Source organism: Malaya genurostris, chromosome 2 (assembly GCF_030247185.1).
Source record: "Malaya genurostris strain Urasoe2022 chromosome 2, Malgen_1.1, whole genome shotgun sequence".
NCBI classification, from domain to species: domain Eukaryota; kingdom Metazoa; phylum Arthropoda; class Insecta; order Diptera; family Culicidae; genus Malaya; species Malaya genurostris.
The window spans coordinates 128,990,194-129,062,282 of NC_080571.1; the positions used below are offsets into that span (position 1 = coordinate 128,990,194).

A 72,089-nucleotide genomic window follows, 5' to 3' on the forward strand; every position below is an offset into this window, starting at 1 on the left:
CTTACGTGACCAACGCCATGTCAAATGGTTTTCAGACGGACGTAATCTGTACCGATCTTTTCCTCGCCTTCGATAAAATTAACCATGACATCACAATAGCAAAATTGGATCGACTTGGTTTTGGTACAAACGTCCTTCGATAGATACAAATATACAATCATATCTCAGGAATCATCATCTTGTGGTTAGAATTGACGACTGTGTTTCGGAAGAATTTATTGCAACATCTGTAATTCCGCATCACATCTCGGCACTTTAATCATCTTGCTGTACTTTAGCAACTTTGATTTTTCTCTGGAAGGATCGCGCGTATCTTTTGCAGATTACCTCAAGACCTACCGTCTTATTCGCAGCTCAGAGGATGCGACGTTTCTTCAACGACAAAAGGCAATCTTTTCAGATTGGTACAAATTGAATCACATGGCCGGTAATCCAGAAAAATAAATGCTCGATCATTACGTTTACTCGATAAAGGCTCGATCGTTACGTTTACGAGAAAAAAGTGCCTTTGACATTCGAATACTTTATTGAGCGATTCGTGATTGGTAGATCGACGTGCTTCTCGTTGCCTTGGATTCGTGATGAGAATGGCTAAGTATATTACGGATGTTTACTGCTCGAAATCCCTATACTGTTCACTCGTTCGCTCTACTCTGGAATATTGTTCAGCTGTTTGGAACCCTGACTACCAATGGCGTTAATAGAATTAAGTCGATTCAACGTAGTGTGGGGTTTACGCACCCCTGGGCATTACGGGCGACGAGAGAGAGAAGTGAACATAAGCTAAGAGAGAAAAATTTCAGAAGAAAATGACGATTCAGTAGAGTTACCCAAGCGAAGTCGTATTGAATAAAATCATTGAAAACCGTATTTCGCCGCGTTTATTCAATCGACAAAACACGCCCGTCCTGTTCCACGCACCACATCTGGTGACCCCGAGTCGAAACACGCGGAATAACGTCGGTAACAACGCGCCAAATATGCCAAATATGCCGCAATCGCAAGCAAATTAAACCGCCGCAGCATCAGTTGCTGTTAAGCTCTCCGAATTCTGGAAAAAACGATCCTGCTATGTGGTTCGCACAAGCCGAGGCGCTGTTCGTCCTGGCGGGAGTAACTCGTGATGCAACCAAGTTCTACCATATAATCGCCAAAGTGAACCAGAGTGTGTTGTGTCATATTTCCTGTCCCGGGTTAGCGGTTCAATGCATAGGGCGCTGGTCTTACAAACCAGTTGTCGTATGTTCGAGCCCCGACCTGAAAGGATTCGCAGTGTCAGTAGAATCGTAGCACTAGCCATGCAATGGTTCTGTACACTCTGAATCGGCTACGAAGTCTGTTGAAACAGAAGGTCAAATTCCACTACAGGAATGGTAACACCAAGGCTTTGTGTCATATTTCTGATTTGGTTGCGAACCCTCCCGAAACGATAAATATATGTCCATTAAAGCCAGACTACTAAGCCGTTTCGAGATGTCGGCGCAAGCCAAAATGGAGTAATTGTTGAATTCTTGCGATTTAGGAGATATGAAGCCAACACACCTCCTCGCTCGGATGCAGGATCTAGCAGCAGGACTCAAGGTCGACGACGGATTAATGAAAATGTTGTTCCTACAACGACTTCCTGGAAGCGTTAAAGCGGTACTGACAATCCACGACGGCACATTGTCTAAATTAGCCGAAATGGCAGATAGGATGGTAGATACCACTTCCACGCATGTAGCAGCTGTTGCACCGCAGCCGTCATCTCAAACAGGTGACATTGACGGTCAAATCGCTCATCTCACTGCAGAGATCCGGAAGTTGAAGGAGTTTACCAGAGGCAAACACGAAAGAAATCGTTCAAAAATATGGTGGCCGTGCGAACCAGTGCCGAAAGCCGTGTACTTTCAAAAATACACTGAAAATAATAATCATGTTATAGTTACGTGAAAAGTTATGTGAATATTTTCCACCCTACTTTTCACGTGAAAAATACTATGTAAAATAAAACATTTATTTCAGAAAATTAGCATGGAATTGCAATGGCTGAAAATAAACAGCAACTGATAACGTCGTGGGATGTCGAATCGACAAGCCGCCAGAAATCGTTTTTATTGTCACTGCCTTCCAACCGAAATCGAAGTCGAGATCCGGGAACTCTCACAATTACATGAGTTCAGTGTTTCTAGCTTCCTACCAATTTTGAACTCGTTTTTCGGTGGACCAACGGCCTGCTTGAAGCATTCGGCAGGAGCGGGCACATTTCCGGACTCACGCAGGCACTCGGTCCAGTCAAACACATGGAAACTTTCATACTGGAATGAACCGATCGATGTAGTAAAAATTTGTAATTAAATAACATTTCTCGCAAATATTTACACTACTCACACTTTGAGGGCCACTGTTCGCCATGTTCAAAATCGAGTTTTTCACACTGGAAATTCACGTAGATTGTTTGACGTTTGGTCAATTCACGTGAATCTTATGTGATGACTCTATTCATTTTAGGGGATGTTCGTGTAACATTCAATTTCGTCACGTAAAACATTCAAAAAACAATTTGACACTTGAAATTAGTTTATGTGATTTTTCAAGTAAATTGAACGTGAATTTTTATTTGAGTGTACGTCGTATGTCGCCGGATAAGCTCTCGCTCGCCAAGCAAGAGGTCCAAACCATGATGCCGTCGTTCCAGTAGCAGCTGGGATAGCCCGTTGCATTGCGTCCACAAAAAATCTGGACAGCTACGCTTTGTGGGTGACTGTCGGAAGGTGAACTCCGCAACCGTTCACGACAGGTATCCGGTTCCGCATATTCACGACCTTCTAAACAGCCTGCACGGTAAGTTAATATTTAGTACGATTGATCTCGAGCGAGCTTACCACCAGATACCGGTAGAAGAGGAAGATATTCCGAAGACAGCTGTTATTACTCTCTTCGGTCTGTTTGAATTCACTAGAAGGCAATTTGGTTTGTGTAATGCCGGTCAAACCTTTCATAGGTTTATGCATAAAATATTTGGGGACCTCGAATTCGTTACTGTTTTTATCGATGATATATGCGTGGCCTCATCTTCCAACGAAGAGCACCATCAGCACATGCGAGTGGTTTTCGACCGAGTGCGAGCAAACGGCCTTGTAACAAACCTCCCCAAATGTAAATTTGCACAGAAAGAAGTCGACTTCATTGGTTATGTTATATGCAAAGACGGCGTTAAACTACAACCAAGTCGAGTGTCAGCAATGATCGATTTTTGTCGACAGTGAAAGATCTTCGAAGATTCCTTGAACTCGCAAATGGTTACAAACGATTCATTCGCCAGACGACCGATATGCAGGCAACATTAGGGTGCCTCATTACTGGAAACAAGAAAAACGATCATAACTAAATTACATGGACTCAGCCAGCAACAGATGCATTCGAGAATTGCAAAAAGGCGGGTGGGTAATGTCAGAGACATAACTGGATGTCGTGAATACGAAAACAACTGACATGTTCCTTAACACTTCCGAATATCAATTAGTTGATCAATTGTATGAATTATGCAAGCATTCCCCTTTGCACATTTTTCGCAAAAACAAAGAAGGCTTCACTTTTTGTTGAGAGGCTTGTTTCTACCTGATTTCGTTTGTAACTTTTTCACTAATGGGCGGTCCTAACGGCTATAAAAATAGCCGCATTCATAATTTTAATGTTGATTATTTCATTTCAGATTTGCATAATTTATTGAAAGAAACTATCAATATGCTGAAGGGACTCGTTTCTAGCATTCAGAAAGGTCAAATTGCGTAATTCTCTACGATATCAAACTCTGGAACATTTTTCGCAAAAACAAAGAAGGCTTCACTTGATCTCGTTTAGGGGCTGTCCATAAAAGACGTCACGCTTTTTTTTAACGATTTTTGACTCCCCATCCCCCCTTTGTCACAAATTGTCACAGAAGCAAAGACCCCCCACCCCCCCTATGTCACATGTCACGAATTCAAAATAAATAAAATTCATCTCAATACATTCTCAATATGTATGACAAACCATACAAATATGAGGGAAAAATCGATTTATTACATGCTGTCATTAGATTAAAAAATATCCCTAAAACTACAAAATCATCGGAATTATTTTATTATTTTCATTTATATAAATTAACAAAAGCATTTGGTTGGAATTGATGAAACATTTAAATCATCTGTTTTATTCCTCCTAGGGGTACATAGATATATTATTGTTTTAGGTAAAGAATAATATTTCCTTAGTGTAGCATACAGGACTGAGAAAATAAAGACCAAAACGGAGTACAATTGAATAAACTGCATGAGAATCAGATAAGAGAAATTCTTATGATATATTATTATCAATGCTAGAAAATCAAATTACTGAAAAAATTGTCAGTGCACTTAAGTTAAACCGTTTGAAGGTATCTTTTTCTTTTTTACTCATATAAGGCAAAATTTATTAACTTGGCTAATTTACTCGCTCCTCCTTGCACTTTTGCTGATCACAACAGAAATGATTTCCTGCATCATTCATTTCCGAATTTACAAGAAGAAGCTTTTACATCAACAAATACACGTTTTCCTATAGAATGTAAACGTTTATTGTGGAGATTTTTTAGGAAATAGGGCAAAAAATATTGGAAAATATTGGACGTCACATTCCAAAAACCTCCCCCCCTTCCCCCTGTCACAAAAGGTCACGTTTTATGAAACACCCCCCTCCCCCTTGCGGCGTGACGTCTTTTATGGACAGCCCCTTACTGTGAGTTTCACACAGCGAAAAGTGCACAAATCTAACCAAACTGTTCTAGATTTGCACTAAACTGATGATATTTCCTTTCGATTTGCGAACAACAAATCCTAATAGTTCTTTAGAAAACTTTTAGAGCCATTAGAACGGCTGATTTTGTGCAATGCTCTCCACCGTTGTTTTTTCGCCAATGCTAATGACTGGCAGCTGTGACGTAATCGCTCTTGTCGAAAGCGAAACTAATTGTGCAGACGACACAAAACACATCTGCTCGCAGTGGCGATAGAATCCAAACTGATTGAATTTTTGTTAAGAGATTTCCTTTTATGTGATTTCGTTTGTAGCTTTTTCACTAATGGGCGGTCCTAACGGCTATAAAAATAGCCGCATACAGAATTTTAATGTCGATTATTTCATTTCGGATTTGCATAATTCATTGAAAGAAACTATCAATATGTTGTAGGGATTCGTTTCTAGCATTCACAAGGACCAAATTGAGGAACTCACTGCGATATTCACCACTTTTCGGAACATTTTTCCCGAACGATTTGTTGTACAGCAGCAGATATTTTGTTCTCTTCCTTAGAACGCGTTCTGATTGGCTGGTGTTGACATGGATCAAATGAGACAGGTTTTTCAACAGTGTACTATTGAAATACTTAAATGCTTTTGCTATACACGTTTAAATTGAAAAATTTCGATTCTATTGGTAGTTAGATTATATAAATCCTTTCACAGATCACTGAGCTATGAGCTTTAAAAATACGAGAAAGGCAAACGCGCCTTATGAATTATCCTCTTTGATACTCGTTTATACCAAACATTTAAGAAAAGTTTAATTTTGAATTATTTGAGACTATGTCACAAAACTGAAAATTTTATCATAAAATTGTGATCATATTTCCGATGGCATGTCGCAAGAATTATGTTGATTCATTAGATACAACAATAGATATTCACGATCAAAAACTTATCACTCTCTCAGAGGGTAAATTTTGAAAAGGCACCCCATAGTAAAGTAAGTCGTATTCACGACAAAAATTATTGGCAGAAGCTGCGTTGCTGTACTATCCCCACAGACTAACAGACATGACAGTATGAGTAAATTCTTATAAAAATCATTTTTCGTGATGCACTAGTTCCACCTATATTGTACTGCGCGAACTATTTACTATCGGTACACCCCTTGTGTTACGTAAAAGTTTTTTTACTAGTTGGTTTCCCCTCGTTTGTCAACACCGATCAGCTGCTTGCAGGGTTGCCTGATTTCATCATAATATTTGATAATGAATCGTCACAATAAATTATTGGATTACGTTGATAATATATTTAACTTTTTTAGCGATGTTGGAAGGTAAACATTTATTTTACTCAACGTTGTTCATGTAGAATATTTTGAATTGTGTTGGTAATTTTCACTCGAAATTAAGTGACGGCAGACCAGAAGCAAGTAAATATTGTAACAAAACGGGTTCGATTTTGTATTGCGTTGTAGGATGAGAAGTAGGAACAATTTTATATATAGTTTTGGCAATATGTAATTAATCTGTATCCTGCATGAAATTCACATGGAGGTATACAAATCAATATATTACAGGTAATTCTGTATGAATGGCAACTCGGTTGGTAAATGAAAAAAATAAACACAGTCTAGATGACAGACAGGATGCATTTGATAGGGTAACGTGGCGCTACCATGACATATGCGAGTACTGTCCCAACTAAAGGAATATTCGAAATGACCGTTTATATGGTTAAAGAATCTAATTTGAGTGTCCTGTCTGTTAGTCTGTGCTATCCCGATCCGAAAAAACAAATAGGATTACTAGTAGACGCATCAAATACTGCAGCTGGAGCAGTTGGGTTTCTATTTCGAAAAATTCACACCAGGTCAGCGAAAGTATTCTACGTTCGGAAGGGAGCTGATAGCAATGAAAATGGCTGTTAGATACTTCAGACATCTGTTAGAAGGTCGCCGATTCACAATTTTTACCGATCATAACCCTTTAACGCATGCTATGACTTCTAATTCAGCCTGCCGCTTACCTCATGAAGAAAGAGCTTTACAGTATATTTCCCAGTTTACCACCGGTATCAAGCACATCAGTGGAAAACTCAATGTTACTGCCGACGCCCTATCCAGAGTAGAAACGATAAATAGTCTATCACCTATCGTAATTGTAATTGTAATTTATCAGCCCACAACCTGGCAGACCGTGTCCGCCCATCTGCTTGAGTGAGGTTCACTTCAAGCTGGCTGTGAGCCTACTAAAGCCTGACCGTTGATATGCACTAGACCGTATAGCACACCGGCTTCCTCCACCAGCAGGCGCTGCTCTGAGTCCCACTGGTTTCAGATACATTAGGTTAGGGATAGTGGAGATAAATAGGGAAATATAGCATTTAGAAGTTTACTAACTACTACTAACTACTGTCTTTGTGGCTGAAAATAAAGCGTACGGAACAATAATAATAATTACAATAATAACAATAATAATAATAATGGTAATAATAATAAAGTGACATTAAAAACAATAGTGCACTTACCCCTCTCTCCCCACCTTACCTCAGCTTAACAAAGGTCAAGTTATCACTCAGTTACCACCTTTTCGTCGTTCTCTGGAGACGCCCCAGGGTTCTTCTTCCTAAAATTTCCTTGCTCTTAGGCCTTCGATGACAGTTCCTTATTTCAACATTCCCGTTTCATTGCGCCCCCACCATGAAATGAAATAAGATAAAATAAAGTCAGGTGTTAGTAAGTCTGTTGGATCATATGATGCAAGGTAAGGATGCGCATTCAACACCAGATTGTCCAGGGAAGCCACAGTATGTACACAATGGCACGATTGCTTAAAATGTCTTCACACCTGCCCTGATCAGTTTCGCCGTCAATGCAACCTGTATAACATCAGTACCGATATCGAACCGGATCGGAAGGTTTGAAACTTCCCCAACGGTTCATAAGATGTCAATCCGCTCCTATTCCTAATCAGAGATGCCAGAACCGCAGATATGTCTGTAAATCTGCAAATTTTACAGACTTTTGAAATTGTCGCGACCTTTTTTCCAAGTTCGTTTAGTTATAGATCATAGAGAAATTTCTGCAATATTTGCTAACAGCAGATTTGTTTTCAGATATACAGACTTTTGCAACGCTGTCTGAAGATATTTGAAATTTTTTTCTGGCATCTCTGATAATAATAAGTCCACTTTTTGAATTTAATTCACCTGTTCCGGACGAATGTGATATATTAATCACCCCCATTCTGCATCCCGATCGAGTCGGACCCCGTCAAACGAATGTAAAAACCTGCACTCTGTAATTCGATCGAGTTATGCCTTTGTATGGAGAACTCGATCGAGCTACAGAACGCAAAACTTCACACCCGATCGAAACAATCCGACTCGAACAGAACACAGAGCCGGGGTGAATAAGCATCCCAATTGCATCAGTAATGCCTGAAACAACCCAATGGCCCATTGTCAATTTCAAGCAGTATCAGTCATGTCAACTCTGTGATAAATACAGATGATATAATAAATTCGTTTTACCGTTTTAAGCGAACGATCGATCTCGGTATGATCCGACTTGGTCAACACGAAGTGTAAATTGACTCCCACCCTCATCCGCCAAGCAGGGTACGCGCCCTGTAGTTTATCATCCTAAGCTCAGGGCAATAGGATAGTTACTATTAATAATATAAAATTTATAATTTTTTTAATAAAAGTTTACATGTTGCACACTTCCCACGTTAAGAATATTAGCAACAGTCACAAAGTGGGTTGATAATCGAGACATCTATAGTAAGATGTTAGTTCCTTATCAACAGTTGCACTCTGTCCCACCGCTTGCTAATACTCCGCACCTCCTCATTCTGCTAAAAACAGGAGTCACCAGTCATCATTTGACACCGTGTAGGCATGAGGTCGGGGCTTGTGACGACCAGAGCTAAGTCAATCAAACTGCCGATACAAACAGTAAGATATGATATTTGTCGCTCCTTCCAGGATGTCGTGCACCTTTGACCCCCGATAAATAGTCTATCACCTATCGACTACAAAATCATCGCGTTGGACCAAGAGCTCGACCCAGAACTTCAAAAATTGCTGAGTTCAAAAACTACTTCGTTGATTCTTTGATTGATTTGATGGCCTGAAACGATCCCGCTAGAAGATATGACGGCACATTCTGTGGCAATGGCACTCTACTCCCAGTGGATCTCACGTTTCGGTTGCCCTGAGGACATCAATTCGGACCAGGGACGCCAATTTGAGTCCGAACTATTCAAAGAATTAGCATCTCTGCTCGGGGCAAATCATATACGAATCACCACTTACCACCCACAAGCAAATGGGATGGTTGGACGCTTGTGCGTCGATGCAAAAAAGTGGTTCTACCGACTTTCACCGACAGACATGAATTGCTCACCTGCCGAAATGGTATACGGACAATCCCTGCGTATACCGGGGGAATTTTTCGAATTGTCTAAGGAAAATACAAATCGATCGGATTTCTCGTCAGATCTTCGTCACATCATGCAGCAGGTTAGACCGGTCCAAGTTAAACATCACACCAAAGGAAAGTTTTTTGTGCACAAAGGTTTAATAAAATTGCACACATGTCTTTGTCCGATACTATGCGGTTAAAAAATCACTCCAACGCCTATTGGTTTATGTGCCCTTATGAAATGTTCACGTCGAAATCATTGAAACACGCCCGTCCGGTTCCACGTACTTAAGTAGATTTGTTCGATTCGCTCGTCGCCGTTTACTTTGGACCAATCCTCATCAACTACCGAGCTATGAAAGTCGCGGATTGCTAATTGGTCTAAACACACTGCAAGTAAGACGGGAGCTATCACGTGATTTAATGATAGCAGAGGTTATGAACGACTAACCCACTTTGCTCCGTGAAATCGGCTTACAGCGGTCATTCAGCGGTCAACAGTATTACATAGTATTAGAATTAATCATTAGGACCACATTGTGTCTATTGATTTTACAATAAATAAATAAATAAATAGTTATGTCTCGATACAAATCGATATCGCACAAATTGTGAAAACATCAATCGCCATACATGAAACAATATTGGAAAAGTTAAAGTTAGTCCTTTACGACTCATGGGATTTCAATTACCCTTACCCCTGATATTCATAAACCTCTTTTTTGAACCAACTTCATCAGTTCAGAACGAATGCATCAATTTATGATTCATTCCAAAGGTATCAAGTCAGTTTGAACTGGTAGCCAATTCCAGGCGTAAGACGACTTACTTGAAATCACCAAACGACCAATTGTCTATTTCAAGAGTCTCCAGTCAAAACCAAATTTGCAATTGGATTAAATTTGAAACTAAATTGATATCCACTCCCATCCGCCACCCGGGAGATTGTAGCTCATCATCCAAAGCCTAGGGAACATCGAGCTCTTACAAGCAATTACTTCCTTATAGTTTCCTTATACACGCAGAGAAAAATATTGTAAATGTAACTAAATTTGGGTTTCACGTAACGATTTAACATTGTTGCTTGAAACAACAAAACTAGATATTTGATTTTTCTCGGTGGATTAGTTAGTTTCAATAAATATTTTGATGATACCAACAAACATTTTACTTGTGCGTTATTGTCAAATTCTTGATAAACAACTTCATAGTAAATTCAACTGGCCAAATCAGTTTAAAATGAACTAATTTTGGATAAAAGTAATATTTATAGTGCTTTGAATTTATAAACTTGGCAGTTGAAATAAATGATAAAATATTAACTTGAAATGATTAGTATTTCAACTTACGGTTTTGTTTGTTGAAATCAGTGTTGGTGATTGCTGAAAATTTGACAGAAGCTGCTCGATTTTTATTTACATTGTATACAACATGCAAGAACTGCGAGTGAATTTTTCTACATTTCTTCGCTCCACTTCATACTCTGAGTATTTCATGGCCTTTAAAAAAAATTTCAGTCTGATAATGATCGCCGCTGTGTGGAATTTACCAAGAGGGAATCGCAAGTTGACAATTATCGCAGAAAATCGAATCGATGTTTCGACTTGATGATTTTCATACTAGGTTGCAATATTTAAAAACCCTTGTGTGGAGCATTCACATACATTTTCATAGACACAAATTGTACAAAGGTTATATGCACATAGTTAGAATAAGCAACAACAGTAAAATGATTCTATCGCAATTATCCACTGCCCATACGGAATCGGATCGCGAAACGAGAATAAGCGACCGTTTGTTGCTTCAAAGAGAATCCCCACAGCAGCGTGCTAGCCGTTGATTCTCAGACGGTTCACCGAGCGAAATTCGCTCTCGCACTGGTGTCTATTCTATGTTAAATATACCATGCCGTTTTTTTTTGTTGTTGCGGTGATTTCCGTTTCTCTTTGATGGCACTAATTCAATCGTGGAAGAGTTGCGAGTGAACGTTCTTTGATACGATAAAAGCCATCCTTGGTTAAAATTATTCATTTTGTTTTGTTTTTTTTGAGTAAAATGTTTTCTTTTGAAATAATTTGAAGGATTGTTTTTGGTACATTTTTCTTCTTTACATCTATATTCCATACATTTATAATATTTATTTACATGCCACAATCAATCCAATATTATTTTTGATAGTTACCAATTATTCGGTGCCCTTCCAGCAAAGACAAAAATCAAAAATAATATTGGATCCTGCATCAAATATAGGCTGTGAAGAAAACGTGTTATTGCAGTTTCTAATATTAATTATCAAAACTTACGCTTGGATTGTTGAGAAGCCCACTGAAAAAAATATACGCTGATAAAATTTTACTTTGAAGCACGTAAAAAACTTTTCTGTTCATTCACGATTGAAAAAAGAGCTCTGGTTTATAAGAAATAGGACTAATACGGTTCATTTGAACAATAAACGCCTCTTTCAATATGAGGAAATTATATTATTACCCAACAGTTTTTATTATTTATTTATGTTGGTTTTCTTACCTTTGGTCTTAGTTTATATTCTATTTTACCTTAATTCCAGTGGTTCTATTCAATCATATTTCGTAAGTGTCTTTTGTTGTCATTCTATTTTATTTCCATTCCGTACACTCAAATAAAAATTCACGTTCGATTCACTTGAAAAATCACGTAAAATGGTTTCAAATGTCAAATTGAATATTTTACGTGACGAAAATGAATGTTAAACGAACATCCCCTAAAATGAATAGAGTCATCACATAAGGTTTACGTGAATTGACCAAACGTCAAACAATCTACGTGAATTTCCATTGTGAAAAACTCGATTTTGAAAATGGTGAACAGTGGCCCTCAAAGTGTAAGTAGTGTAAATATTTGCGAGCAATATTATTTAATTACAATTTTTTACTACATCGTCCGGACCATTCCAGTATGAAAGTTTCCATGTGTTCAACTGGACCGAGTGCCTGCGTGAGTCCGGAAGTTTGCCCGCTCCTGCCGAATGCTTCAAATGCCGTTGGTCCACCGAAAAACGAATTCAAAATCGGCATGAAGCTAGAGACACATGAACCATGTAATGCGACATCAAACTGCATCGGTAGTGTTGGGGGAGTTCTCGGATCTCGACTTCGGCTTCGGTTGGATGGCAGTGACAACAAAAACGATTTCTGGAGGCTTGTCGATTTGAGATACCACGACGTTATCAGTTGCTTTTTAAGTTATTGAAATTATATGCTAATTTTCTGAAATAAAAGTTTTATTTTTCATGGTATTTTTTATTTCATAGATTTATATAAAAATCTGAAATCTCCCTTTTGACTCCAACCAATATATAAAATAGTAATTCTCTGGTATCTAAATTTGATATGAACTGATAGGTAAATGTGATATGAACGTAACTTTTACTGGATAATGCATTAAACAGCTTTTATATGCCAGTCCATTAAAACCTACGTGAAAAGTGGGGTGGAAAATATTCACATAACTTTTCACGTAACTATAACATGATTATTATTTTTAGTGTACTTTGGTGATATGTTATTTTATTTCCTGGAATGTAAAAGTTAGTTGTATGCAGTGGAGTTTTTATTCTTATCCATGTTCCATTTTGTATCTAAGATTTCCTAAGAGTGTTAATTAAATTATTTTCCAATTTTTCAGCTCAACATCTATCACATTTGTTATTCTTTATTCCGATTTTTTTATTCATGCTCCATTTCCGAAAAAAAGGATTAGTGTTTTTTTTTCTGGTACGGCCGGTCATGATGGTTTGACGAAAAAGAACTGAGGGAATGCTTTATTATTTAAATTATATTGACACTTCGGTCCCATACGTATTACTACAGCATGTTCACATTTCGTTATCTTCGGATGATCCTTGACAGTGTTACCATCCGCTTAGGCACTTTTGGGCATCTGGTGTACACTACTGACTCACAATCGAAATGCATCACTACACTGCTAAAAATAAAAAAAACTTTTCTCAGAAGTCTTTCTCTACATGAATTTCATGTTTCTAGTCGCACTAAACAATCAAGCACGCTCCATTTGTTTTGCAAAAATTGAACGCATAAATATAAAGTGTTTCGTCATATGACATATGCGAGTGTTATCTTATTTGAATCTCAAGTGTGGAGATGTTGATATCGAATGCTTTGAAGATAAGATTAAAGTGTGTAACTTTATGAATTAGATCAATGTCATAACATGTCAGTTTGAAGTGTCGCCGTACTGATGTTTATATGCTTCTTTAATAATCCTTATGTTATCTGACAATTTGGGCAATATTGTCAGTCTTCAAAAACAACTAATCTGTATAGAATATTTCTATGGAATAGATCATATTTGATGTGTTATTTGAAGCCTAATTTTTAACTGATGACTTTCCAACAATAAATCAACATGCATTCATTATGAAAATGTATTTTTCATGATACTTAAGTCTAAAATTTTTGGAATCTAAGAAGTTTCATCAGTTTAAATGTGTTTTTTCTGACAGTTAAGATTCATGTGTCAAGCCAATTAAATCATAAGTGTAATACATTTTGAATATACCTGCTGTTTGATATATGGAATTTAAATGTTATATCTATAGGTTTTAATACAATCCCACTTGATTGGTTGGTAAACGACTTGGTAAACCCCACCAACGGGATCGTCCTATTGCTAGTTGGGACGTAAAACAGAGCAAGCGCGATGATCCTCCGGCGAGACAGGGGGTTGGCGTAGGCCTAATAAGCCGCCCATAAAACATTGATTTCAAACAATACAGGAGAGAATACGACCCGGAACAATCGGCACAGACCCACGCGACGAAATAAGGACTACGATTGGAAGCTTGGAACATGGAACTGCAAGTCGCTAGGTTTCGCAGGCTGCGACAGGATAATATACGACGTACTAAATCCTCGCAGCTTCGATGTCGTAGCGCTGCAGGAGCTTTGTTGAACCTTCTACCAAAGCTGTGGCACAACGAACGAGCTGGGAACTGGCTTTATAGTGCTGAGCAAGATGCGTCAGCGAGTGATTGGGTGGCAGCCGATCAACGCTAGGATGTGTAAGTTGAGAATAAAAGGACGTTTTTTCAATTACAGCATCATCAACGTGCACTGCCCACATGAAGGGAGACCCGATGACGAGAAAGAAGCGTTTTACGTGCAGCTGGAACAAGCCTATGACGCCTGCCCACGCAGAGACGTAAAAATTGTCATCGGTGACATGAATCCCCAGGTAGGAAGGGAGGCAATGTACCGACCGGTAATCAGGCCGAACAGCCTGCATGCCGCATCGAATAACAACGGCCAACGGTGTGTCAACTTTGCGGCCTCCCGAGGAATGGTAGTCAGAAGCACCTTCTTTCCCCGCAAGGATATCCACAAAGCTACCTGACCAACAGACCGAAAACCAATTCGACCACGTTTTGATCGACGGAAAATTTTTCTCGGACATCAACAATTTTCGCACCTACCGCAGTGCGAATATAGATTCGAACCACTACTTGGTTGCTGTATACATGCGCTCAAAACTTTCGACGGTGGCTACCCAACGTCGAAATAGAACGTCGCGGTTTAACATCGCGCGGCTCCGGGATGCTGGAGTAGCCCAAGATTACGCGCAGCAGTTGGCAGTGGCACTACCAACGGAAGAGCAGCTTGGTGCAGCTAATCTTGAAGATGGCTGGAGAGACATCCGTTCTGCCATAGGTAGCACTGCATCAGCAACGCTAGGTACGGCGGCACCGAACGTAAGGAACCACTGGTTCGACGACGAGTGTGAACAGTTAGTGGCCGAGAAGAATGCAGCTTGGGCGAGACCAAAAAAAAGCTGCAACACCGGACGAGAGCAAACGAGGAGCGATACAGACAGGCGCGGAACAGACTAAACTCGGTATCCCGTAGAAAAAAACGTCAACAGGAAGACCGAGATCGCGAAGCGATGGAACAGCTGTTCCGTGCTAATGATACAAGGAAGTTCTACGAGAAGGTGAACCGTTCGCGCAGAGGCCATGTGCCACAGGCCGATATGTGCAAGGACACCAAAGGGAATCTTCTCACGAACGACTGTGAGGTGATCAGAGGTGGCGGCAGTATTTCGACGAGCACCTCAATGGCAATGTGGCGGAATACGAAAGTGGCGGCGCGGTAACGAACTTGGGAACGCGTGCGGAGGACGATAGACTGCCGGTCCCAGACCTCCAAGAAGTGGAGGAGGTGGTAAGCCGGTTGAAAAATTAATAAGGCCTCTGGCGTTGACCAACTACCAAGCGAGCTACTAAAACACGGTGGTAATGCACTAGTGAAAGCACTGCACTGGGTCGTTACCAAGATCTGGGAGGACGAGATTTTACCGGAGGAATGGATGGAAGGAATCGTGTGTCCCATCTACAAAAAGGGCGATAAGCTGGATTGCTGCAATTACCGCGCGATAACTCTGTTGAACGCCGCCTACAAGGTAGGCTCCCAAATCTTATGCCGTCGACTTTCACCGATTGCAAACGAATTCGTGGGACAATATCAGGTAGGATTTATGGGCGAACGCGCTACCACGGACCAAGTGTTCGCCCTCCGCCAGGTGTTGCAAAAGTGCCCACACATCACTTATTCGTCGATTTCAAATCAGCCTACGACACAATCGATCGAGAACAGCTATGGAAAATCATGCACGACTACGGATTCCCGGACAAACTGATACGATTGGTCAAGGCTACGATGGATCGAGTGATGTGCGTTGTTCGAGTATCGGGGATAAACTCGAGTCCCTTCGAAACTCGCAGAGGGTTACGGCAAGGTGATAGCCTGTCGTGTCTGCTTTTCAACATTGCTTTGGAGGGTGTGATAAGAAGAGCGAGGATAGACACGAGAGGCACGATTTTCAGAAAGTCCGTCCAGCTACTTGGTTTCGCTGATGATATTGATATCATTGCACGCAACTTTGAGAAGATGGAAGATACGTACATCGGACTAAAAGCTGAGGCCAAGCGGATCGGACTAGACATCAATGTGTCAAAGACAAAGTACATGAAAGGCAGGGGCTCGAGAGAAGATAACGTCAGCCACCCATTACGAGTTCTGATTGGTGGTGATGAAATCGAAATGGTCGACGGGTTCGTGTACTTGGGCTCACTGGTGACTGCCGATAATGACACCAGCAGAGAAATTCAGAGACGCATATTGTCAGGAAATCGTGCTTACTTTGGACTGCGCAGGACGCTTCGATCGAGTAAAATTCGCCGTCGTACGAAGTTAACTATCTACAAAACGCTGATTAGACCGGTTATCCTCAACGGGCATGAGTCCTGGACAATGCTTGCGGAGGATCAACGCGCACTAGGTGTTTTTGAATGGAAGGTGTTGCGAACCATCTTCGGCGGAATGCGGATGGAAGACGGTACGTGAAGAAGACGAATAAACCCTGAACTGCACCAGTTGCTGGGAGGACCAACCCTCGTCCAAACGGCCAAGGTCGGGCGGTTACGGTTGGCCGGGCATGTTGTTAGAATGTCGGAGAACAACCCGGTTAAAATGATTCTCGATAATGATCCGACCGGTATAAGCAGAGGCGCGCAGCGGCAAGATGGATCGATCAAATTGAGGACGACCTGCGGACCCTTCGCAGCTACAGAGGCTGGCGGCGAACAGCCATGAACCGAGTTGAATGGAGACGCCTCCTGTATACAGCAGAGACCCGCGTGGTCTACGACTGAAAGAGTAAGAGTAAGTACAATCCCACTTAAATAAGATTTGAAGTGATTTACACTTGCATTTTAAGTGTCGAGTCATATGCGGCGAAATTAAGCGTAAAACACTTCAGCTCAACGTGTCGATTTTTATCAGTGTACCAATTTGATACAACGCACCCAAAGGCGCGGTAAAATGTATATTGTACATACACACAAAAACACATACATACATGTCTACATGTATTCCACACGCAAGTATTACAACATTGAGTTACTATTTCTACTCTCATAGATCCTAACTAAAACTGGTGTGCCAATAGTCATCTCATTAGTAGAGTCACCGTGTTATTTTAGCGATCACTCGACTTTCAATAAATGAATTGTGATAAAACCGAATACAAAGTCTTTGCCTCGTCTCTAAGAAGCAATAACGCATAGCAGTAGTTCGGAAATGGTTCAATACTGCTGTTTTAGCGAAGCAAAATGCTCCAAATTTCATGTTACTTCTGAAGTTAATCTATCAAACAGAGATAACAGATCTCACTATCAGGGCTGGCAATAATCAACTCCGTACTTCATCATCACTGAGTTCAGCTCACCTGCAAACCGGTTTCAGCAGCATCACTGAGCGAGTTGAGTAACTGGGTAACCATTTGTGTAGAGAAAACATCGTCTCAACATCGTAGTGTCAAGCAATCAGCAGATGAGCGCTGAGTGCACATCAAATATTAGCACCCACTGAGAGACGATTTGTGAGTTGTGATTTGATGTGTTTGTACATCAACACATTGAATCAGATTTTTATGACACTGTCTTGCTTGTATTCCCCATCCACCAGAGTTGCCATGGGCGGCCAACGTTCGAATCGATGCCATTTCAATCCAATTCTCAACACATGTTCTCGTATGCTGGAAAACGTATTCGATTCAGTAGCCAGTTGTGTTTAGCTCGAGACATGAAATTTAATCGTTTATGGTATACATCACGCTACGGTTCGACATTTGTTTTCGTATATTAATGCTCATGTTCGTTTTGAGTACCAGTAAAAACAAAACCGAAAATATGGGTTGTGATGGCAACTCTGTGGTTTAAGCATACACTCACCGGTGCAGCTCGGTACGGTGATGCCAAACACAGTACTCACTTTTTTAAAACTAGGAATGAGAGTTAGATGCTAAGAAATCAAAACTGAGAACCATCAATACCATCATAATTTGATGTCAGCGGTGCTATGTATAGGTGAGTGTGTTTGTTTAGATCAGCGATGAGTTTCATTTTTACCATCATTTTACGTATTGCATCTAAAAACATAAGGTGAGCTGATGAATAGAAAAAATCGAGCCTCATGAGCGAGTTTTTGCCACCCTTGCTCACTATAACTGATGGTTCTCGTATATAAAATGACTAATGGATTTAAGATGAATGGGGGAACCGTTAGCTAATTTCTATCTCTTCTAATGGTCGATCGTTAGTCCTGAGCTGAAACGGTGGCCTTTATTACCATTCTTGCATGCAGTTACTCTTACACTTCACTCACACATCATTTCACCCATCAGGTCCCAAACGATACATCCTCACAATACAAACTGGATGAACATCGTTTGACAGCTATCAGTGGTTTGCTCATTGGTCATTATTATTTCGTTCTATTCTACAATATTCTATCTCATTCCACAGTAATCCATTGTTCACAAACAACCAATAAACGTCAAATATTAACTCGATTTACCGTTCATTTGTTGTCATCGTGTGAAACCCAATTGGGATACGTTCACTTCACTCAATTTCCACTTTATACTGGTAATAAGGGCCGGTAGTATAAAAATAAAACATAAAAAAAGGCGGGTGGGTAATGTCAGAGACATAACTGGATGTCGTGAATACGAAAACAACTGACATGTTCCTTAACACTTCCGAATATCAATTGTATGAATTATGCACGCATTCCCCTTTTTCACATTTTTCGCAAAAACAAAGAAAGATTCACTTGATCTCGATTACTGTGAATTTCACACAGCGAAAAGTGCACAAATCTAAGCAAACTATTCTTGATTTGTAGTAAACTGAGGATATTTCCCTACGATTTGCGAACAACAAATCGTAATAGTTCTTTAGAAAACTTTTAGAGCCATTAGAACGGCTGATCTTGTGCAATGCTCTCCACCGTTGTTTTTTCCCAATGCTAATAACTGGCAGCTGTGACGTAATCGCTCTTGTCGAAAGCGTGCAGACGATACAAAACACATCTGCTCGCAGTGGCGATACATTCCAAACTGATTCAAGTTTTGTTGAGAGGCTTGTTTCTACCTGATTTCGTTTGTAGCTTTTTCACTAATGGGCGGTCCTAACGGCTATAAAAATAGCCGCATACAGAATTTTAATGTCGATTATTTCATTTCGGATTTGCATATTTTATTGAAAGAAACTATCAATATGCTGAAGGGACTCGTTTCTAGCATTCAGAAAGGTCAAATTGCGTAATTCTCTACGACATTAAACTCTGGAACATTTTTCGCAAAAACAAAGAAGGCTTCACTTGATCTCGATTACTGTGAATTTCACACAGCGAAAAGTGCACAAATCTAAGCAAACTATTCTTGATTTGCAGTAAACTGAGGATATTTCCCTACGATTTGCGAACAACAAATCGTAATAGTTCTTTAGAAAACTTTTAGAGCCATTAGAACGGCTGATATTGTGCAATGCTCTCCATCGTTGTTTTTTTTCAATGCTAATGACTGGCAGCTGTGACGTAATCGCTCTTGTCGAAAGTGTGCAGACGACACAAAACACATCTGCTCGCAGTGGCGATACATTCCAAACTGATTCAAGTTTTGTTGAGAGGCTTGTTTCTACCTGATTTCGTTTGTAGCTTTTTCACTAATGGGCGGTCCTAACGGCTATAAAAATAGCCGCATACAGAATTTTAATGTCGATTATTTCATTTCGGATTTGCATATTTTATTGAAAGAAACTATCAATATGCTGTAGGGATTCGTTTGCAGCATTCAGAAGAGTCAAATTGCGTAATTCTCTACGACATTAAACTCTGGAACATTTTTCGCAAAAAAAGGCTTCACTTGATCTCGATTACTGTGAATTTCACACAGCGAAAAGTGCACAAATCTAAGCAAACTGTTTTTGATTTGCCGTAAATTGAGGATATTTCCCTACGATTTGCGAACAACAAATCCTAATAGTTCTTTAGAAAACTTTTAGAGCCATTAGAACGGCTGATCTTGTGCAATGCTCTTCACCGTTGTTTTTTTCCCAATGCTAATAACTGGCAGCTGTGACGTAATCGCTCTTGTCGAAAGCGTGCAGACGATACAAAACACATCTGCTCGCAGTGGCGATACATTCCAAACTGATTCAAGTTTTGTTGAGAGGCTTGTTTCTACCTGATTTCGTTTGTAGCTTTTTCACTAATGGGCGGTCCTAACGGCTATAAAAATAGCCGCATACAGAATTTTAATGTCGATTATTTCATTTCGGATTTGCATATTTTATTGAAAGAAACTATCAATATGCTGAAGGGACTCGTTTCTAGCATTCAGAAAGGTCAAATTGCGTAATTCTCTACGACATTAAAGTCTGGAACATTTTTCGCAAAAACAAAGAAGGCTTCACTTGATCTCGATTACTGTGAATTTCACACAGCGAAAAGTGCACAAATCTAAGCAAACTATTCTTGATTTGCAGTAAACTGAGGATATTTCCCTACGATTTGCGAACAACAAATCCTAATAGTTCTTTAGAAAACATTTAGAGCCATTAGAACGGCTGATATTGTGCAATGCTCTCCATCGTTGTTTTTTTTCAATGCTAATGACTGGCAGCTGCGACGTAATCGCTCTTGTCGAAAGTGTGCAGACGACACAAAACACATCTGCTCGCAGTGGCGATACATTCCAAACTGATTCAAGTTTTGTTGAGAGGCTTGTTTCTACCTGATTTCGTTTGTAGCTTTTTCACTAATGGGCGGTCCTAACGGCTATAAAAATAGCCGCATACAGAATTTTAATGTCGATTATTTCATTTCGGATTTGCATATTTTATTGAAAGAAACTATCAATATGCTGAAGGGACTCCTTTCTAGCATTCACAAGGACCAAATTGAGGAACTCACTGCGTTATTCACCACTTTTCGGAACATTTTTCCCGGACGATTTGTTGTACAGCAGCAGATATTTTGTTCTCTTCCTTAGAACGCGTTCTGATTGGCTGGTGTTGACATGGAGCAAATGAGACAGGTTTTTCAATAGTGTACTATTGAAATACTTCAATGCTTTTGCTATACACGTTTAAATTAAAAAATTTCGATTCTATTGGTAGTTAGATTATATAAATCCTTTCACAGATCACTGAGCTATGAGCTTTAAAAATACGAGAAAGGCAAACGCGCCTTATGAATTATCCTCTTTGATACTCGTTTATACCAAACATTTCAGAAATGTTTAATTTTGAATTATTTGAGACTATGTCACAAAAATGAAAATTTTATCATAAAATTGTGATCATATTTCCATGTCGGCATGTCGCAAGAATTATGTTGATTCATTAGACACAACAATAGATATTCACGATCAAAAACTTATCACTCTCTCAGAGGGTAAATTTTGAAATGGCACCCCATAGTAAAGTAAGTCGTATTCACGACAAAAATGGGTTGTATAGAGGTACAGTAAAGTAAATTCCGCATAATTCTTTAGGAGTATTATTATGGTTTTAAGAAGAACCGAATAGAAGTCTGGAATAGAGAACTGGACCCTGAGTTCAAGACCTAAATTTAGATCCAATAACAGACTCAGAATCCAGTTTCAGTCGCTGCTGGTTCTCGCCTTGATGGCCAGCAAGCGAATGAGAGATGCGACCTGAGCGTTTGAGGTTGTAACCACGCAGAAGGTGCATTCTCCGTTGCTGCTGGTTGATGATTCCACTCCCACGACGTCTGCTTCCATCGAACGCACGAAAAGAAATGATCGATTTTCGACTACGGTTCCCCTTTTATACGCATTCAGTTGAAGATATGTGCCTGACTATCTCAAAATCGTCGTCCTTGCGCGAAAAACCCAAGCGAAAGTAAAGAATTTCCGCGTTGTTTTCAAATTTTAAGAAAACTTAATTTTTGAGTTGTTTGTGGTTATCGCACACTGTTCAAAATATTATCCTGAATTCCTGATCATATTTTTGATGAAATGGTGAAAGAATTATGTTGCTACCATTAATACAAGTCGAGATATTCACGATTAAGTTCTGCCCATTCTTCCATATGGCTAATTTTGAAAAGGCGCCCCATAGTAAAGTAAGTCGTATTCACGACAAAAGAGCTCATTTAAGCCCTACCGGCCTCTCCAACCGCGGATGTTGGATCATAATGCAATCAACATCTTTGTTCGTTCAGGAAAAATTTAATTCAGATGAGGTGGACTGTACAACGTCAGATCTTCTGAGCACGGTTCTTTGCGGGCGGACAATTCTTGGATTTCGGTTTACGGTCGGAAAATTTAGATATTGCATTAAAAAACCTTATCTTTATTTCTCATAGCAAACAGCGCCTCACGATGTTGCTGCTTCGGTAGTCGCACTAATACTGAAAAAAATGGTGGCAAATTTCACAAATGAATTTCTCTTTTCGCGCGTGTTCGCGCCTTTTTTCATTTCTCCGATCGTCCTGTCTCGCCTTTGTGTCAGAACGCAAAATGTTGCGTTTTGCGTTGGCTACATTAACTGTCAATTTCAGCGGAATCAATTCCGTACGGAACATCATGCCCCCGAATGAAGCGTCACGGTTCAAATTATTGTTGATCACCTTGGCCTTGGTTTTCTTCAATTGACAAAACTGACAGTTTCGAAATCGAACGGGAGAAAGTTTTGCCTTCGCTGAAAGAGTCCACAACACGAACCAGATTGTCGGGACCAGGATAGACGTTGGTGATACGACCCAGCTTCCATTGCAGAGGTGGTCGGTTCTTGTCTTGCAGTAGTACGATCATCCCAGTTCGAACGTTGGATGTAGTGTTCCAGTTCTTTTTCCTTGGTTGCAAACTGCTCAAGTAATGACGGGACCAAGCCCTCCAAAATTGTTCGCGAAGCAGTTGGAGATGTTGCCAGCGACTGAGCCGACTGAATTTGATGTCCTGATAGGTTGGTTCGGGTACTGCAGTCATTGAACGACCAATTAGAAAGTGTGCTGGAGAAATAACCTCTGGATCAGTTGGATCTCCGGATATAGCGAAAAGTGGCCTTGAGTTGAGAACAGCTTCAATTTCGCATCGAATAGTCGTCATTTCTTCAAAGGTTAACGTATTAATTCCAATCACTCGTTTCAGGTGCGTCTTGGTGCTCTTGACGGCCGCCGAATTCGGGTGAGCCTGGCGGAATGAAGTGCCACTCAATTTCCTTTAAGTGACAAAACTGTATAATCTTGTCTACGTCGGGTTGGTGGCGGAACATCTCAAATAATTTGTGAAGCTCGTTCTTGGATCCGTGGAAATTTGTAGCATTATCCGAATGAATTTTCGAAACAAGTCCCCTGCGGCTCACGAAGCGTTGCAAGGCAGCGAGAAATGCATCGCAGGTTAAATCGGACACCAGCTCCAAGTGTACAGCCTTTGTTGCCATGCAAACAAAAACCGCTATGTATGCTTTGACAACCTTAGGTCGATGAGTTCCTTGTTTCACAAGTATCGGACCGGCATAGTCCACACCAGTAATGTTAAATACGGGAGCCGGTGTTACACGTTGTTTCGGAAGATCACCCATAAGCTGGGAAACACCCGTTGGATTCGTGCATGACCTAGTTACCTGTCGAATTGTTGGTCTAGCGCGTAGTAATTGCTGCCTGATTGCAGAAAGAAGGCCAGCTGGACCAACGTGCAGATGTTCGTGATGCATTTCCCGAATCAGACGATGTGTGACCGGATTTGCATTCGGAAGAATCAGCTGATGCTTCGATTTGTCGGACAAGTTAGAATGTTTGAGTCGCCCACCGACCCTCAACACGTCATCATAGTTGTAAATTGGATTGAGGGCTCCAATTCGTTTGCAAGGAGTATTCGTTTTCATTCGCTGGATTTCGTCTTGCAGTTCTATATGCTGAATAACGCGTACGATGACTATCGTTGACCGTCGAAGTTCTTGCACACTGAGATGCCTGATAGTGATGCGATTTTCCTTTGACTTGCGCGCGTTGCTCAAGAACCGCAGAACCCACGCGATTATTCGTTGAAGCCGTCGGAAAGAACTGCAGGTTTCAAATATTTCCAGCTGTTCTTCGATTAGCGCTGGTGTTGCTGCTATATTGGCCTTCAATTCCGGTAAATTTTCGTCGAGCACTTCATTCACCACCCCAAAACTAACGACTGGTGAGTTGATACACGTTCCACCAGTCCAGAATAGCTCACTAGCCATAAGTTCGCATGGCAGCATTCCACGAGAAACAATGTCCGCTGGGTTGTGTTGAGAGCGAATGTACTTCCATGAGAATCCATCAGAGTTGGCTTGAATCTCACTTACACGATTGCATACGAATGTTTGTAGTTGATAAGGATGTTTTTTCAGCCACGCCAAAACAATTTCACTGTCGGAATATAGGACTACCCTTTGCATGTTGATCGTAAGGGCAGGCAGTACCTTGGAGACTAGTCGGACAAGTAACAAAGCTGCGCACAATTCCTTGCGTGGAATGGTAAGCGCTCGGAGGGGTGCTACCTTTGATTTGCTAATAAGCAGTCTGGATTTGACACTTCCGTTATTCATTATGCTCTGGATGTAAACGCAGGCTCCGTATGCCACGTGTGAGGCATCAGCAAATGCGTGCAGTTCGTAACCAACAGCACCTTGAAATGTTACTTGTCTAGGGATTTTTATCTGCATCAATTGAGGGAGCGCGGTTTTCAGATTGTTCCATTATTCCTTTGTGTTTCGTCGTCCACGGATTCGTTCCAATCTAGTTTGGATTGCCATAGGCGTTGTACTAAAAGCTTTGCCAAAAGGATGGAAGGAGTAAATAGTCCCAGAGGATCGTAGTGTTTCGCTACTTCAGAATAAATTAGTCGTTTCGTAGCTGGTGGGTCGCGATTAGTTGGCGCCTTTGCGCATTCGGCAATTAAAAGTTCATCGGAGCTTGGCTCCCACAGTAGACCGAGAACCTTAATAACATTGTTGACATGGTGATCAGTGAACGGTTTCAACGTTTCTCTTTCTTCCTTTGGGATGTGCGCAAGTACCTCGGGAGAATTAGAACACCATTTGTGAATTGGAAACCCACCACGAGCCAACATCAAGTGCAGTTGGTGCTGTGCTTCGATGGCTTCGTCAATTGTAGCAGTTCCTGTTAAAATGTCATCAACGTAACAGTCCAATTTGATGATATTTGCTGCTAATGGAAATGTAGCTTCTCTTCGTTGGCAAGTTGAACCAAGCATCGGGTGGCTTGGAAAGGAGCTGAAGCAGTACCGTAGGTGACGGTCATTAGCTCCAGAGTTTTCAGTGGATCATTCGGATGCTCTCGCCAATATATTCGCTGCTTGTGTGTGTCATCGGGATGCATATTAATCTGACGGTACATCTTCATTATATCCGCAGAGAAAACAATAGGGTGTTGTCGAAAGCGTAGCATGATAGAAACGATGTCACTTTGAATTACTGGGCCTATTAGCCAAACATCGTTGAACGACAAATGCGTTGGAGCCGATTTAGCACTGGCGTCGAAGACAACCCGACATTTTGTCGACGAGCTTCCTGGGCGAAGTACCGCGTGATGTGGCAAGTAGTATGGCTTGATGTTCGCGTCATCATCGGCCACATTCACCTCTCGGCAATGACCAAGTTGCTGATACTCTCGAATAAAGTCAATGTATTGCACTTTTAGTTCAGGGTTGCGCTGCAACCGATTTTCTAGCATGAAAAACCGTCGCATTGCTAGATTTCGGCAACTGTCCAACTGGTTGACGTTCTCTTTGAGCGGTAATCGAACTACAAATCGTCCGTTGTTGTCTCGAGAGTGGGATAATGCGAAATTATCTTCACATCGTTGTTCTTCGGGTGAAGTGGTTGCAGCCTTTGGAACTTCCTCAATTTCCCAGAAGTGACGAATCATCTGTTCGACAGAATCAAGAGATGCGACATGGGAATATTGAACTACTTCTTCGTTCCGTGTTGGCCGGTAAGCACCAGTAACTAACCATCCTAGGTGCGAGTTTCGTAGCTCAGGATGGTCGTCATCAATTCGAATGTACCCTGGTTTCATTAAAGAAAAGAACAATTCTGCACCAAGCAGTATATCGATTTTGTTTGATTTAAAAAAAGACGGATCAGCTAGTTGGATACCATCTGGGATAACCCAACTGGTGACATCGATGTTTGTTGTCGGGATCATTCCAGTGACCTTGGGAGTCACCAAGCATTCCACTGTCGCGCGGAAATCACTGCATCGAGATTGCAAGTAGACTTCCACTTTTTCTCGTGCTAGACTTTTGACATTGTTAATGCCAGAAATTGGAACATTAGCACATTTCCTCTCCATGCCAACAGTATTTGCCATGCTCTCGGTTATGAAGTTCGCTTGAGATCCACTATCTAGAAGGGCTCGACACTGGTGAACTTGTTTGTCTCGATCGGTAGTCAGAACCACCGCAGTAAGAAGTAGTACTGTTTTCGGAGCGTGAATGTTATTCAAGTAGCAGTTTGTCATTACGTTCTCTAACGATGACGTTGTTTGTTCTAGATCCATAGTTTCCGGTTCAGTCGTTGCGATTATGATTCTAGACTCCTGCTTGTGGTTCGTAGTGTCGTCATGCAGTTGGGTGTGGTGTCGTTTCTGACATTTCTGACAGACCTTCGGTGAAGGACAGGCATTACAGCGATGACCCTTTCGGAGACAATTGTAGCATATACCTGCCGAGCGCACCTTTTCTAACTTTTCAGCGCTTGACAATGTGTTGAGTATATTACACTGATAGTTTCGATGAGACGCGTCACAAAAATCACATTTCTCGTTGACGTTTTCGGTGTTCGTTGTCACTGTGAGTGATCGATTATTAATCTTAGTCATCGGGATCAAGATCTGTTGCTTCGGTGCTGATTTCGTTGATGACTGCGCGCAAGCAGTCTCGCATCTCTCTAGCACTTGACATTGGGACTTCAGGAAGGTAATCGTAGGGCGGTATTGTGGCAATTCTCCTGGTTTTAGAGTCTGTTCCCAATGCTTACGGGTCGCTTTGTCTAGAGCTGCAGTCAACAAGTAGACAATCATCAATTCGGAAACACCAGTTAGTTTCTGGTTCAAGTACTCGAGGCTCTCGACATGGTTTATACATTCGTCGAGCAGGAATCGTAGTTCTCTGTAAGATTCGGAATTCATTCTTTTGAGTGAAAGAAGTCCTTGGATGTGTGTCTCAACTATTACACGTTGGTTTTCGTAGCGTTCTGTTAGAATGGCCCATGCTTGTGCGTAGTTGCCTTCATGTATCGTCTTCGCATCAAGTACTCCTGCTGCCGCTCCGACCAAGGCCTTGTCCAAGTGGTAGAGTTTGATCGCATCCGAATCGCGAGATTGTGCCATCTCATCCTGAAACATGGCTTTGAATTTCGGCCACTTTGTGTATTCACCATCGAACGTCGGGATCGGTGCTTTTAGTGGCTGCTGGTGTATGACGACCTGCGCTGGTGGAGCCGTCTGACTGATCGGTTGTTGCAATATCCGAGCTTCAACTGCGGCGGATGTGTGATCAAAATAGTTCTCGAAATTGATGTACTCGATTTCTTGCGCTTCCAGTTCATCATCCGGAACTATAGCAACAATATCACTATGATATTTCAAGTACTCGCAGTACGCCGACTGCAACTTTGCTGCGTAAACTTTCAAATTGCATAGCTCGATCGAATGCTGTACGTTGATACTTTCGTAGATGCGCATGATCTTTTTCATCGCTTGGTCTCTCTGGCGTTTGAGGGATTTAATTTTCGCAGTTGTGGAGTTGGTGTCGCTGTAAGGAACGTCTTCGAAACCAATGAATATTGATTCTTCCTCGGACGTTTTAACCGGCGTACGTTGCATAGTGCTGTTTTTTTTTATAATTCACTGATATTTGTAGAACACTTTAAACACTGTTCTGCTCTTAGCAGGATTGTTTTGCATATATATTTTTCTTACAGCAGACAATTTTTCACTTTGAGATTGTTGTCCTCGTGGCGGTGCGCACTCAGAAGTCCGATCCGGTTCGTTACGGACCAAATGTTCGTTCAGGAAAAATTTAATTCAGATGAGGTGGACTGTACAACGTCAGATCTTCTGAGCACGGTTCTTTGCGGGCGGACAATTCTTGGATTTCGGTTTACGGTCGGAAAATTTAGATATTGCCTTAAAAAACCTTATCTTTATTTCTCATAGCAAACAGCGCCTCGCGATGTTGCTGCTTCGGTAGTCGCACTAATACTGAAAAAAATGGTGGCAAATTTCACAAATGAATTTCTCTTTTCGCGCGTGTTCGCGCCCTTTTTCATTTCTCCGATCGTCCTGTCTCGCCTTTGTGTCAGAACGCAAAATGTTGCGTTTTACGTTGGCTACATTAACTGTCAATTTCAGCGGAATCAATTCCGTACGGAACAATCTTATTCATTTAATTTGTTCCATATCTGATTTATTTAATTTAATTATTGTAATTGTAATTTATCAGCTCACAACCTGGCAGACCGTGTCCGCCCATCTGCATGAATGAGGTTCACTACAAGCTGGTTGTGAGCCTACTAAAGCCTGACCGTTGATATGCACTAGACCGTATAGCACACCGGCTTCCTCCACCAGCAGGCGCTGCTCTGAGTCCCACTGGTTTCAGATAAATTAGGTTAGGGATAGTGAAGATAAATAGGGAAATATAGCATTTAGAAGTTTACTAACTACTACTAACCACTCTGTTTATGGCTAAAAAAAAGGCGTACGGAACAACAATAATAATAATGATAATAATAATAAAGTGACCAAAAAAAAATTTAAAATGATAAAAATAGTAGTGCACTTACCTCTCTCTTCCCCAACATACCGCAACTTACCAAAAGTCGAGTTATTGCACAAAGTACCTCCTTTTCGTCATTCTCCTGGGACGCCCCAGGGTTCTTCTTCCTAAAATTTCCTTGGTCTTAGGCCTTCGATGACAGTTCCTTATTTCAATATTCTCGTTTCATTGCGCTTCAACCATGAAAAAAAAAAGATAAAATAAATTCAGGTGTTAGTGAGTTTGTTGGATTATATAATGTAAGGTAAGGATGCGCATTCAACATTAGATTGTCCAGGGAAGCCACAGTATGTACACAATGGCACGATTGCTTAAAATGTCTTCACACCTGACCAATCAGCCTCGCCGTCAATGTAACCTGTATAACATCAGTACCGATATCGAACCGGATCGGAAAGGTTTGAAAGTTCCTCAACGGTTGAATAAGACACTCTTATTCCTGATCAGAGATGCCAGATCTGCATTTTTTTTCGCCTAGTCTGTTTAGCGTATTTTACTTCATAGAGAAATTACTGCCATACGCTGTCTGAAGATATTTAAAATTTTTGCCGGGCATCTCTGTTCCTGACAGTAAAGAGTCCCCTTTTTTAATCTAATTCACCTGTTCAGGACAAATGTGATATATTAATCACCCCCATTCTGCACCTCGACCGAATCGGACCCCGTCGAACGAATGTAAAAACCTGCATTCTGTAATTCGATCGAGTGATGCCCTGCCCATACTCGCATATCAGCCCCATACCCACCCCCGCCAATCCCGAGCCAGCTTGAGGAACGAAATCCATCCCCAATACACCCTTGGAAACCGCAACAAAAGTTGAGGGTTTGTTCAGTAAAATTTGAAAAAAATATAAACTCATGTCTGTCCCATATGCAAAGCACCCGCATATCAGTCCCATCCAGTGCAAACATCAACAATTGCACCTGCTGCAATATTGGAATAGCAAAGGTATACCACCGATACTCCACGTAACGATATCGTGATTTAGCAGTAGGTAGCACAATAAAACAAAATATTCGGATATCAAATTTGGATCGTTCCCCCTCGACATGCCGACCTTCCACATGGGACCGACACGCAAGTATGGGCAGTGCCTTTCTATGGAAAACTTGAACTCGATCGAGCTACAGAACGCAAAACTTCACACTCGATCGAAACAATCCGACTCGAACGAAATACAAAACCGCGATGAATAAGCATCCCAATTGCATCAGAAATGCCTGAAACCACCCAATGGCCAATTGTCAATTTCAAGCAGTACCAGTCATGTCAACTCCGTGATCAATCCAGATGACATATTAGATTAATTTTACAGTTTTAAGCGAACGGTCGATCTCGGTATGGTCCGATTGGGTCAATACAAGTGTAAGTTGACTTCCACCCTCGCCCGCCAAGTAGGATACGCGCCCTGTAGTTCATCATCCTAAGCTTAGGGCAATAGGATAGTTACTATCAGTAATATAAAATTTATAATGTTTTTTAATCCAAATTTGAGTGTTGCACACTTCCCACGTTGATAATATTAGCAAGAGTCACAAAGTGGGTTGATAATCGAGACATCTAAGATGTTAGTTCCTTATCAACAGTTGCACTCTGTCCCACCACTTGCTAATACTCCGTACCTTCTCATTCTGATAAAAACAGGAGTCACAAGTCATCATTTGACACCGGGTAGGTATGAGGTCGGGGCTTGTGACGACCAGAGCTAAGTCAATCAAACTGCCGATACAAACAGTATGATATGATATTTGTCGCTCCTTCCAGGATGTCGTGCACCTTTGACCCCCATTTTTTAAATTTAATTATGAAGCTGTAACGCATATCTTTATCAAATTGTAACACTAATTGATTGTATGTGATGATGTTTGCATTGCCGTCAAGCCCAGCAACCAATGGGAGGGAGCTCTTACAAGCAATTACTGTTTCTATTTACTACACGGTGAAAACCAAGTGAGGTGATTTTGATCTTTATTGTCGGTATCACTTCAATGTGAAACTCAATTAAATTGAATGTGGGCCCTTATAACAAAGTCGGTTTATAGAAAAAAAAAATGAACATCAAGCTCGTTCAAGTAATCATTTTTTTCTCTTAAGTGACATTCATAATAAAGAGCCACATTCATTTCACTTGATTTTCACCGTGAAGTGATGCCGGTAACAAGGAAAAGTTAGTAGGGTTAAAAACCTAAAATTTGAGAAAATATATGCTTTTTGTCCTATTCTTGTTACTTAATCATTGGCGCATATTATGGGCAATGATTTACAATCTAAATGTGTTACTCTCATTATACTATTTAAAGCAAAGCGGAAGGAAGCATTAAACTTTACTATAATTTATTTCATATGTTCTATGGATTGATCCGCTTCCATAAAATACAATACAGTATAGATGAATTTATTTTTTATTTAACCACCGTTCGCCATATGAAATGAATTGCTTTTCATGTACCATCGAGTAAGCTACAAAACAGATAAAGTGTCTTTGAATGTCACTAGTGAATGACTAAAATAGTATTTTATTAAATTTTGCCTTTTCTACACAGTTGTTTTTGCAGTTTTTGTTGAACGGGTACTTATTTGTATTTTTCAAACACACAAATGTTGAATTGGAAATGTCAGTTTATAAGGTCGAAAATCCTATACTGTGCATCTTTTTTTTAAGAATCTCCTGATCTTACAGGTAACTCTTCCAACGACTGGGTTCACTTCCACCAAACTGTCTCGAGTAATTTTACCAAAAAAAAAATTGCGGCATAGAGCAATGTTAAAAGGGGAATTAGTATTTTCACTGCCCTTCAAAAAATAGCGAAATCTATGCTCAATTTTAAACTGATTTTCGTCATTAGACGCATGTCATCATTCTAGTCTACCGCTGTGTTTACTATTCGTCGTCAAAAGATTCTTGGCATATTCTGCACAGCCAACAAACACGTTAACTCAAAGAAAGCTGACCGAGGGCTAATAGCCTTTCAACAGCCCCGTTTATATCGCCAAACGAAGCAATCAGAGCTGGAATACCGAATTAGACATTATAGAAGAATTTTCTCAATGAACAGTTATAATACCTTGAAGATTGGCTTCGCGGTTCACAAATCCCATCGAGGAAAGCTGCTCCAGTTGCGAACGGTAACGTTCTTCTGGGGGCACAGTCGGATTGGAATTGGATGCCATACCGTTCATCATACGCGCCATAAAGTCAGAAAAAAGTGCTTGATTCGACTGAGTTGTCGTGTTACTATTTGTGGTACTTCCAGTGCTAGCAGATGTGGTCGATGCACCCGAAGGGGGAGGAGGAATACCCATCGTATTGACCAATCCGGGAGCAACCGAACGTAATTGTTCCATTCCTTGTTGAATCTGTAGTATAGCATCGAGGGCCTGCGGATTAGACATCATCTGTTGTACTTCAGGATTCTGAAGCTGCTGTAAAAACTGTGGCATCATCGCGCGCATTTGCTCTTGAAGTGCTGGATTATTAGCCAGTATTGGATTTTGACCCATCAACTACAATAAAAGTTACATATAAAAAGTATACTAACAGGTTTTAGTATTATATTACATTAGCTGCCATATTTGGATCAGCTGACAATGCTTCTAGCATGTTTCGAGTATACGGCGCGTTCATCATGTTTGACATGAGAGATGGGTTTTCTCCCATTTGCTGTAACAAACTTTGCATAGTGGGTGTATTCAATATATTTGGTGGTGGATTATCTGTTGTTTGATTATTTCCACTTTGATTCTCACCCCAAGGATTTGGTAGTGGATTTCGATTTTCTGTCCCTTGTTGTGGATTTTCTGTATACCAAGTAGTTATTGAATTTTTTATATTAATTTTGCACATAATAGTATCTACCTACCAGAACTACCCGAATCAGAAGTACCAGAATAAGGATTTCTAGATGTTGCATTTAACATCGGCTCTTGAATGTCCCGATAAATTCGCTGCAAGGCGCTATATCCTCCTGGAACACTTTCTAAATTCGACATGGCACGATCATGCGACCTCATCAATTCTTGTAACATTGAAGGGTTGCGAGCTAATTCCATGGTCTGACGCAAAAGCTCCGGATTATTCAACATATGCGAAATCTCAGGGTTACGTTGCATCAAGTCCTGCATTTGCGGATTAGATGTAATGAGCTGACGCATTGTGTCCGGATTATTCATCATTTGCTGTACCAATGGATTGTCCAAAACGGTTCGCATCAATTCTGGATTTCCAAGCAACTCATGTTGCATTCGTGATTGTAGATCCATAAAATTTGTCTGATTTCCACCGAGTGCTCCAAGAGCACTTAACCCACCTAGCTGGTTGAGTCCAAACGGAGTTTGACTAACATCAGCAGGTGGACGACGAGGTCCTTCTGGTTCATTTCTTGGAGCAGCTTTGATGACCAGATGTACCGTAAGACCATCTTTAATGTTGTGTGTTTTTATAGTGTCTGTATCTTTCATGATCTTTCCAGCAAAAATCAAACATACTAGATCTGGATCAGACTCAAACTTTTCGGCGACAATAGCACGTAGCTGAAAAATTTTAGAACTCATTTACATTATTGGTTCATAATGCTAGTTATAACTGAAAGCAAACTAAATAAACTCTGTTTCAAACAATCTAGGATGACGGTTCAAGTATGCAAAAGCGTAACATATTACGTGTATTCAAGTTAAACCACACGCATTCAGACACATTATTGCAACGGTATGAGTCATTCTCAATTTAATATACATGTTTTTATTGCATTTCCGAAAGTCATGTTTGTCCTCAATCTAAGAGACTAAGATTTAGCCGCAAAATACTGTTTTGATACAAGATTGATGTACTCATGATTACCTCTTTGATTTCTGCATTTTCGCCAATCTCGATAGATTTTTTATCTTTAGGAGTTTTCACGGTAATCGTGATTTTATTTCTGCCACAATCCTCCGCCATTTCACACAGATTTCAACTTTTTAACGTAGCAGCCAGCGTTGCCAGGTTGCCAGATTTGTCTGGCAAATGCCAGATATTTATCGCTTCGCCAGACACTCAGAGATGCCAGATATTTTCATAGAAAATCTGTATTCTTTGTATAAAAAACCTGTATTAATCTGTATTCACTAATAAAATGAAATTCTTACAACAAAATGATGCTAAAAGATTTTCTTCCAATAGATTGTGGTTGTAGGATGGTAGATTCAATCAGTCATTGCCGCACTCACAAGAATATTCAATGGCGAAGTTTCATAGTTTTTTTATCCACAACAATTGAATTGTAATTCCATATATTTATCTAGTTTAAAATTGGTGAATTTATAATTTGGAATTTCAACGCCCAATATGCAACGTCAAGTCGGTTCATACAACTCTCAGTTTGACGGTAAAGTTTCATGATGCCATTACTTCCTTGAATAAAATACTGTCTCTAAGCGTATCTTTTCTCCAATAAATCATCTTTTTGTTAGTTTTTCATTCATTTGGTTTCTCCAATATATGTTTCCACTCAGTCATTGAAAAACAATATATTGAATATCAGTTCAAATTGGTTTCAAATTATAATATAAATGGATTTCACAGATTTTCATATTAATTTGTTATTTGTCCGTTGATTGATAGACTTTTATATTGTCACTGGAATCAAATACTAAAAGATAGCTCAGACAGAAAAGTTAAATTTTTCTTTCTTACTTTTTGTGATATCTGTATAAATCTGTATGAAATTGAGGAAATCTTTATAAAATCTGTACTCTGAATTAAATCTGTATGAGAATGTAAATATCTGTATCATACAGATAAATCTGTATAAATGGCATCTATGCGCCAGACACTCAAACTAACCAGATCTTTTGCCAGATTTTCCTAATTTTCCCAGATTTTTAAAATTTTCCATATTTTGTCAGATCTCGCTAGATCTTCACGGTTTTGGCCTCAGATGGGGAGACCTTTTTTTTTGCTCACTGAAAATGAAACTCGGCAAAAATTTTCTTGTATATTGTAGACCCAGACAAATCCAGATAAATGTTTGAGTTTTGACAGATTTATGAAAACCAACCTGGCAATCCTGGTAGCAGACAGCGTTGTCAGGTTGCCAGGTTTTGCTAATGCCAGATTTTTCTCGCTTCGCCAGACACTCTAACGAACCAGATCTTTTGCCAGATTTTTAAAATTTTCCCAAATTTTACAAATTTTCCAAGATTTTGTCAGATATCGCCAGATCATAACGGTTTTTGACCTCTATACGATAGTTGGTGAGACCTTTTTTTCTCATTGAAAATAAAGCCCGGTCAAAATTTCTTTGTATATTGAACAATCCAATCAGCGTGGTCACCACGAGATAGCGTTATGGTGATTGTTTTGACATATCCCATGTATTTAGAAATATTTTTGACGAATTTTTCAATTTACTTGAGTTTAAAAGAATGCAGATGGCACAACCTTACAAATATGGGTAAGAAAAACGATTATTCACGTGTTGTCATCAAATATATGATTTCAAATTGTCCTATACTCTTGACAATCTCGGATGAAATTTGAAATTTTCAATTCACATACAGATTTGATTTAGATGGTAAAACATGAGTAAATAGACTAGTCATAAAACTTTTGATCATAATTTATCAATTAATCTCAAAATCCAACCCAAAAATCAAAGAATATCCCAGATATGAAAACAGAACCCAACCTCATTTCTTCCAATTTGGTATTTCATGTTACGATTTCTCCATAAATATCAATCAAACATACCACGGAAAGTTACTGAATCATAAATGATCGATTTTTTTACCAAATTTTCACACGTTTTGGTATGTTAGTATTCGAATCGTAAGAAAAAAAATAAAAACCCTGCATTTTGTTCGAATCTTCAAGCAAAATCTGAAAATTATCACCATCGCTTAGTTCAAAGCTCGCCACTCGGGCAGCGCTGCGATCGCAAAAGAGTTGGTTGGATTCTTCAATACATTTTTGAACACGGACACAGATTTTTGGAAAAATTACCCGGCATCCCTGGTAGCAGCAGAGATGCAAGTTAAAAATTACAATTATTTTCAGGCAGGGTTACAAATGTTTGTAAATGTCTGCACGCTCTTTGAACATAACTCATGGTTTGAGTTGCGATTACTCAAATTCATAAACTGGAACAATATGTCAAAATTTGAGAATGGATTTGAGTCAAATAAACTCGTTGCCATGAATTCTCTCGCATTTATTCATACATTAGAGTAAGCGTTGAGTTTTTAAACATTTGAGTGGAAAAAATACTTCTTGCAGTTCAGTGCGTTTTCATTCTAGGAATATTCTTATCGAAATAAAGAATTCAGGAATACGTCGTTTTCCATTGCCGTTTCTAGATCCTGTTTTGAAAACATGAATCAACGTCAATCATAGATGTTTTGCGGTTTCAATTGTGCTTAGTGAAAAGCGCAACATAAGAATATCAAATTAATTCAATTTTGACTCCAAATCGTTCAAAAGGAAACGGTTTTGATTGAATAACTTTGTATATGAAAATTAACGAAGAAAAATTTCTTCAAGGAATTCAAATTTTGAGTTGAACTTACTCAAATTTTGAACAAAATATTTTTTTCTTATTTTAAGTAAAAATTACTCAAGTTTTGACAATTTCGTCCCTTAACGCAAAAATGAGTAGATAGGTGGTAGCTCAAGTTTAGAGTACGTGCACTTTTTATGAATTTGAGTGATGTGTCACACAATTTTGAGTTATGTTCAATGAGGGTGTGCGGACTTTAAGCAAATACAAATAATAATACCCCTAAGTCCCATACAACCGAACCGCCAATGTTTGGTTCACAGCCTGAACAAGCAAGCCTAGCAAATTACTCCCTTTTGTTGCGATAGTTTGAAAATGTGGAAGGAGATCGTTTCTGGCAACGCTTTATGCTAGTTGCTACGGCGCAAAACAAGTTTGTTTGTTTATGTTTTCCGTTGCTGTATTGCAACAAATTCAAAGGTACACTCCAGCTAATCGATGGATGAAGAATTACGATATATTTTGGCAGTGATGGGACTTTATTTCATAAACGGGCCTTGCGTGGAACATGGGTACAATTCGTATACGTACCACGGAAACAGCGATTAGCGCTCTACACGATAAAATAAAAGTTGAAAGAGAAACAAATGCAAGCTGTGTATGCGTTTTCCCAATAGTCACTCATCTATGCGTGACCCAGACAAATTGATTATAGCCCGAACGGTGGCAGACACAGCAGTTTTTCTCTCACGATGGATAAACTTATTAATTGAATTATTTTCTATTAGTATTATGACGTAAAGGTTCCCCGCATTTAGCAGATGTTGGAAAAATTCCTACTCCTCTGACGGGAGTGATTTGCAATGAGAAGAACGGGTGGCTACCATAACGATTCGGTGAACAGTGCCGAGACATTCTAACATATAATACTGAGCAATTTCCGAAAAGCCAAGGAGCAAATTTCTGAAAAGCCAAGGAGGACAAAAAACAAAATCCGATATAGAATAACCAAATCTCATACACAACAACATAGTTCAAGTTTATTTTTCACTACAATAAACAGTAACCATGGTGAATTTGTTCTTACCCTTCAGTGTTGCTAGTTTTATAGAAAACTCGTTAAAGTACATTGTCACTCTGACAGTGTATCATGACAGTGTACCGCACGATGCAAAATGTGTCCTTGAAAATTTGTCGAAGTATTCCGTATTATAATTTGTATTTGCTTTAAGTTCTCTTTAAAGCACGAAACACAAAACTGGTTCGTCGATCAAAAAAAAAAATGGCGCGGGCATATAAAAAATCTGTAAACTTTGACGGAAAGTCTGCGAAAAACTCCCCTCTTATATAAAAAAAACTAAACGGTGGTCCATCGTTGGTCCAATACGTTGGATCGTTGGTCCAAAAAAAAAGCAAAGCCTTGGTATTACATTCCTGTAGTGGAATTTGACCTTTTGTTTCAACAGACTTCGCAGCCGATTCAGAGTGTACAGAATCATTGCATGGCTAGTGCTACGATTCTACTGACACTACGAATCCTTCCAGGTCGGGACTCGAACATACGATAACTGGTTTGTAAGACCAGCGCCCTATGCATTGAACCGCCAACCCGGGACAAGTCCAATGAATGTCCAATCAATCGTTCAACGGGAGGCCACCCGAGTATAAAATATTGTAGAAAAACAATACGGTTTGCTGTTACAAAACCTTCCACAATTTTGCTTTGACCATTGAAAAATATTCTAATGTATTGTTATACACTATTCAATTAATTGTGAATATGCTTTTTACAATAGAATCGTAACAATTCAAATCAGATCTTGGAAAACAATCAAATGTACAAATTGCATATTGTTTGAAACACCACGTGTACAATAAATTCAATTGCAGAATCGTAGAAAAAATATGTTGAATCAATGGAAATGAAAAAAAGCTTGTCAAGATACAATAATAAGTATTGTAACCCATAGATCTAATTGTGGATCTATTGTTTATGCTGTAAAATTAATGGTTTATTTTGTTTACGGGCAACACGGGATCTTCGTTTGCCGATTTTAAAACAGTCCGTTGAACCGAATGCCATTTTTTTCGATTAACAAATACGGCAGACAAAGGTGCATCGTTGAGATTTTTTATATGAGGAGTTGGAGCCTCGTTGGACAACAAATTTTCTTTCTATACAAAGGTAACATCTAATTTTCACACTATTCTTGCAAGAGAAAAAACAACAAACCGTTCCAGCAAACTGAACGAATATTTCATCAGACCCTGTCAGCTTGGAGCGAAGTCAATCTTCAGTTCAGCAACGCCATCGCACGGCATCACATTCAACATATCATGTCAAATGTATGGGTGCGCAACCCTGCTACTTTGGCGCGCACGAATTTGACATTTTTCTCCCCTACTTCTATGTATAAGATTCGATGCGGGCTCGTCTGGGGGCGACATGCTCGCAAAAAAGGATGTTGCCAATGATTTGTTCGGGAAATGTGAGAGCTGGATATCTTGTTAATATGATGTCTTTGATTTCATGCAGTTTGTCTTTCAACAAGCGCTCAACGACCAACAAAATAGAACGGCCTGCTGAGAGGGTCGATTTTCAAATACGGCAACAAAAAATGTCTGCAGTAGTACACTGAAAGAAAACGCCAGCCGCATTTTGAATGAAACTTCATTCAATGCGATAAATCACTGAGAATTCCGACTATTGAATGATAGAACAATCTGCATGATCATATAATCAATATTCAGTGAGTTTTACTTCTTATATATGTCATTACCATTCATATATTATATGACTGTCAGTTACGTTTGAAATGCTAGTGAACTGTGTGTTAATCATCATGAATCAGACTGAATGTATGTTACCTATTGTAATTTAATCCCCGAGAAGAGTTTATTCCTAATAATGAATCGACGACACGACCTGCCACTCGTCTATCAAAACTGTATCGTAAATTTAACTACCCCTCAGTAACTGGAAATGTCAAATCGGAAACGCTAGTGAATTTTTTTAAACTGGCAGCACAAGTTGATATATTTATTGATTTTGAATAACAGTCACCATAACCTTGGTTACTGCATATCGAAGGCAAGATGAATGTAAACAAAATAAATTTCAGATCGGTTATTATATTACGAAACATTTTTATGGATTTACCTGACTCGAGCGGAATGTAAAAATTGAAGAGTATGAGTTATGTCTTTTATAAAGCCAAGTTCAAAATTCAGGTCTTGACTTGAAACCGTTGTGTGAGAAGGAAGACATGGAAATGATCGACAACGAGCTGAGCGAGGCTAGTGCTCTGCGGTACCTGCATAACGTACGGTAAAATGATTTCTTTGTGGAATTCCACTAGTAATCCTCGAATAGTGGCCAACAAAGTGAAACACTGTTTCCACTGCTGCGCAATCAACCGACACAAAAGAATTTTGACATCGGCATATTACACTGAATCCTACTGCCCAGAAAAGCTAGCAGTTGAAGTGTACGGATGAATCGCTGGAAGCAGATCATTGTCCTCGTTCGTTGGTTTCATCCATAGTTTCGATTAAATTCCGAAAATCGAGTTTATTTAAATGCATTTCTGCTTAATTTGGACAAAGTTTAACACTAATAGAACTATTCCACCGCTTTCAAAACATGTTTATTTGTTTTGGGGTTCCTTGGTAACTAGTCCATAGCAACTTAAACAGTGTTGCTCGAGAAGATTATTTTTATCATTTACAAGGGGTCGCTAGATTTGTGGTAACTGGCGGTGAATCGTTAGCGAACAGTTTTAATGCTGATTTTTCTTCGGAGTGCCTGGTCGTGTCGTCGAATGAATTATAGAACAGGTCGAATAATTTTATGATGAGCGAAAACTGAGTTTCATACTCATTTCTTCTGATTTTATTCCATCATTTATATGGTTGGCATAAATATATGGAATTGTATTACAATTGTATGTAAAATTGATAAAATCGAAATGAATTTGTTATATGATATTCCCATAACAAAAATCTTTCCATGCATGTATTATTTTCATTTTGCAGTGTTTCATACAATCGAATACAGAAGAATTTCTTCTTTCGAAATTTGAATGAAACTTTGATGAATGTTGAAGGAAAAATAACATAGCATGATTTTATTATTAATTATCAGTGCGTTTCCTCCAATTGTTAAAATATTTTTGGATAACTTGTCAGAAAAGTCAATGACAGAATGTAAACAACTCGCGTTTTTTAACCGAAGTTATACGATTAAGGTTTTTATTTAATACGTATTGTGGTGGTAATACGAAATCAGTGATTAAGAATGGTGCTCGATGAAAATATTGGAAAACCTGGTGTCAGAGTACTTTGGTGAGTATTCAGTGAAGTAAGAGTCTGTAATAGACTTAGAATTCACGTAATGTAAGGGCAATTTCTGCTTTAGACAAACAATTATTGTGACCATTTCTATTTTTCTAGGATTGTATATTGCCCCCTTATTCTAATAAATTCAAAACCATTTTGAATCCGTATATTGGATCAATTATATTTAATTGTATCTACTATCTTAAACATTCAGTTTGATAAGAGGAGACTTGCTCCGACCACCGACCCTTATGTTTAATAGAAAATCGAGCCAAAGAACTGAAACGAAATGAATGACGACGCTTTTTAAAGAAAAAAAAACTCAGATTTAATCAGTAGAATGAAACATGATCAAAATTTGACAAGAAAGTTTTAATTGTACCATGGATCTACTGCATACTCCTGGAATGGATCAGTTTTTTTTCTTTTTACAAGTGTCTTTTTCCAGGCTTGCTTTGGAAATGGTAACCAACAAATCTCTGTAACTATATTGCAATGCAGAACTTGATCATCTGCATACTTTGCTGCAGATTTTTAGTGTACAAGTCAATCATGTTCTTACTATCAATCAGGAGTCCTGGCCCCTCCCGAAATCAAAAACAGATGTATAATTATATAGAAGGTCTCGAAATTAACACGGTTTTTATTCAACGGTGGCTCTTCGTCGGTCTAATACTTTGGATCATTGGACCACAGTTGAACGTTTTTTCCTAAAGCATCCCTTACACGTGACAATATTATTATCAATCCAAAGTATTGTCAATACCGTCAATCCAATTGACTTGGTAACTTGAGTCCGCGTTTTTCGAAAAAATCAAGCGTTTAGAGATTTAAATATTGCAACTGAATATTGTAACATTGAGAGAAAAGGTCATTGTACATATTTAACTGTTTCCTCTCTGGAGAGAAAGTATTGTAGGATTGATGAGCAGATTTGATTTTTTGACAATATTTTCGTCAATCCGATGAAGTTTTCATTACACGATCAAAAGTATTGTCAATACTCCTTGTATTGACAATAATATTGTCTTGTGTAAGGGCAGCTTAAGGTAGCGCTTCGCCGTGGTCAAGTCGAAGCGAGACAACTCACTGCTTCCTCTTGCTTTGTCGCCGAAATTTCACTCTAAATTGCAAACTTCTCCAATACTAACCCGATTCACGAAAAATCAAAAACATACGATTGTAGGTAAATGATTTTACTATGCATTTGGCGAAAAATATTAGTTAGAAAGCTTTTCTTTCGCGAGATTTCGTGCGAGTTTTGTTAAACCTTTTGTTTTCTTTTTTCCATTTCTCGCTATAAACAATTCGCATATGTAGGGATGTGCTACGTTTTCAACAAAGCTTCAAAGCTAGTAGCGATGAAAATCATTACTGATTTCTGGTTCTACTGAAACATGAATAGAAATTATTTTACAAAGTAGTAACACTTACTTACATTTTCTACTCATCTTTATTCAACGTTTACACAGAGAGAACGGACAACGAAAACAAAAGAAATGTTGTTAGCGTCTACCGCATGTGGCATTTCTCACACCCCAATGCATGCGTTGACATTGTGTGCGTGCGAAAGAATAAGGAAAAACTCATTTATTTTTAAAACTCGCACGAAATCTTTCGATAAAAACGTTTATCAGGCACAGTTTATATACGAATCGATAGAAAAATTAATTATCTAGAATCGTATGTTCTTGGAATTTCCGTTTTCTTTACCGTTTTCTCACAATTTTGGGTAAAGTGCGTGAAACCCCGGGATAGGCAGCGAACTCCCGTGACCACGGCGAAGCGCTACCTTAAGAGGGCAGTACACTGACACCAGCATGCTGGCAGCCAGCAGAAGTGTAAACGGGGCATAAATGAAAAGTTTCTTTTATTTGTCATCATCAGTGAACAATTTTGGTTGTGATATGTTAAAAATAATTGCGAATTCATGTTTTATTGCAGGAAATTGCTTGCATATGAACTATCTGCACTGTTGGTAACCAATACTTTTTTTGTTTCTTAAGAAGAGTTGCGAGATGATCCGAAAATTATTTAGAATTGCTTGATGAACCGTTCATTCGATTTAACGAAAGGCACTCAAAACACCGATCTATTCGCATTAACTCATCGCCTTATATCACAAACAGCATTTATTATACAAGGCTTTAAACTTTACTTTCACATTTCCTTCTTCGCTTATACCAAGAACTCAATCTATCCGATTGTTTCGATTTGAAAATTTAATAGCGTTCTGCAAGGTGACAAAAATGAAAGGGAAAAAAGTTTTCTAATTGGTCATGTATTTTATAATTTAAAAATAGTTGCATGCGTTATGAAAAAAGTTCCTGCTTAAGCTTTCTTTCTAGCTTTCTCTAGCAAAACTGTTAAGACCTACTCTTATACATCATCTTCTGCCAGTGGTCTTGCATTACTCTCCTGGAGCTTTTATTGGAACAGTTCCGCGAATACAACATTACTCGCATCAGTATTTTGCTTTTTAATACTCTCAATTCTCGTCGAGTCCAGAATGTTACACGGCGTTTAGGTTTTTAAGAGATCCTTCGACGTCAGTGAATTGTTTGGATGACGTGAGATTTGTTGAAGTTATCCGCTACCTTTCCGACTGAAAATAAATCATTCTCTGTTTAAATGAAATTAATTATCGTTGTATTTAATCTACTAACCTCTCGTATCGATTGAATCGGTAACACGCCATCCAACTTTTTTCACTTCATTATAATAAACAGTAACTATGGTAAACACTAGAGTGTCTATTAGGCTCTCTGACAGCTCACTTACAACCACAAATGCAAATGAGATTGGTTTGTTTTCATCAGGGAACGCATGCATTAAACACGATTCAGACGATCAATCAACTTCGGTCGACGTCCAGATTAATTTATTAATTTTTTTTAGCCCAATATTGCTCACGTATCCTACGTTAAAATGTTCCGTGAACTTGACGTAGTGTCCTTTCATATGAATTGCTTACAATTAATGTTGTTGTTCCGTAATCGTTTCATGCAGGTAATAGTCGCTTGATGCTGCGTGTGAAGCGCTTTTACATATTGTTTTGTTTTCATCAGGAAACGTGTTGGTCACTCATTTTTAGTAGGGCCGCCATTCATTTTTCACCGGGCATAGAAACCTCAATAACCTATATTATAGCATAAATCAAATAAACATAGATTTCTCACTGTACACACTTAGAAAATTTCGCAGAATTCGGTAATTTTTTACCGAATTTTCAACAGCTGAACATTCGGTAATCAGTTCGGTAATTGAATTGATTACCGATTGTTCGGTAATTGCTGAACTGTCAAACAATTACCGTAAACTGTAAACCAAATGGATCTAACTGATTGTTCGGTAATTTTTTGTTCTTTTATTTTCCTTTGGTTAAAATTCTTTTATTTTCGGATTTTAGAAAACTACACATATTCACAAAAACGAATGAAGAAAATTCCAACCTGCTATGGTTTTATTCCACGAAAAAAGGGTCAAATGTTCCGGCTGACATGGAATTATGAGCACCTTCCAAAACACTGCACAATCCATCGAGTCCACCAGAAATTACCCTTGAACGATTTGTGTAGGCAGCAAGTGGATAAATGATACAAAATTATGAGGAAACAAAAAGTTTTTAGTGGTTCTAATGTTTTAAAAACTTTAGCACCTGTACCTCAATCCATTCGATGAACTCTACAAGATTTTGATTTGATTAATAAAAAGACACTTACTGAAAATTTGATCAACTGTTTGACAGTTAGTTTTCACGACAATCAGTATTTACAGAAGTTCGGTTATTGGAAGAATATTTTACCATACGGACGGTATGGGTTTTACCGTACTCGGCGACTATTCAGATTTACCGTATGAATTGTATATCTATTTACAGAACTCTGTAATGAAAACTGATCGTCCGGTAAAAATTTGTATAATTTTTGTAAAATGAAGTTCATGTACCGAAATATCGGTAATTTCTATTGATTACCGAATGTTTTCGTCAAAAAAATTACCGAGCAACGGAATCGAATCTTAGTGTGTACGGTGACACTAACAGCACCTCTAGTGACAAACGGGTGTACTTTTTTCCATTAGCTACTGTGGTTGTATTAAATGCGCAGGCAACTTTTCGCATGCATTTTAGGAGCATTTACGCACCCATTCTCCACCAGACGGTGCTTTTGGTGTCACGGGTTGCTCAACTACATTACTATTACACTGGGAAATCTATGTTTATTTGATTTATGATTATAGTCACTCTAGTAAACACCATAAATCAAATAAACATAGATTTCTCACTATACGGTGACACTAACAGCACCTCTAGTAACAAACGGGTGTACTTTTTTCCATTAGCTACTGTGGTTGTGTTAAATGCGCAGGCAACTTTTTCATGCATTTTCCCAAGTAACATTTTTAATATTAATAAATACTTGTAGCTGTCTTCAATCCTACATAATAAATCTTGCATTAAAACTTTAAATTCCACGAAAGCCTACTGAAAACCTCTATAAGAGCATGTTCCTGCTAAGTGGACCATTCTTCATAAGGTTTATAAAGCAACATTAATTTTATTCGGATGGAATGAATTCCGCTATGAATAAACTGTCGTTTTGATCATATTTTTCTTGACTATGTGTTTGTCATGTCTGCTTTGAATGGAATCAGTAAGAATTTATTAGATTTTATTTACGAGTTTGAGGCTTTTTCCGAACGTAAAAATTTCATGCGCTTTTATTTTTATCGTGAATGTATGGATAAAAATATGAATTATAACTAATCGCCTTGAAATAAATGCGGTTTTTGCGAAAGTCTCCATAATTTATTAACATTATTTTCTGTGATTCATCGTCATTTTTGTATAAAACTATTTCGTGGCGTTAAAACTTGTGCATACTTCCTGGAAATGAATCATGAAAGTCCATCATATTTCCTTCTTTTTTGCATTTCGAAGTTCATTTGATGTCAATAAAAGCTACGGCAAGAAACATCATAATGGCGGCCATGAAATTTCCTTTAATGCAAATTACACTTAACGTAAGATGCAATAAATCAAATAGGCCACAACAAATATGTCATAAATGTACTTTAGAACCCTCAAATTTGCTCTGAGTGAAACTGTCATCCAATGAACACGCACACACACAAGACTAGATTTATGAAAGAATTTAACTGACAATAATGTTTTAAAGAAAATGTTTGAAAGCAATATTAAGAGCGTTTGAATGGTTTTATTCTAGTGCAAATTGTTTTATTTTCAGCCAAGTTGTAAGTCTAGGTAGAGAGTTTTAAAGAAGCTTTAAAAACTATGATATTACATTTTAAAAGAGACACTTATTATAGTTATCATAAAACAGGTAGTGATTGAAAAATCAATTACAAAACTCCTATAAATTATAATCAAAACCATAAGGCATTCGAATTGTTACTTGGGTTTAGGAGCATTTACGCACCCATTCTTCACCAGACGGTGGTTTTGCTGTCACGGGTTGCTCAACTACATTACTATTACACTGGGAAATCTATGTTTATTTGATTTATGTAAACACCTAGGACAGGACCTGACAATTGTTAATCCACTTTTAGGACCAATTTCGGACCAGCTCGTGATTGGTTGAAATTGACATAAGCAAGTACAAGTTGTTGAAATCAAGATTACTGCAGGGTGATAGAAAAAGTGTTGTCAGTTTCGTCGGTAACAATGTAGCTTGATATTGGATATTTTATTTTTTGGGTCATCTTTTCAAAATTATTAATTTCAATAGGATTTAAGTTCAATTTGGTTTTAAATCCTGTCAATGCGGAAAGTATACGAGTAAATTTAACAATCACTGGATGATACAAAGAGAAAGCCTGAAATCACGAAGTGTGATATGGACGAGAATATTGATTATGTTGGTTGAGAATAGCACCGAATCTTTGGATACTTCTGTATGTTATTATTTTTCTCAAATAAAATATGTTGAATACTTTAGTTAATAAAGCTGCAAAAATTAATTACCCAAAATTGAGTGCTTTAGAAAAATTTTATTAAGCTGTTTCAACTAAACGTTTTCTTCAAAACAAACATCTGATCAAAATGAATCCAGAGCTATATTTTTGACCGATATAACATTTGTCTAATGTCGTTTTTCATTTAGAACACTCGTGGAGTGTTTTGCTCGATTCGTGCTGTTATATATTTACCACTTTTGTGATTACCTTTTCTAATGCATCTTGGCGCCTGGCAAAACTTCCCACCTTTACATGCAAACATAGAGATAAATTAACTACGCAATAAAGAGAGACACGAGTTATTGTTCCGTAAAAAGTGTACGTTTTATTTGGTGCTAATTCCACGATTCCTCCGGTTACAAATATCGGCCACTGTCTACAACAGTTAAATTGACGACGAGGATGGCGACTGCGAACGGTCCTGAAGATGTTCCGGGTTTTCCTGCTGCTATGCAATCATCATTTACTATCGACTCATTCGACCGACACCGGATGAAATGGTCGAGATGGGTGGAGCGGCTGGAAGGTGCTTTTGTTTTGTTCTGAGTACGGGAGGAATCGAAACGTTACATGCTGCTGCACTTCATGGGAGGTGAAACATACGATATTATATGTGATAAAAAAGCTCCACAGAAACCACAAACACTGACGTATGCAGAAATTGTTCGTTTGCTGGAGACTCACTTCAACCCAGAGCCCTTGGAGATACTGGAAAATTTTCGCTTCAAGAGCAGAAAGCAAGGAGATGACCGTCCGGAAGAAACCATCGATGAGTATTTGATAGCATTACGGAAGCTCGCTATCACTTGCAATTTTGGGGAATATCTCAATACGGCCTTGCGAAATCAGTTGGTATTCGGGTTGAAGGACAGAGCAATACAATCTCGACTGCTGGAAGTTCGTAATTTAACCCTCGACCGAGCTCGAGAAATTGCTGTTTCGATGGAACTGTCTTCAAAGGGTGGTAGAGAGATTCAGTCAAAACAAGGTAAACCGGATGTTAATCTGGTGGAATCGTCCAGAAGCGGTACAAAAACGAAGGTAAAAAAATCTAATACAAATACGAAATACAATGAAAGCGCCGGGTCGAATAAAAAATGATGCTATCGTTGCGGGAATACTGCTCATTTCGCAAACAAGTGTCCGCACATTACGACTGTTTGTCACTTCTGCAAAATGAAAGGACACCTACAGAAAGTGTGTCTAAAGGCAAAAAAGGAAAAGAAACCTGAAGCTAACTTACTAGACGATACTGATTCTAATGATAGTGTACGAATGAAGTTATTACGTTGGATGAAGTGTGCAAGTTGGAGAGAAACAGCAAGTCATACGCCTCCAAATTTTGGTTGGAAATGAATGTCAACAATACTGTCATCCGATTCGAGGTCGATACTGGAGCTCCTGTTACGATTGTTAGTAGGGAGGACAAGAAGAAATATTTTGCTGCCGATAAATTGCTACCGTCAGACTTGGAACTCGTTAGCTTCTGTAATACACGAATCAATATCGACGGAATGCTGAATGTAAGAGCAGAGTACTGCGGTAAAGTTTATTCATTGCCGATTTACGTTTCAAGTGTGAAGAAACATCCGTTGTTGGGACGCCAGTGGATGCGAGAAAGGCAGATTAATCTGAACAATATTGCTTACGCCGGTGTACATACAGTCTGTGCTGCTGCTGTTTTACCGAGTGTTACGCCTGCAGCTGTGAAATCATTAGTTGAACGATATGCGAATTTGTATGACCCGTCGATTGGAAGAATCCACGGATTATCTGCGAAGCTGGTACTCAAGTCTAATACGAATCCTGTGTACATCAAAGCACGACCAGTACCATTTTCGATACGAAGTGCTGTTGAGGATGAACTTGACTATTTGGAGCAAAATGGTGTGTTACAGAAAGTAAACCATAGTGCGTGGGCAACGCCCATTGTTCCAATGATGAAATCTAATAATAAAGTGAGGCTATGCGGCGATTATAAGATCTCGGTCAATCCGAATCTGAAAGTCGACGATCATCCATTGCCGACGATTGAGGAACTCTTTGTCAACGTAGCTGGCGGCAAAAAGTTTACGAAGATCGATTTGAGTCAGGCCTATCTACAACTGGAGGTCGAAAAGGATGATCAAGAGATACTAACCTTGAACACACATAAGGGTTTGTATCGGCCTACACGGTTGATGTATGGAATTGCGGCGGCGCCTGCCATTTGGCAGCGTTTGATGGAACAAGTACTGAATGGGATACCTGGCGTCACGGTTTTCTTGGACGATATACGTGTCACCGGTACGAATGATACTGAGCATTTACAAAGACTTGAAGAGGTTTTAAAGCGGCTAAGTTCATACAACATGCGAATAAATTTGGACAAATGCCAATTCTTTGCGAACGAAATCGAATACTGTGGATACCTAATCAACAAGGAGGGGATTCATAAAGTCAAAAAGAAAATTGATGCTGTCCAGAACATGCCGGGTCCGGAAAACAAGGATCAAGTACGATCGTTTGTAGGGTTAGTGAACTACTACGGTAGATTCTTTCCGAATCTAAGTACAATGTTATACCCCCTCAACAATCTTCTGAAGAATACTGTTCCTTTTGTCTGGACGAAGCAATGCGAGGATGCGTTTAACAAGGTTAAGCAAGAAATGCAGTCGGACAAATTTCTGGTTCACTACGATACAACGTTGCCGCTAGTACTGGCTACAGACGCATCGCCATACGGGGTCGGTGCTGTACTAAGCCATATGTACGAGGATGATTCGGAGAGACCTATCCAAAACGCTTCTCAAACACTGAATGCTACACAGCAAGCCTACAAACAAGTCGATCGAGAGGCATACGCGATAATTTTCGGGGTACGCAAATTTTATCAGTACCTGTACGGGAGAAGATTCACGCTGATTATGGATAACGAACCGTTGAAGCAGATCTTTTCTGATACAAAAGGATTGCCAAAGATGTCTGCGCTAAGGATGCAACATAATGCAACATTCTTACAGTCTTTCAACTACAGCATACAGTTCAGGCCGACGAGTAAGCACTGCAATACTGATGCGTTTTCGCGTTTACCGCTGAAACAACAAGTTCCTAACAATGTAGTGGAAGAATCTGATCTACTTGAAGTCAACATAATCGAGACACTACCGCTGACCATAGAGGAATGATCGAAAGCCTCTTCTAAGGATCAGAATGTGAAAGTTTTGGTTCAAGGTTTGCGGAGTGGCAGAACCGTTGAACCAAAAGATCGTTTCGGAGTTGATCAAGAAGAGTTTACGCTTCAACAGAACTGTATCATGCGAGGAATACGAGTCTACGTTCCACCAAGTCTGCGAGGAAAGGTTCTTGCTGAATTACATTCCACGCATTTCGGAACATGCCGACTGAAGTCTCTGGCTCGGGGATACGTTTGGTGGGAAGGAGTCGTTAAGGACATAGAGAATATGGTGCGAAATTGTAGTTACTGTCAGTCCACTAGGGCTGAACCCGCCAAAGTACCGACACACTGCTGGGAGGTTGCAAGACAACCGTTCGAGAGAGTTCACGTCGATTTTGCTGGACCGTTCATGAACACCTATTTCATTGTACTGGTAGACGCATATTCAAAATGGCCGGAAGTTCGAATCCTGAATAACATCACAACTGCGACGACTATTCAAATTTGTCGGGAATACTTTGCTACGTACGGAATACCATCTGTTTTAGTCAGCGATCACGGAGTGCAGTTTACATCGGATGAGTTCCAACGATTCCTCAAAATGAATGGAGTCTACCACAAGATGGGTGCGCCCTATCATCCTGCGACAAATGGGCAAGCTGAACGGTTTATTCAAACCCTTAAGGCAAAACTTAAGAGTCTACGATGCGATAAAACAACGATGCACGCCGAGCTATGCAATATTCTTTTGAGTTACAGGAAAACAGTACATCCTGCGACCGGAAAATCACCATCGGTGATGCCTTACAACCGACAAATTCGTTCTCGTCTTGATTTGATGATTCCAAATACTGCGGCTGTTTCGAGGGACGTTGGAGGAAAAGTTCGTTGTCTTCCTGAGGGGACGAGAGTTGCAGCGCGAGATTTTTTGGACAAAACTAAATGGAAGTACGGAGTGGTCACTGAGAAACTTGGTAAGCTGCATTACAATATTGAACTGGACGATGGCCGAACGTGGAAGCGACACATCGACCAGCTGCGAGAGGTTGGTCCGAACTTAACTACAAACCGAACCGTGTACGATATAATTGTTCCTGAAGACGACAGTACAGGACCCGAAACCGAAAAACCGGATGCTGCTTCTACGGAGTATGCGACGCCTTGTGTACCTTCATCCAGTAAAGAGATACCTGCTGTACGATCGTTGCCCGTTAAGGATAAGAAGAACCAGGTTGCTGAGAATTACCCTGTATCGAGAACTGTTCTGGAGAATCCTGCTGTACCAATTAACGACCATTCTCCAAGAAGATCGAGTAGAATCATCAGACCACCGAGAAGACTTGATTTGTAATTTGATACGTTTACTTCAGATTTCAATTGCTAGGGGAGAAGAGCTGTTATATATTTACCACTTTTGTGATTACCTTTTTTAATGCATCTTGGCGCCTGGCAAAACTTCCCACCTTTACATGCAAACATACACGGAAAATAAAAACTACCTATTATTTGACTTCTTTTTACTTAATTTTGAGTACTTCCTTTCATTCGCTCCTTCAATTGTTGTCAACCCAACAGCGAGAGTTTCGTTCAATAAGCTAAAATTAAGTAAACCGTATTAACTTGAAATTGAGTCAATATGACTCAACTATAGAGTAAATATAACTCATCTTTGAGTATTTTTTTGCACGTGTTTTACGAAAACTACCTAGAGCCACTTTACCTAAAATTAGGTTATTGAACGAAACCCCCAAATTGGGTGGAATGTACTTAAAATTAGGTTGATTTGCGGTTCCGTGTAGAGATAAATTAACTACGCAATCAGAGTTGCCAGGTTTTTTTTTCGTAAATCTGTCGAAATTCAAAAATTCATCTTTATTTGTCTGGGTCTACTATATACAAGGAAATTTTTGCCGGGCCTCAGTTTCAGTGAGCAAAAAAAAGGTCTCCCCACCTATCATATAAAGGGCAAAACCGTAAAGATCTAGCGAGATCTGACAAAATCTAGGAAAATTTGGATAATCTGGGAAAATTTGGAAAATCTGGCAAAAGATCTGGTTATTTTGAGTGTCTGTCGAAGCGAGAAACATCTGGCATTTGCCAGACAAATCTGGCAACCTGGCAACGCTGTACGCAATAAAGAGAGACACGAGTTATTGTTCCGTAAAAAGTGTACGTTTTATTTGGTGCTAATTACACGATTCCTCCGGTTACAAATATCGGCCACTGTCTACAACACGTGCACTTTTCGTGCAGTCGGGCAATCAAAACAGATGCACTGCACGCTCTTTGAGCATAACTCATGGTTTGAGTTGAGATCACTCAAATTCATAAACTGATGTTTTGTGGTTTCAATTATGCTTAGTGAACAGCGCAACATAAGGATATCAAAAGGAAACGGTTTTGAATCACTATTTTGCGCATTCAACAGCAAGAAGAATAACTTTGTATATGAAAATTAACGAAGCAAAATTTCTTCATTTTGAGAGCAAGGAACTCAAATTTTGAGTTGAACATACTCAAATTTTGAACAAAATATTTTTTTCTTATTTTGAGTAAAAATTACTCAAGTTTTGACAATTTCGTCCCTTAACGCAAAAATGAGTAGATAGGTGATAACTCAAGTTTAGAGTACGTGCACTTTTTATGAATATGAGTGACGTGTCACTCAATTTTGAGTTTTGTTCAATGAGAGTGTGTGTTTCATTGATTTGCACCGCACGAAAAAATTTCCCTTTCGGGGCAATTCGCGGGCAACTATTTTGCACCCGTTTTCTTTTCCGAGCAGCAAGGTGCAAACCAAACTTTACAAAACCGTTTCATTGATCAACTGTCAGAGCAAACCACTGGCACCGAGCGAGTGGAATCAATGAAAAACGACATAAGTGTTTTCAAATGATAAATAATTGCATGTTATAAGGGGAGAAAGTTTTCAGAATGAATAATTATCGCTACTGGCAACAGTGATCGCGAGGCATTTATTATTTACAGCAGGGAGCAACCGGAATAAGAAGAGCAATATTTTTCTGGAAAAAGAAGCCAGTTGTCTGGTCCTGTCCTGGGTAAACACAATCTTACCATTCAACGTTGCCAGTTGTACAGAAAATTCATAAAAGTACACTGTCACTATTACAGTGTAACATGACAGTGTACCGCATATCTTAAAACGTGTCCTCGAAAAATCGTCGGAGTATTCCGTATTATAATTTGTATTTGGTATCAGTATCCGTACACGGTATCGTGCCGGCACTGAACCGGACCAGGTATGTGTGAGTAGTTCTTTAGTGTAGCGTTTACACTATTGCTGGTTGCCAGCATGTTGGTGCCAGTATACTGGCACGCCAGCAGCTGGCAACGTTTACACTATTGCTGGTAATTTCTTGCTGGCAAAATTTTGAAAAATGATTAAAAATAATGAAATATTCAAATATATCATTCCTAGTTTTGATATTGAACTCCTTCATACGAATGAATGCTTTCAACTGAGGAAAACATGAAATAAGATTTTCATTGCCATCTTGAATTTCTTCTCCAGTATCGCTTGCCAGCATGAAATTTAGAACGATCAGAAATTTTCATGCTGGCAACAACCAGCAGCTGGCAAGCGTTTACATTATGCTGGTAGCGTGCTGGAGCCAGTATTGAGGTTTATATGCCCGGTGAAAAATGAACGGCGACCCTACTGAAAAATGGGTGGCCAACACGTTTCCTGATGAAAACAAAACAATATGTAAAAGCGATTCACACGCAGCATCAAGCGACTATCACCTGCATGGAACGATTACGGAACAACAACATTAATTGTAAGCAATTCATATGAAAGGACACTACGTTAAGTTCACAGAACATTTTAACGTCGGATACGTGAGCAATATTCGGCTAAAAAAATAATAAAAATAATCTGGACGTCGACGGAAGTTGATTGATCGTCTGAATCGTGTTTAATGCATGCGTTTCCTGATGAAAACAAACCAATCTCATTTGCATTTGTGGTTGTAAGTGAGTTGTCAGAGAGCCTAATACTGGCACCAGCATGCTAGCAGCCAACAGAAGTGTAAACGGGGCATAAGTGAGCAAACTTTTCTCAAACTTTCTGCGGACATCTATACATCAATTGGAAGCTAAAGTCCCTAACTAACAACTGATTAAGAAACTAAGTTGATTCCTTCGATTGAAAAAACTTTATTATCAATTTAGTAAAGTGATAAATTTTAACCATTTCAAAAAAGGTGTTCGGTTACCGGCACCCCAAGAAATTTCGGAAAAACATAAGTAAACAATGCAATTATTCGAAGGAAAAACCGGAAATTATAATTTTCGGAGGCGTTTTGGATTGGCGTCTTCATTGTCTGATGGTGACTTGCCTTGGCTATCTTGGCCGATGATTTGGATGGTGGAACCTTTGATGTTGATTTGGCCGGTCTTCCACGTTTTTTCTTAGCCGGAGTATCTGCTGTCTGCTGATGTTTTGTCAAAACTTTGGCTTGCTTTGTTTAGACAGCAGTCTGCATATCATTGACAATTTTTCACGATTCGTCGATAAAAATGGGGTGCCGGTAACCGAAATCGGTAGACATTTTGAAAATGACAAAACAAATCTTTGGTTGCGAAAATTTTGATAGCATCCGGTATTAAATCACGAAATAGATTCATTTCACCTCATAAATATTCAATACACTCAACTTTCCGATTGATTCTCTTCAATTTATGATGCCATAAAAAATTCAGAAAAAAATTTTGTGTTGATTTTCACGCAATTAAAATTTGTTTCGAACGCAGCAAAAAGTACAAGCGTTTGTTGGTTTCGGTATTTGGCACAAAAAGAATGTGCTGCTATTATACATGTTGAGCGTGCATTGTTACACTGCTTCTATCAGTGCGCCCCTCGTTTGTGTCAGCTATAATAAAGTGGGAGCGATGTTTTAGCTAACGCCGTCTCTGGAAGCATTGCTGGCAACACAAGTAAGAGAAACAAAAGCTGTGAATAAAACTACCTGTTACTGTTCAATAGAAAAGCGACGAATAAATACGTGTACACTAACCGGTCCCGTGTAAACTTTTTATTCTTTTTAACTCACGCAATTCCCGGTTGTTCCGTTCTTGGGAAGTATTTCCGCTGTTTTTTAACCTGTACGTGGGAACCCGTGTGCCCACAGTTTGGGCTGTCAAATACAGTGAGACTGATGAACGTGTATTCTTCATTCGAGTTGTTGTTCTTACCGCGTTAGAACGCGTTATTTTCTTTGTTCACTAAATAAAGTTACAATCGTATGTTTCTCGCGTGTTTACTTCGTATTTACTATCCCGAAATTCCGATACGCTTTTTTTCACTGCCGATGCAAACCTGAAAAGCCATCAGGTTATGGGCCCAGTCGCGGAACGGAATAGAAAGTGCGAAAAGTATTTCGGCCAAGTGAGCCAACGTGGTTTTTGGTGCCAGTGATTTTCCACTCCATACAAACATTGTATTGTGAGAGTGAGGTTACGTTATCGCGAAAGAACGAACAAAGTGAACGGTTGAATTGTTAAAAACAATGAGTGACGCCAAGTTTATGATCCCAAAATTGAATGGGACAAATTGGCAATCATGGTGTGTACGAGTGGGAAAGCTGCTCAGCCGAGAGGATTTATAGCTGCCCTTACACGTGACAATAATATTGTCAATCCAAAGTATTGTCAATACCATCAATCCAATTGGTTTGATAACTAGAGTCCGAGTTTTTCGAGAAATTCAAGTGTTTGGTGCTTTAAATATTGCAAATGAATATTAAAATATTGAGAGAAGAGGCCATTGCACATATATAACAGTTTCTCTCTGGAGAGAAAGTATTGTCGGATTGATGGGCAGTTTTGATTTTTTGACAATATTATTGTCAATCCAATGAAGTTTCCATTACACGATCAAAAGTATTGTCAATACTCCTTTTATTGACAATAATATTGTCTCGTGTAAGGGCTGCTTATGGCACGTCATCGAGAACGAGCCCCCAGAGGAAGATGCAGTTGATCCTGATATTTTCACCGAGTGGAAAGCTGCCGACCGGAAGACTCGTGCTACGTTAGTGTTGCTGTTGGAGGACAGTCAATTACCACTGGTGAAAGGAAAACCCCACGCATGGGAAGTATATCGTGCTCTCCGATGCTACCATCAGAAAACTTCCAGATCAGTACGTGTAAGTTTGCAAAAGAAACTTTGCGCGTTCAATTTGCTGGAAAACGGTGATCTAGAACAGCATTTGATGGTTATAGATGAAACATTCGATCGCCTCAGTGCTACTGGTATGGATCTGGACAAAGATACAAAAATTTGCATGCTGCTTCGTAGTTTGCCACCGTCATTTGACACTATCGTTTCTGCACTCGATTCAAGATCAGACGACGACATATCTCTAGATATTGTAAAGGCAAAGCTAATGGACGAATTTCAACGTCGAATCGAGCGAGGAGATGTGAAGATAAAATCCGAGAAGGCGATGCGAACAGCGGAATATAAAACAAAAAAATGGCAAAGAGACCAGTTTGCCATCACTGCAAGAAGCCCGGTCATTTGCGCCGTAATTGTCGGAAATTGCTTTCAGCCAAAAAGGAGGATGACTGTAACTCGAAAAGTGAACCGAAAAACGAAGGGGCCAAAGCTGCCCATAGCGACAGTCGTAGTGTAGCATTTACTGTCGGAGAAAAGTGTTCGTCTTGGGTAATCGATAGTGGAGCAAGTGCCCACATGACCAACGACAAGTCGTTTTTTAAGCAATTACGTGAATTTCCCGGTGGCTGGATCACAGTGGCTGATGGCAAGAAAGTGCAGATTCAAGGAGAAGGAAATGGTATGTTGATTGGTTTTAAGGTAGCGCTTCGCCGTGGTCAAGTCGAAGCGAGACAACTCACTGCTTCCTCTTGCTTTGTCGCCGAAATTTCACTCTAAATTGCAAATTTCTCCAATACTAACCCGATTCACGAAAAATCAAAAACATACGATTGTAGGTAAATGATTTTACTATGCATTTGGCGAAAAATATTAGTTAGAAAGCTTTTCTTTCGCGAGATTTCGTGCGATTTTGCATGCGTTGACATTGTGTGCGTGCGAAAGAATAAGGAAAAACTCATTTATTTTTAAAACTCGCACGAAATCTTTCGATAAAAACGTTTATCAGGCACAGTTTATATACGAATCGATAGAAAAATTAATTATCTAGAATCGTATGTTCTTGGAATTTCCGTTTTCTTTACCGTTTTCAAACAATTTTGGGTAAAGTGCGTGAAACCCCGGGATAGACAGCGAACTCCCGTGACCACGGCGAAGCGCTACCTTAATGCTGATAATAAAACTGTCCGGATTACTATGACATATGTGAAATATGTACCAGGGCTCTCTACTAGTTTGATTTCTGTTGGCAAACTGGTGCAGAAGCAACTGTCAGTCTGCTTTGATGATACGAGTTGTCGAATAGTTGATGCGGCAAACACTGTTGTTGCAGTAGGAAGTCGATGTGGAAACTTATACTATTTGCGATGCGGAGAATCATCCTTGAAGGTGAGTGAAGGACATCATCAAGTAAACTGCCAACATCAATGGCACCGTCGGTTGGGCCACCGTGATTGGGCAGCAATCGAACGAATCAATAAAGAGCAATTGGCAAGCGGCATGAAGGTGAGTGATTGCAATTTGAAACTGATATGTGAGTGTTGTTTGGAGGGTAAAATTTCTCGTGATCCATTCCCTCCGAAGAACGATCGGAAATCTTCTGCTGTGTTAGACATTGTGCACACAGAACTGTGTGGCCCAATGAAGCACACAACCCCGAGTGGAAATCGGTATGTAATGCATATCATCGATGATTTTAGTAGATTCACCGTGACATATCTGCTGGAAAATAAAAGCGATGCCGCACAAAATCTAAAAGATTATGTACGCTGGACAGAGAATATTTTTGGTCGCAAACCGAAGGTCATTCGCTCGGACGGTGGTGGTGAATTCGACAACGGAGAACTACGTAAATTTTATAAGAAAGAAGGCATCAAACCGCAATTCACTACACCTTACTCACCCCAGCAGAATGGAGTGCATGTTCCGGACGTTAAGCGTAGCAAATTGGATTCAAAAGCTACGAAGTTAGTATTCGTTGGATATTCGCTCGAGCACAAGGGCTATCGTTTTCTGGACCCTGAAACGGATTTAATTACCATCAGTCGTGACGCGAAATTCCTGGAGCTTGGTAATGGTACTGCTTCCATCGAAATACCGATGGTTGATTCTGCTCAACGCAAATCACCAGATATAAAGTTGATACCCTTTAAGGAGGAGTTTGAGGAGAAACGGGAAACTGATAATTCCGTTGACGAATATTTTGAAGCAGCAAATCCTGAAATCGTGACTACCGAAAATGTTCGAAGATCTCATCGAGAAAGACGTGGAAAAGTTCCTCAGCACTTTGATGATTTTGTGCTGGATTACGATGTTGGTATTGCTGCGTGTGCTATGGAAGAACAGATAAATTTTCAAGATGCTGTGAAAAGTCCACAATGGCGTCAAGCAATGGACGAAGAAATCGAATCTCACAAACTATGTGGAACTTGGGACCTTGTATCGTTGCCACCTGCAAAAAGGGCTGTAGGTTTTAAGTGGGTTTTCCGTTTGAAACGAAACGAGTTCGGCGAAGTAGTTAAACACAAGACAAGAGTTGTTGCGCAAGGATTTTCTCAGCGTGCAGGAATAGACTTTGAGCAGACTTTTGCGCCAGTTGCGTGCCAAGCAACACTTCGTATTTTTCTTGCTATAGCGATGAAAAGAGGATTATCCGTACAATATTTCGACGTAAAAACCGCATACCTCCATGGTACGCTGGAAGAGGAAGTGTTCATGAAACAACCTATTGGTTATGAAGCAAAAGGAAAGGAGGAGATGGTTTGCAGGCTTAAACGTAGCATATACGGCCTACGACAATCGGCCGGATGTTGGCATCAAAAGTTAAATAACATCTTGATGAAATACGGATTCAAAGCAGCAGGCTCTAATCCCTGTTTGTACATAAAGCAAAATGATGAAACTATCATTTTCTTAATGGTTTATGTGGATGATATCCTGATAGGATCGTCAAAGGACAGTGAGATCTTAAAGTTATTTGATTATCTACAGCTGAAATTGCAAATAACTAGTTTGGGTCAAGTGCGTCATTTTCTTGGTTTGGAAATAACACGATACGGCGATTGTTTCACAGTATGTTTGAAAACATATATTGACAACCTAATCAAAAGGTATAGAATGGAGGACGCTAAGCCTGCGAAATCCCCAATGGATGTTGGTTACCTGAAAATGAATGATGAAAGCAATACATTGAATGACTCAACAAAATATCGAAGCCTTGTAGGAGCGCTTCTTTATTTGGGCGTTGTTGCCAGGCCGGACATAATTGCAAGTACGGCTATTTTGGGACGAAAGTTTCATTTGCCCACGGAAGCTGATTGGAATGCGGCTAAGCGACTACTTCGCTATCTAAAAGGGACACGAGACTACGCTCTACAGCTGAAAGGAGATGTGAATCAACCTTTGATCGGTTACTCTGATTCGGATTGGGCAGGAGATGTGAGTACGAGACGATCGACCTCGGGATACGTGTTTTTATTCGCTGGAGGAATTATTTCATGGGCTAGCAGGAGGCAATCGAGCGTAACCTTATCAACTAAGGAGGCCGAGTACGTTGCGCTTAGTGAGGCTTATCAAGAGGCCATTTGGCTTAGGCTTTTGTTACATGAGTTTGGAGAGAAACAAATTGATCCCACAACTATTCTAGAAGATAACCAATCCTGCTTAACCTTCGTGCATAATGAAAAACAGAGTCGACGATCTAAGCACATAGACACGAAACAACGTTTTGTCTCGGAGCTTTGTGTTGCGAAGAAGATAGCTTTGAAATATTGCCCGACAGAGTAGATGCTGGCGGATATATTCACGAAACCATTAGGTCCTCAGAAGCATAAACGGTTTTGTGAGCTGTTAGGATTGATTGAAGCAGTTCACATTGAGGAGGAGTGTTGAGCGTGCATTGTTACACTGCTTCTATCAGTGCGCCCCTCGTTTGGGCTGTCAAATACAGTGAGACTGTTGAACGTGTATTCTTCATTCGAGTTGTTGCCATTCGAGAGCCAAGAGGCGGACCCAGAGAGCAAGGACGGAAACATACATAGAGGAACGCAAGTCGATTTTTCGGGAAGCCAGGTCCGCTTTCAAACGGGAGATTAAGCATAGAAAATCAAATTGCTACAAGAGACTGTGTCGAGAAGCAGACGCCAATCTCTGGGGGACGCGTATCGAGTTGTGGTGGCGAAAATCAAGGGTCCGTCCACCGCAGCTGAAATGTACCCGAACAAGTTGACAGAGATCGTGGAGGGTCTCTTCCCGAAGCACGACCCGACTATTTGGCCTCCAACACCATATGGCGAAGCAGATGCTGACTCTGCTGATCGGCAAATTTCTAACGAAGAGCTTGCACAAGCCGCAAAGCGACTGAAAGCCAAGAAAGCTCCAGGCCCGGATGGGATACCAAACGTGGCGTGTTACAGAAGTGCTTGAACGAAGGCAGGCCTATTCGCCTGCTGGACACACTTGGGAAACTCTTGGAAAGAATCATTCTCAACAGGTTGATGAAATGCACGGAAGGCGAACGGGTTTTGCGAACATGCAGTTCGGTTTTCGTCAAGGGGTGTCGACGAATGATGCAATCCGGACGGTGCGTGAGAGCACTGAGAAGGTGTCCAAACAGAAGCGAAGAGGTGACCGATACTGCGCCGTGGGCACAGTGGACGTGAAGAATGCTTTCAACAGTGCCAGTTGGGAGGCCATCGCCACAGCGCTACACAGAATGCGGGTTCCAGATTATGTTTGCCGGATCCTAAAAAGCTATTTCCACAATAGAATCCTGGTGTACGATACAAACGAAGGACAGAGGTCAGTACGAGTGACGGCGGGCGTCCCTCAGGGATTCATTCTCGATCCAACTCTCTGAAACGCTATGTACAATTAAGGTCTTGACACAGCAACTTCCCAGGAAAGTGTAAATCGTGGGCTACGCGGACGACGTATCGTTAACGGTGATGTGCGAGTCTCTCGAAGAAGTAGAGGCCTCGGTGACAGAGACGATAAGCACAATTGAGGGCTGGATGAACGGGGTCAAGCTATAAATAGCTCACCACAAAACGGAAGTGTTGTTGGTGAACAACTGCAAGTCGACCCAGCGTATCGAGATAGATGTAGGGGGACATGCGATTGCAACTCAGCGAGCTCTGAAGCTCCTTGAAGTGATGATCGACAACCGGTTGAACTTCAACTGCCTTGTCGACTATGCCTGTGAGAAGTCCGCGAAGGTGATAAATGCAATAACGAGGATCATGCCAAATGTCGGTGGCCCGAAAAGCAGCACAAAACGTCTGTTAGCTAGCGTATCTTCGTCGATACTACGGTATGGTGCCCCTGCCTGGGAAACAGCATTGAAAACGAAAAGGAACCGTGAAAAGCTTAACAGAGCATTTCGGCTTATGGTCATACGAGTCACGAGCCTACATGACAATATCGTAGGAAGCAGCAAGCGTTATCGCCGGAATGATCCCAATCTGCATCACCCTGGCAGAGGATATCGAGTTTTATCAGCGTAGAACCACCAGAAACGTGCGAACGATGGTTCGAATCGATTCGATGGCGAAGTGGCAGCAGGAGTGGGACAGTACGGAGAAAGGTAGATGGACTCACCGACTCATTCCACATTTGTCGCCGTGGATGAATAGACAACACGGAGAGGTAAAATTTCTACCTAACGCAGTTTCTATCTGGCCATGGTTGTTTCCGGAAGTATCTGCATCGGTGTGGTCACGCCGCGTCTCGATTTTGTCCGGAGTGTGAATATGTTGAAGAAACACCTGAACATGTGATTTTCGATTGTCCCCGGTTTGCGGAAGTACGTAGGGAAATGCCTGCCTTAAGGGTGGATAATATATCTGAGGAAATGTGTCGTGAAGAAGGCACGTGGAATGCAGTGAACAGAGTGGTAACACAGATACTCTCGGAGTTGCAGCAAAAATGGAGTAGGGATCAGCGAGTAAGCGTCGGCTCGAGAGAACTTCCTTCGTCGGGGAACTCTTCGTCGGTGTAGTCTTGATCCGTCGTCGGGGACAAGATGAGTAGACCACGTCATAGCATCGTAAGGATCGTCTAGCTATCAGGGAACCGGACGCCATCTCCCAACCGGAACCACTGGATCGATCCAGGCATCCTCTTGGTCGGGTCGTATACGGGTATCGAAAACGTCGGTTCGGAAGAACTTCCATCGTCGCGGAACTCTCTGTCGGTGTAGGCTAGATCCATCACAGGGGATTAGTCGAGTAGACGCCACAACACCGATTCGAGTCGTCGGGGCATCAGCAAACCGAAAGCCATGCTCCAACCGGAATCGCGGAGCCGACCTCGGCACTCCTTTGGGTGTCCCGCGTGGTGTAAAAGGGGATTCGGTGCCGGGAGAAATTCCTTCTCCGAGGAACTCTCCGTCGGGGTAGTCTAGGTCCTTAGTCGGGGACTAGACGAGTAGACCGTAGCGTAGTACCGTCAAGATCGTCGGGGCACCAGTGAACGAATATGAAGCATGCCTAGACACTACGTCAGAGAGCTGACAACCGTACTATTCTACTCCCCCAGTAAGGACGGATGACACCTTTCGGCAACGGCGAGTGGGCTGATGGTACGATTGCCTCCGTCCCATTAAAACCTTGGCAGGCCTCCAAGTACGTTCCAAACCCGCCACCTTAGTCGGTGGAAGTAGGCTCAGTTGACGTTGTCCTGACTCGCGCTGATCTGGCTCTGAACCCTGTTCCCCATAAGGGGTCGGGTCAACCCTAGCATGGCGTCACTGCTGGCAAACATCACCATGGGATCACGAAGGCGATTACTTACGACGGGGGAGGATAGGGGCTTGGAGAGCAGAGATGGAATCACTCACGCAAACTATGCACACTCTTACACATCTTTCATAAAATGTGTGTGCTGTATTTTTTCTCTTCTCTACGTAGCATGGTACGCACTCATTCTCAAAGCAGGATTTTCTGCGCGAGCGGGAGATGTGGGAGCTGTTAGAAATGGTGTGCATTTGCCGAATGTACTGCGTGATGTTCTCTTCATGACTCACTCATTTAAGTGTGAGATCACAAATCTTACACTGTGCAATCTTTGCTGTGCACATTTTGCTGGGTACAGCTTACTGCGCACTTATCATTTGTCGTTTTGTGTGGTATATCTGAGCTGGTGTGAATCAGTAGTTTTGATTCAAATGCATTTTCATCCCATTGTATGATATGTTCTATATGTTCATGGTTTATGGCATTGTTTGGTTTATGGAATTAACACTAGATTTCCAAATCAAAGCTGACTGCATCTAAAGCGTGCACAGTAGATATTACGTAAATATTGGTAATTTCAAATTTTGTACGTAGTAGGAAATTTAACAATAGGCAAAATGATCCGCATTAAAGCAGATATCGCATCTAGGAAAGGAAGGTGCGTACTTGGCATTAATGAACAGTTGATAATCGATGGAAAAGTTGTGGTGCGCACACTTGCTATGGTAGAGCGGTTTAGTAGAAACACATCCGAAAATATTTACGAAGAAATTATAAAAGTGATGGATAAATTTGATATTAAGGATGGCTTTTATCGTATCAAAAAACGTTCACTGGCAGCTCTTCAACGATTGAATCAGTGCCATCAAAGAGAGTTGGAAATTAGCGCAACAAAAAAAACCGGCATGGCTCATTTAACATAGAATCGACACCAGTGCGAGAGCGAATTTCTCTCGATGACATTTGATGACATCAAAGGTTAGCACGCTGCTATGGGGATCTTCTCTGACTGAAGCAACAAACGGTCGCTTATTCTCGTTTCGCGATCCGATTCTATACAGACAGTTGATAATTGCGATAGAATCATTTTACTATTGCCGCTTATTCTAACTATGTGCATATAACCTTTGTATAAGTTGTGTCTATGAAAATGTATGTGAATGCTCCACACAAGGCTTTTGAAATATTGCAACCTAGTATGAGAATCATCAAGTTGAATCATCGACTCGATTTTCTGCCATAATTGTCAACTTGCGATTCTCTCTTGGGAAATTCCACACAGCAACGATCATTATTAGACGGAAATTTTTTTTAGGGGCCGTGAAAAACTCAGAGTATGAAGTGGAGCGAAGGAATGTAGAAAAATTCTCTCGCGGTTCATGCATTGAGAGGATCGAGTTCTTGTAGCATCTTCTACCGGATTGAAAATGTTGTATACAATATAGATAGCAATATAGCAGCTTCTGTCAAATTTTCGGCAACCACCAACACTGTTTGATATAAATATTAAACAACTATATTCAATTACTACTGATAATGGTTCGAATTTTGTGAAGGATAGCCGGTTACTGAGAGAAGCACAGCAAGAGTACATGGGAAGTGCAATAAATATGAATTTGGAAAACCAATCCGATAATGAAGACTTCGAAGAAGACAACTTAGACGAGATAGAATGAACAAAAATGGATCTCCAGAGCAACTAAGATAGGTTTAAAATTTTGTTGAAAAGTTCAGTAGTATAGCATACTGTCTAAATTATACTAAATGTCCATATTTTATTATTGTTGTTAATATTTTGAGGATTTGAATTTCGAAATATGACCGGTAAATCGAAAACAGTATGCTGATCGACACATTCATCACCAATATTGTATGGGGGCTCGATATCATATTTGTTTTATTTTGTTTTCAATGTATGTTTGAAATAGCATCACAATAGTTCCTAAAACAATTATTTGAAGTTATTCAAAGTACATTTAGATTAATGGCACATTTTTATTTTTTTTCACTTTGGACATCTTTCTGATATATTGTTTGTACTAAATTCATACATTGCTACGTAAATATGTTAAAGGGGTAATCTAACAATGTAATATACTGTAATAATTATAAAAGCTAATCAAAATTTTAATAATTAAAATATTAATTAGTTTCACACGACATGTACATCAATAGTAATTAATAAATATTATTAAATCAATTTTTTTTATTAAATTGAAAATCACAACCGCTGTAAAGTTCAATTGATTATCTATGTATTTTTATGCATCGTTCAGTTTCAGATTTAACGAAATTATTTTGGCGAGGTAAATGTTAAATGTTTTTGTATATATATTTTTATTGCAAAGTTTGTTCGATTTAACATTTTGCTTTGTACAACAATCGTATTTTTCATAATGATGAAATGTGAAAAGATATTCGTGTTCGTTTTAATAAAGGCTTTATTGCTGAACAAAATTTTTGAAAAAAATCAATTTAATCTATGATGCAATTATAACGTTACAGTGTCATTGAATCTGATGCTACCAACGATCCTGAATTCTCTAGAGCAGAACTAATGGAGTTTCCTAACGATAACCTTGCGGAAAATAATTCAGATGATGACCTACCATCAAACAACCTTATCTGACAGGTGTTAAGTGTGCAGCCCACGACATTCAACTATCAGTTTATGATGTGTTGAAGAGCAGATCTTTATCAAACTTTCTAGTAAAAGTAAGAAAATTTGTGAAAATATTGCGATCACAGCCATATTTCAACTCTTTTAAAATGGACAAAAACAGAAAAAACCTTTTCTGGATGGAGGTTCTGCTCATCTCATGGTGAAAAGGATCGATGATGAGAAACCATTCATTCAGTCAATGCTATCGACAACTCTTTTAATGGAATTCGACGATAAATTTTGGAATATGGTTACCCGCTTTGTTGTTGTAACTAAGCCTCTTTACATTTTAACTAAAAAAATTCAAGAAGAGTCATTAACTTGTGGCTCAATGCATCTTTTTTGGAAGGAGTGTTGCTTAGAATTTGATGAAGCAGACGATTCTCTTACCTCTAAGCTTCATGAAGCGCTGAAGAAGCGACAATACATGTGGTTTCATAATCCAGTTTTTTCAGCAGCTTTGTATGTGGATTTCGAATGATTTCGAGTCTCCAATTCATTCAACTGAACAAAAAGAGGAAGCCATAGCAAGTTCGTTTTAGGATTAATAATGCTTAATACAATATTTCTATCCTAAATAGCAACACCTGATGAAAACCTTCTATTATCTCCGCATTTTCAGAAGTGAAGCTGAAGTGATAGTAAATTCGCCATAATCAACATCAACAAATGAGCAAGGTCTTAGTCGTGTGGAGAAATTACTCTCAAAACATCGACAAGCTAAACTCTCGAGTTCTTATGATATGGAGAGAAAACTCAGAAGAATTTCATTGGATCTGTACCTTCCTCTTCATGCAGATGTCATAGCTTTTTGGGAATAACGAAAAAGAGAAGATAAGGAACTTTCGGACCTGTCCCTAACTGCTCTGCGAATGCCGTGCACACAAGTTTCAGTGGAACGAAGTTTCAACGGGCTGTCTCAAATATTGACGAAATCACGAATGAATTTTGGCACAGTACCACAAGAAAAAATTCTTTTTGTTAAATCGAACAAAGTTAAATCAAAACAAATTTTTTGAAAAAATCTTACAGATACGCTTCTCTTGAAAAATGATTATTGTTTTCATTCTCACAAAAGCAATAATCTTTGTTCAGTGTATATTTCTAAGAGTTTTCAACTATTTTCTTATGACTTTTTTGTCGACATCTTCTCTTCACAGTTTCTGAGTTATATTCATTTTAAGAAATTTGCATGCAAAAATGTATTGATCTTTTTCAAAATAAGTCTTGAGTATGATTTGTTCCAGCATCCGCGAAAAACTAATGGAAATTGGAGCAAGTTGATCCTGGTTTTGCCAGCTTCCCGGCTGTTCATTGTTGAAATTGCTCTATTGTCCCATTATCTGTTACTGAATTTCTAGAAATTTCGAACTATCATTAAAATTATAATTAGAGTGACAATAGAAAATATTTTTATATCGCAAACTAACTAATAATCACAAACTGATTAATGTTGTCGCCTTTTTTGACAGTGCTTTGTATTAACAGACTTTGGCTTCAATTTGTTGGAAAGGTTTCTATGCAAAAAATACATAAATGTTAAAAGAGAATTTTTATATCGTCACATTTTCATTTATTGATATTTGTCACACTTCTTTGCAATGCAGATATTTCAGATAAATGAATGTTACTATAAATTATATTTTCTCAACTTGAAAAATGTACCGGTTTCATTGATAAAACACCATGAAATCCCCTTCACACTAAAAACATTTCTGAAATATTTTGCTTTAGATGAACCGTTCTTCAACGCCATATTAAATGGATTTTTATTCGTGAAGAGTTACGGTACCAGTAGTTATCTCAGCTCCACCGTTCATACCATAGACGGACACCATTGGTTAGAGTAAGATCTGCTATCTCTATTCAATGCATTGGTTCAAGTTATGAGATGGAAATAGGTGTATTCACATCGAACTTTCGCGTCTCTCTAACAGAAATATTATGCATTTTTCTTACAAATTTTGTACTGATATTGCTTTTTAGGGTCGAAGCAAAGATATTAGTATCGATTACAGTGGAATCCGATAGTTATATGTCAAATAATCTGTAAAATAATGTAGCGGCTCGACTAATAAGATCACAACTGGTACAATAACCCTAGATTACTAAGATATGCCTCACATAACATAAGAAATGGAAGATGTTGTTCACCTCATGAGACATGACATCTTGTCTTACTAAGCGTTTTAAGATTGCTATGATAGAGTAGGAGAAACTTTTCGCTAAGCAACGATTCACCAAAAGTAAACCAAGCAATTTCCCCAAAAAAACCTTTTACCTATCGTATCTACATCCATACATATAGCAATTTTAGATCAGTGATACCTAAAAACACCTCAATTTACGTAGCGCTTGAATCGTGTTTCATTTCTACTGACTGTGTATCAAAGAATGAGCAGCTCAGAAGAGTGCGCACAATTCTACGCACTCAATATTATACACACGCAGCGCACATAATCAGATGTGAGATATTCTGCTACACACAGAGTAGGTGAATTTCTCTTCTCAGTGTTACCTGAGAAGAGATATCAAACGAATTGTGTGAGACGCAAAAGATAGACGCAAAAGAGAGAATGAATTGTATAGAGAAAAAAGCATGGAACACACTCTCACTCTTCATGTAAAAACGTGTGCTGTGTGTTTTGCCTTTCTCTATAGAAAGGTATTAGAATTGCTGGAAAAACCGACTTTCGAACGGAGCCTCGGAGACCCATAGTGTTATATACCATTCGACTCAGTTCGTCGAGATCGGAAAATGTCTGTGTGTGTGTGTATGTGTGTGCACTTTTCGAAGATATTTGAACGCGCTCAATTTTCTCAGAGATGGCTGAACCGATTTGAACAAACTTGGGCTCGTTTGAAAGCTACTGTCGGGCCATTGATCAAGTTCGAAGATCAAATGGTTGTGATTTTTGGTTCCAGATATATGATTGTATAAGTGACGTAACCGACAAAACACGTTGATTTTTACCGCTCTTATATATATAAGGGTGCCAAAAATTTGGGATCACCTCTATTTTCGTTAAGTTCTAGTGCTCAAAACTTTAAGCACCTCGAAAAAAGCCTTCATGCAAAATTTGACCTAAATCGGACATGCTTAAGGGGTGCTGCCCGGTGCTAAAGGTTTGACAATTTTCGATCTTGAAAAAGCACCATAGGGGGGAGTACACAAAATTTCCAAAATCGAAAATTTTTTTTGATGCCAAAACTCTTAAAACTGCATAAAACATCGAAATTTAGTGTCATCTCAAAAACAAATTTTTTTGAAAAAATCAACTTTCTGGGACTTCAAAGTCGATTTCTTCAAAAAAAATTTTTTTCGAGATGACACTAAATCTCGACGTTTCATGCAATTCTAAACCTTTTGGCATCAAAAATTTTTTTTCGATTTCGAAAATTTCATGTACTCCCCCCTATGGTGATTTTTCAAGATATATGAAAATTTCACTAAGTGGACTAAGAAGGCTTTTTTTTAGATTAGCATCACTGTTTTCATACAAATAGGCAACGCAAATGTCAAGCACTAGTTTGGAAAAAATTTATTTATTTATTTCGTCAAGCAAATGTAGACTACATATAAATTGTTTACAATGTTCACTTACATACTACGCATTATTTCTACGACAAAGTTTGGAAAAATGATGCTGACTGTGTGACATAAACACTGAAGCATGCTTTTGTGAACTACTCGAATCAATCTGAATCAATTGGTGTCAAAATTAGTATCCAAATTTATTTAATAAAAGTATGAAACATATTTTCATGAGACTGTTATGAAAGAAGAGAAAGGCATTATCACACCACTAGGTGGATTAAGAAGGGTTTTTTCTCTTTACTCTCGGTGTGTGCTGAGGAGCATGCCATCTCTGTTGGAGAGGGGACTCAACAGCATGGAAGTAGGAAGTTTCAACAAGGGAGAGAGCTTAGCGAATCCATTCGTTCAAAAAGGTCTACCTAGATCACCACCGACGATCCAAGAAGAGCAGAAAAAACGGGAGCGGGAACAACACGGGCAAGATAAGCTAGAGAGAGGCTAACCTGACCGTGAGTGCTCGAAGTTGCAGCAGCAAGAGCAGCAACAACTGCAGGAGCGAACACAATAGCAAATGGCATGGAGTGTACTGCCGAATTCCTCGAGAGTGGAAGAGACGAAATGACTTGTTGACGATCTCTATAATTATATTGATAAGAGATCAGTTGTCAAGATCCGCGGAGCTATTGCTTCAGCCACTAAAGAGCTCAAAAGAGAAATGCAAAGAGCTGAATCTGCTGAAACTGAACTGGCAGCGGCCAAGATTGCCACAGCAGCAGTGACTCTTCAGACAAAGCCCAGTACGACCTCGGAAAAGCACCAAAAAGGAGGTCGAGGAAGTTAGCGGGTACGGCCAACACACCGGCCTCGACACCCAAGAGGGTCAGATCTTCGCCGGGCGAAGGAAAACCAGGGGTGTCCAAGAAAAAGAGAAACTGGGAAGACGCATCGATGTAGGTCTAAGAGATGAAGAAGATGAAGGGGATACCAACAATGGTACTCCCGAAACTCCCTGGCAAGTGGTTGGGGGTCTAAAGGGCGAGACTAAACCTGGGACGGTAAAAAAAGCCTCCTGGAGAGAAGAAGATTAGGATGAAGGGCGAAGCACTCATCGTGAAGACAAGCGCGTAGGATTATCTGGAGATTCTGCGAACCATAAGACTTGCTCCAGAAGTGAAGGAGCTTGGTACGGGCGTGTACAAAATCAGACGCACCCGAACGGAAAACATGATATTTGAACTGAAAAAAAGGCGGGTGGGTAATGTCAGACATAACTGGATGTCGTGAATACGAAAAAACTGGCACGCTCATATCACTTTTCCGAATATCAGTTAGTTGATTGATTATATGAATTGTGCAAGCTTTCCCCTTTTTCACTAATAGAGTTTGAAGCGATGCACCTACATTAAAGTACAGATTAGTTACATTGAACAGCTACTATTCTACAGCTATATATTCCAAACTTGAAACAATTCCTTTTTAATTTGCCAATATAGAAGGCTAGGTACGACAAATTTGTAGTTTATTTTTATTGAAGCTATGACGTTTGAAGATATCTGAATCTTCTCGAAATTTCAGTACGAAACAATTGCAATGGCCTGAATGGGTCTGAAATGTATCGACGATCTTCGTTATGCAAGTCATTTTAATAATAATAATGATAATAATAATAATAATAATACAGATTAATCTGTACATATATGTATGTATAATATATGAATATGTAATATGTATATGTAAGTGTTGGAATTGGCCGGTAATGCTGCCCGTGACAACAAGAAAACGAAAATCATCCCTCGTAATCTGCAGCTGGCCATCCGTAACGATGAGGAGTTGAAAACCCCGTCCTTTTCAGGACGACCACATCACTGTGAAAAAGAAATATTTAGGATTGCTTTAAGTTTAGCCAGTTCTGATACGCCTGGAAAGTAGAATGCGCAAATCAAGTGGAAACATTTGTTCATCTCTTTCATTTGTTCAACTCTGTTTCGCACGGCATATTTGTATACTAGTATAAAGTCGTGCCATTCGTAATTGAATATGTTAGTGATGGTGCAAATTAATTTAGCTTCCATCTTGATGAATCTTTTGGTAGGAAATATTGAGATCTGATATGGTTCTCGTGTGTGTCTTGTTTCAGCAATGGGCCTTGCTGGACTTTTTGGCTGCCTTTCTGCCGATTTTCGGTGTCATTATGCGTCATTGTGTCTCGTGCATTCAGATCGGGAGACAGTGAGACGACAGGTCCTCGATGTTGCTCTCGTGTGTCTTGTTTCGGGAACAGTTGCTCAGCAAATGGTAGGAAAAATTAACCACTCAACTTTTATATGTATGCTCTTGTATAGATTCAGACATCTCGCGTTCTGATTGTTTGGTGCTTTCATGGGTTAAATCAAACAGGTTTTTCAATAGTGTACTATTGAAAAACTTCAATGTTGTTGCAATACACGTTCAAGTAAAAATTTTCGATTCTATTGGTAGTTAGATTATATAAATCCTTCTACAGATCACTGAGCTATGAGCTTTCAAAATACGAGAAAGGCAAACGCGCCTTATGAATTATCCTCTTTGATACTCGTTTATACCAAACATTTTAGAAAAGTTTAATTTTGAACTATTTGAGAATATGTCACAGAACTGAAAATTTTACTATGAAATTGTGATCATATTTCCGATGGCGTGTAGCAAGAATTATGTTGATTCATTAGATATAACATGAGATATTCACGACTAAAAACTTATCACTCTCTCAGAGGGTAAATTTTGAAAAGGCGCCCCATAGTAAAGAAAGTCGTATTCACGACAAAACTCAAAGAACAAGAGCTCATACTATAAAGATATAATCCAGTAATTTGTTGGAAACAAGGCCGAAGTAAAAGCCATGACCGCAGAAGCGACCCTCCAGTGTGAAAATCTGGATGAAATCACTACCGAGCAAGTGATTGAAAATGCCCTGAAATAGGCATGTAAAATGGCTGATGCTGAGTTTAATGTTCGCCTAAGAAGAGGAATACTTGGTATGCAGGTGGCAGTTATAAAAAGGCACTGGAGATCGGTAAAATCAGAATCGGTTGGGCAGTTTGCGTTGAACATCCATCAACTACCAGTTGACGCAGCCAATAAGGCACTGGAGATCGCTAAAATCAGTGTCGGTTGGGCAGTTTGTCCGTTGAGCATCAATCAGCAGCCGGAGGTGTGT

The 72,089-nt window shown here is 39.6% G+C and overlaps 3 protein-coding genes across 3 annotated transcripts; 1 reads left to right on the plus strand and 2 right to left on the minus strand.

The window, feature by feature from the left end:
* Positions 1-22,651: 22,651 nt before the first annotated feature.
* On the minus strand, positions 22,652-27,915 carry LOC131428824 (uncharacterized). Its single transcript, XM_058592866.1, has 4 exons — positions 25,314-27,915; positions 24,896-25,188; positions 23,400-24,725; positions 22,652-23,227 (listed from the first exon to the last, which is right to left on the minus strand). Exons 1-4 carry the CDS (start codon positions 27,913-27,915, stop codon positions 22,652-22,654), a joined length of 4,797 nt encoding a protein of 1,598 aa, XP_058448849.1.
* Positions 27,916-31,188: 3,273 nt separating this feature from the next.
* Positions 31,189-33,861, minus strand: LOC131428299 (ubiquilin-1). The gene is made up of 5 exons (XM_058592134.1): positions 33,709-33,861; positions 32,732-33,401; positions 32,431-32,669; positions 31,937-32,375; positions 31,189-31,880 (listed from the first exon to the last, which is right to left on the minus strand). The coding sequence occupies exons 1-5, from the start codon at positions 33,805-33,807 to the stop codon at positions 31,804-31,806; spliced, it is 1,524 nt and encodes a 507-aa protein (XP_058448117.1). The 5' UTR covers positions 33,808-33,861; the 3' UTR covers positions 31,189-31,803.
* Positions 33,862-49,959: 16,098 nt separating this feature from the next.
* LOC131428825 (uncharacterized protein K02A2.6-like) lies at positions 49,960-51,171 on the plus strand. Its single transcript, XM_058592867.1, has one exon. It carries the CDS (start codon positions 49,960-49,962, stop codon positions 51,169-51,171), a length of 1,212 nt encoding a protein of 403 aa, XP_058448850.1.
* The last annotated feature ends 20,918 nt before the right edge of the window (positions 51,172-72,089 follow it).

Excerpts from the sequence above, each read along its gene's own strand:
- LOC131428824 (XM_058592866.1), bottom strand. The coding sequence starts at position 27,915 with ATGCAACGTACGCCGGTTAAAACGTCCGAGGAAGAATCAATATTCATT. Across the intron at positions 25,189-25,313 it reads GCTAATGACCGTCACCTACG|GAACTGCTACAATTGACGAA; the intron begins GTACTGCTTCAG and ends ACATTTTAACAG. Across the intron at positions 23,228-23,399 it reads TCGCTGCCTTGCAACGCTTC|GCTCACCCGAATTCGGCGGC; the intron begins GTGAGCCGCAGG and ends TCATTCCGCCAG.
- LOC131428299 (XM_058592134.1), bottom strand. The coding sequence starts at position 33,807 with ATGGCGGAGGATTGTGGCAGAAATAAAATCACGATTACCGTGAAAACT. Across the intron at positions 32,670-32,731 it reads TTCTGATTCGGGTAGTTCTG|AAAATCCACAACAAGGGACA; the intron begins GTAGGTAGATAC and ends CTTGGTATACAG. Across the intron at positions 31,881-31,936 it reads CCGCGAAGCCAATCTTCAAG|CTCTGATTGCTTCGTTTGGC; the intron begins GTATTATAACTG and ends TCGGTATTCCAG.
- LOC131428825 (XM_058592867.1), top strand. The coding sequence starts at position 49,960 with ATGCGAGGAATACGAGTCTACGTTCCACCAAGTCTGCGAGGAAAGGTT.